At 39.5% G+C, this 72,089-nt stretch overlaps 2 protein-coding genes across 5 annotated transcripts; both read left to right on the top strand.

Moving 5' to 3' along the window:
• Positions 1-35,994: 35,994 nt before the first annotated feature.
• On the top strand, positions 35,995-50,386 carry LOC131217265 (KH domain-containing protein HEN4). Of its 4 annotated transcripts, XM_058212148.1 has the most exons (8): positions 36,004-36,735; positions 40,627-41,061; positions 44,831-45,082; positions 47,988-48,371; positions 48,851-48,927; positions 49,005-49,116; positions 49,636-49,788; positions 49,947-50,386. In XM_058212148.1, exons 1-7 carry the CDS (start codon positions 36,094-36,096, stop codon positions 49,777-49,779), a joined length of 2,046 nt encoding a protein of 681 aa, XP_058068131.1. In that variant the 5' UTR covers positions 36,004-36,093; the 3' UTR covers positions 49,780-49,788; positions 49,947-50,386. The 4 variants fall into 4 exon arrangements, 3 of the variants coding, with proteins under 3 accessions (XP_058068132.1, XP_058068131.1, XP_058068129.1); XR_009157242.1 differs by lacking the exon at positions 49,947-50,386 and having other exon boundaries at positions 35,995-36,735; positions 48,792-48,927; positions 49,636-49,768; XM_058212146.1 differs by having other exon boundaries at positions 36,008-36,735; positions 49,636-50,386.
• A 2,679-nt stretch (positions 50,387-53,065) lies between these two features.
• On the top strand, positions 53,066-65,449 carry LOC131217264 (probable inactive purple acid phosphatase 28). Its single transcript, XM_058212145.1, has 4 exons — positions 53,066-53,313; positions 58,930-59,077; positions 60,799-61,220; positions 64,844-65,449. Exons 1-4 carry the CDS (start codon positions 53,128-53,130, stop codon positions 65,294-65,296), a joined length of 1,209 nt encoding a protein of 402 aa, XP_058068128.1. The 5' UTR covers positions 53,066-53,127; the 3' UTR covers positions 65,297-65,449.
• Positions 65,450-72,089: the final 6,640 nt, after the last annotated feature.

The following is a 72,089-nucleotide window of genomic DNA, read 5'->3' as shown; positions in this document are numbered from 1 at the left end:
ACACCCATCTTTTCGGTCGCCTGCCCCTCGATTTAAGCCACCTCAAGGACCTATGACACAACAGCCGAACCGTTGCAACAGGCTCATGTGCACTCACTTGCAGCTAAGGCATCTAAGACAGCAGTTACAGCACCAATGGCTTTTGAAGTCACGGCTCACATTCAAGGTATACCAGTCTTCTTATTAGTGGACACCAGGTCCACTATCTCTATAGTATCATACGCAGCAGTTAAGCGACTAGAGTTGTAAGCTAGTCCTATGGTTGGGTTGAGACTCCTTACCGCCACTGAGACTTTCTCGGACTCTACTAAGATGTGTAAGGGTTGTTCGATAGACCTAGGGAGCAGAATAATGCTTGTTGACCTAATGGTCGCTCCATTGTGTCACTATGACGTCATTCTCTGTATGGATTGGCTCAGGGAGATGAGGGCAGAAATCGATTATAATACTAGGGTGGTGACAGCCCATGGACCTGAAGGCACGACCTTTACATTCCCAGTGCAGGTCAGTTAGTACTACCGCACTACGCTACCTTATTAGAGCATGTTGATGGTCCGACGTTGGGGAACACGCTAATGGTCCAGGATTTCTCGAACGTGTTCAGGACGATACCTGGATTACCTCCCCGACGCGAGATCGATTTTACTATCGACTTTGTGCCTGATTCGGTACCCATTTCATTACCCATATATCGCATGCCACCGTGTGAGATGGAGGAACTGAGAAAACATATCAATGATCTATTGGATGCAAGCTTCATACAACCTAGCGTGTCTCTGTGGGGAGCACTTGTGTTGTTTGTGAAGAAGAAAGATGGATCTCTGTGATTGTGTATTGATTATTGCAGGTTGAACCAAGTGATGGTGAAGAACAAGTATCCTTTGCCCAGGATAGATGACCTGTTTAATCAGTTTAAGGGGGCGCAGTATTTCACCAAGATCGATTTACAGTCAGGGTATCACCAGTTACGCGTCAAGGATGAGGACATGCAGAAGACGGCTTTCAGGATAAGTTTTGGGCACTACGAGTTCTTTGTGATGTCGTTTGGACTCACAAATGCGTCGGCCGTGTTCATGGACTTGATAAACCGGGTGTTTCGGCCGTATCTATTCCGATTCGTCATCATGTTTATAGATGACATCCTGATATACTCCAAGAGTCGGGAAGATCACGAGGGGCACCAGCGAGCAGTCTTTGATACTCTTAGGAGAAATCAGTTGTTTGCACAGTATAAGAAGTGTAACATTTGGAAAGAAGAAGTCAAGTTCCTGGGACATATGGTGTCCAAGGAAGGGATAGCGGTGGACCTTGCTAAGGTAGCCACAGTTCAGGATTGGGAGCAGCCCAGTTCGGTTACCGAAGTGAGGAGTTTTCTTGGCCTGGTAGGCTACTACCGTCGATTCATTAGGGATTTTTTCAAGATAGCCAAACCGATGTCTCAGTTGACTCAGAAGGATCTCAAGTTTGCCTAGAATGAGAAGGCAGAAGCAACTTTTCAGGAGTTGAAAGACAAGATGACGTCCGCCCCTGTGCTAGTATTGCCAAAGCAAGGGGTCAAGTATACAATATACACCGACGCGTCTCGTGTTGATTTGAGTTGTGTTCTAATGCAGAAGGACATGGTTATTGCCTATACATCCCGACAGTTGAGGAAACATGAGAAAAATTGCCCTACACACGACCTAGAGTTAGTGGCCATCATCTTTACACTAAAGCTCTGGAGACATTACTTCTACGGAGAGGAGTTTGAGTTCTTTTGTGACCACAAGAGCCTCAGGTACATATTCACGCAGAGGGACCTGAATATGAGACAGCGACGATTGATGGAAACTTTGAAGGACTTCAAGTTCAAGGTCTCCTACCATCCTGGTAAGGCCAATCTTGTGGCAGACGCGTTGAGCCGTAAGAAGACAATAGCATTTGCGGCTCCGCTGATAATAGCGGAGTGGAATATGGTAGAGTTTGTGCGAGAATTTGAGCAGAAACTTATGGTAGAGGAGCCATTCAAGAGCATCGCACATATTCTTGTACAACCACTTATCGATGACCAAATCATAGTGGCTCAGGGCGAGGATGAATGATTAGTAGAGTTGAGGAAGCGAGCTATGCAGACTCGGAATGGAGAATTGGTACGGATGGGGTTTATGTTATCATGGCCGCCTATGCGTCCCAAACCTTCCTGACTTAAGGAAGGAAGTTCTCGAAGCTGCTCACAATTCGAGGATGGCAATGCATCTCGGAAGTACGAAGATGTACCGAGACATGAAGCGCTAGTACTGGTGGGACAACATGAAGGCCCACATAGCAGATTATGTGTCCGGTTGTCTCACGAGCCAGTAGGTCAAGGCAGAGCATCGCTGACCTCCTGGACTACTTCAGCCCATGCCCATAGCTAAATGGAAATGGGAGTTCATTTCCAAAGATTTTATCTCAAGGCTACCGAAGACGAGAAAAGAACATGACTCAATTTAGGTGATTGTGGATCGATTGACGAAATCGGCTTACTTCCTCCCGATCAGATTCTCAAACTCCGCAGATGAGTTGGCCAGGTTGTACATCAAGGAGATTGTGCATCTGCATGGAGTTCCTATGAAAATCGTATCAGACTTAGACACGCGATTCATTGTATCCAGAAAGCTATGGGTGTGAAATTGAAGTTCAGTACACCACGTTCCACCCACAGACTGACGGGCAGACGGAACGGGTAAATCAGGTGTTGAAAGATATGCTGCAAGCTTGTGTGTTGGATTTCAAGGATAGTTGGGATGACTATGCAGAGTTCACTTATAACAACAGTTTTCAGGCAAGTACTGGCATGGCTCCCTATGAGGCCTTGTATGTGTGTCCCTGTCGAGCACCGCATTGCTGGGCAGAGGTTGGCGAGAAGAGTCTGATTGGCTTAGAGTTAGTTCAAGCGACCTCAGAGAAGATCGACATTATTAGGCGTCGACTTCTTGCAGCACAGAGCAGACAGAAGAGTTATGCCGATAGGAGGTAGCAGCAGCTAGAGTTTGAGGTCAGGGACGACGTGTTCCTTAAGGTTTCCCCCATGAAGAGAGTCCTTCAGTTTGGTAAGAAGGGGAAACTCACGCCAAGATTTATTAGCTCATTCTAGATACTGGATTGAGTGGATGTGGTAGTGTACCACCTGACTTTGCCCACACCACTCGTAGGCGTGCACAACGTATTTCATGTGTCAATGTTAAAGAAATATGTTCTGAACCCTTCCCACATTATCAGATGGGAGCAGGTACAGTTGAGTGAGGATGCTACTTATGTACTGCGACCGACGCATATTCTAGATAGGAAGGAGCAAGTGCTGTGCAGTAAAGTAATTCCACTTGTGAAGGTTTTGTGGACACACCACATTGAGGAAGAGGCTACTCGGGAAACAGAAGCTGAGGTCCGAAAGAACTACCCTTAGATTCTCGAGGAGTACGAAAAGGTACTAATTTCAAGGATAAATTTTTTTTCATAAGGGGGGTAAATTGTAATGTCTCGAAAAAATCCGTACAAAGACTCGTGGACCACCTCAGGCAGAAATCACTAAGGCCCAAATTCTTTAGAAATTAGACGAGAATTAACTAAGTGTTAAACTAGATTATCTATGAAATTAGCTCTAACCACTTTAAATATGAACTACAAGACCCAAAACTAGCAGAATCACTAACGCTACATTACCTAAAAACGTAGAATCAATCTCAAAACCCAGTTGCTCTCGGGAGCATCACGAAACTCCGTATCGGACCTGGATTACGCGTCGAAAGTCCGATTAACGTGAAACTATACGCTTATGACTGCCTTACTGGGCTTGACAACCATCTCAGAAATCAAGTCCTAATAGTATCCACAAACATACAACTTGAGCCCGGAGCGAAGTGTGTGAGAAACACGAATATCTTTAGGAAGTGAACTGAAACTTAAGTGAATTAAGCCGTTCATTTGCAGGCCAAATCTAAGGATTCAAACCGTCAGATTCTGACCCAATTACACCCTCGAATCAGGAAAAATTTTCAATGCATGTCAGTGTACTTGTGGCCCTGATCAAGCAACGGCGACCGTTGAACTGAAACTGATCCTCCGCGGTCGATCTGTAAATTCGATCAGACCAAAAACTTAACTTGACCTAGATCCAATGTCAGGAAATTTACTCCGGATCGTACGTAGAAAAGGGGCCTCCATATGTGCTCCATTGGACCGAAACAGCCAACTTTTGGCTATAACCTAAGTATACCATGGCCTTAGGGCCATTCTCATCAGTTTAAGGCCTATATAAGGGCCTTAAACCCCCCCTCTCTCTCTCATTTCATATGGATTTCTAAACCCTAGGAGAGAGAAGAGAGAAAAGAGAAGAAGAAAGTAAGGAGAAGAGAGAGAGAGTTAGGGATTGTCACTGGGATTTGATCCCACCACTCCACGTGCTTAATCACTTCATCCGTGTCGCTATACCGGCGATTCCGATTCCATTTTTAGGTAAGAAATCCTAACTCTAACCTATTTTAAGGATTCAAATAGAGCAGATGGTGAAATAGCTAACCTATTTCATGTTATAAGTTGTCGTTGTGTCGTAGACAAAGACTTAATGTTTAAACTGAGTTCGTTACGAGTCTACCGGTGAAAGGTGCAGACTATAAATATTTAGGTTATAGTTTTCAAGGCTTTCAAAGTCAGTTAATGATTTATGACTGACTCGATTGCTATCGCATATGCTTAGATACGATATTTCTGCGTATTACACATATATATGAACTATGTTGAAAATAATGCATTTCAAATGTTTGAATGAATATGGAATTATGATTTGTGCTTGTTATGATGGATGTTTGGGAATACCTGATTGGTGTACGTGTGACAACTCCTTGGTGAAAGGATTTGCTATAATACATGTTTTAACTAAGCTATTACATGTATTAATATGTGTAGTCTAAGTGTTTGATAAAATGCCTGAATGAGAAAATGCTTGATGTAATGTACTTAATGAGGGTGTTGAGATAGGATTCTCAATCCCCTTATACATAGTTACAGTTTCCTTTATGTAACCTATCTTACTACTATGTGATTTACAGATGAAATGCCTATGTATGATGACATGTGTAGTGTGTGTTTTGTTGAAATGCTCAAATAAGATTTATGTTTAGATTTGGTTGTCACATGCTGTCTTTGGCTGTTACATGCAAATGTTATTGGTTAGAGTGTGATTGGGGCTACAATGTAGTCTAGGCAATCGGTAATGGTTTACGATCGGTGACCATACTGGTTAGCCACAGCGGATACGTTTGAGGAATCCGAGTCGTACGCTAATTGTCGAAATGGTTAGGCCACGCGGAGTACTTATGTGTTCCATGTCAATTAATTCAAAATACGCTCGTACCAGTCGAGCTTGTCAAGTAACCCGATTGGCCCAATGTTTATTGACCATGTATGGACGCTACTGCTTGAATCTAAAGTACCAAACTTACCAGTGAAAAGCCTGTTTAACCTTAGTACCTTGATCCGCTAAGACTCATGGGCCGGGCATGGTGGTATGGGACACCGTGGTCGAGCTGTCGGCCTACGCTAGGGCGACGAGCCTCCCCATAGTGACCAGTGAGTAACCCAAACTCATGACCCGAATACGGTGATATGGGACACTGTATTCGACCTGTCGGCCTACGCTAAGGTGACGAGCTTTTTCCGTAGTGACCTCAAGTATACCTTAGGACTATGTGAAAGTGACGAGCCTTTCCGTAGTGACCTTAAATATCAACTAGGCTTGTGCTGAGGTGACGAGCCTCTTTTTAGCAACCTAAAACTTTTTTATCGTATGTGATTAACTAGGATTGACGACCCTAGATGGATCATCGTTTGGGTAAACAATAAAAAGGGAGGTACCTTAGCTTCCCGATCTGCTGTATGAATAAGCCTAAATAAATTTCTTGGCTAACACGACCATGCACCGCATTGCATGTGCTTTGGCGAGGAAGTGCATGTTTAGGGAGTTTGTCATGCGTGATAGGGAGTTTGTCATGCGTGATTGTGAGATGATATCGCTGAGGGAGTGCAGGCGAGGGCATGCTTCATTATAACATACCATTCTTGCATTAACAATAGTACTTAGGATATGAGTGTTGTACTACTTATCATTACTGCTTGACTGAGTTGATAACATGTTAACCTTTCTCTTATAGCTTCACTGAGTTGATCACTCACTCCCACTCTGGGACGGTGTTTTAAAACACCAATCAGACTCTGATTTAGTTACAGATGATGATGATGCTTATGAGGCGGAGCCTGATTTTTATGATGACGAGGAGTTCTCCTACATGCAGTTATCAGGCGGGTCTATGTAGGTCATGTTCTGATCGACGGGGATTACTGGGATACTGACTAGATGACATTACACATTTTATATATTTTAGAATTTTACATGTAATTAATTGACCCAGTAACATGATCATACTTAAGAGACTTACAATCACTTATATGTTCTATATACTTATCACAGTCTTCTACTTGCGTAATCTAATTGTCCCTGGAGTATGATATGCTGATTTGGTATAATCTTATTCATGTTTAATGCACTAATACGGTCAACATTTGATCAGCATTATCTATGTTATATAAGTGATGTGTTAAAACTCGGGAGTTGGGCATCTGCATGACCCCGATTTTCAGGGCGTTACATGATTACTCTAAACCGTTGGTTTTAGGCTAAATGAGTAACGGGGTTGATTTGGTCTATTAGTCAAAATCCAGGCCTTATATGACTCTGCTTCGGTTAGATCTTTAATTTAGTTATGATTGTCTTGCTTAGTTAGCTATGGGTCGGTTAGATTTGGGCCCTACGTGAGTAAATCATGGGGCTAAACTTGATGTTCAAGTAATCAGGCGGATTCGTTAGCTTCCTACGGTTGATTAATTGGACTTGTATGGTTCTTTACTGGTATCATTCGTGTATAAACTAGCATTGAGTGCCAATGGTTAGTAAATGATAATATAAGTTAATTACATAAAAAAAAATTAAGAATTTTTTAGAAATCCAAAATAGTGAAAATCCAGGATGTTACATGAGAAATTAGGGTTTAGCTATTTAAGAAGATAAGAGAACACAAAAAGAAAATTGAAGCGAAGAAGGCTTCTATTACTTTAAAAGATCTCCAAAGTTGTGAAGAAGCTTCTAATACTTTAAAGGATCTGCAAAGTTTATAATTTTTTTTACACGAGTTATAAATGAAACGTTTCTTTTTTATATAAATCTAAGAACCTTTTGATCTCCTTAAATCACCATCTATAATGAATTTTAATAACATTCATCCAATTTTAATAATCTGACTTTATTAGAGAACTCTAAAAACTTTCAAACTACTTATATGTTTATATATCATTCTCTAGAATTCTTTGGACAACTCAACATACCATGTGTAAGTTTTCTCATAAACAGAGACAAAAAAAAAAAAAAAACCATAAATGATTGAATCCTTGAAATAGATTCTTGGAAATGCCTATTCATAACAAAAGCATTCTTATTTAGACATGTCCTTTTTGAAATGCCCATTGAGATTCTGATGCAGGGATGAACGTGATGAGGTCGATCACCGTCTTCCTCAAGGATAGCTCCTCCAAATCCACGAAGCTTCTCTGGACTCCTCACAGAGACTTCTCGAATTCACAAGGAAAAAAAAATAAAAATAATTTTAAGATATATGAAAGAAACTTCTTGAATGATTGATTGATAGATAATAAAAATGAATTTACACCCCTTTAAATAAGGATACCAGGACTTGGAAGAAGTTTAGGAATTAAACTATAACTAAAACTCCTTAAAATTCGCAACTTACTATAAATAGTACAAATAGTAAATTTACTATTTATAGTAAGTGTCTTATATGGTTTAACCACTTTATTCTCCTAATTTTTCTAAACACTTTTCATGTTGGGCACAACTCCTAAAGCCCAATGGATGAAGAGTTATAATCAAACTAAAACTTACTATTTATAGTAAAAACGGAATTAAAAATAAAATTTGGTCGTCAATATGATGGAATCTTGCAAATTCGACGTGAGTAACCTGGCATAGCCGGGTTGGTTGGCTAAAGTAGCTCGTCCTACCCGAAAATTATATATGGTACGTCGAGTAACTCATTCCGGTTTACGAGATATGCCTGTTTTAAGGTTCCAACGGTCTTAATGACTTTTATCTCTGATTAGGCCTTCTCTGATCCATCTTGGACATGAAATATCCGCGACCCACTCCATATCAGTTTGTCACCCCAAGAAAGATGGACAGTTGGGTATATAAAGCACAGATAACCTTTTTTAAAAAATAAATTAAATATATTTATACTATATATGAGGTGAGTTGCACTTGGCTAGTTTTGAACCTGCATATAGTCATAGTGAGGATGTAAAATCTTGATTTCAAAGAAAAATGGGTTGCGTGTCATACTTCATTTAAGGGTATTTTTGTCTTTTTATTTATTTATTAACGAATTGCCCACTTCCACACCTACATCTACTACTAAAGTATTAGGAAGATGATGAAACAAAAGGAAAAAACAACGAAGCTAAAGAATAGAAGAAATTTTATCCTAATTTATTATTAACATAATTAGACCTAGCTACACTTTGCCTTATAGCCGTAGGTAATGCCAAGTCATATTAAGATAAGGTGGTGAAAGGGAATGATTTCCCATCTTAGCAAGTCATCATCAGCTTAAGATAGGTAATGGTAACCAAAAATAAGAATAAAATAAAATAAACAAAGTAAGAGAGAGAGAGAGAGAGAGAGAGAGAGACGTGGAAGAATGGATGCCACTTAATTTTTTCAATTGAAAATGTCAACTTTTTTATTGTTGCCTTTAACTAGCAATTTAAATGATGTCGATCAAATGAGTGCACACATCTAGCTAACAGAATAATTATATAGTTGCCTGTCTATCGCAAGGCCCATTGTATGGATTGTGATATTTTAAAAGGAATTTTTAAATAATTTTATTTCAAATTTCAAAATTTTTACTCCATGTTTATTTTTTGAATGAGTTTTTATTTTTAGTATAGCTCACTTGTCCCACATTAGAAAAAACCAAAGAAATCTCATATATATAAGAAATGTTGTTTGTATAAGGCTTGAGCCACTAAAGAGGAATAGTCATTTAGGTTGTGCGAATTTTCAAACTAAGGCACGTTTGTTCGGGTAGTCACACCAGTTGGGTTCAAACTCAACGGACCTAATCCATTTGAAACAGTGTTTTAAGCACATAATTATGGTTCAACAATTTCTTTCTCAGTTTCTTCAAACTTCGTCTTTAGTTCAATGTTATTTTGCCAATTGAGTTCACTGTCAAGTCAACTCACTTCGATTAAGTTATATACGTTGTTTCGAGCCTGTGTATAGTGAGAGTATCGTTGGGATTGAGCAATCGTTATTGTGTTCTGGAGGCCAACTATTCAAGATTTATGTTGCATTTGGGATGCGATCCAATAAGACCAAATTTGGTTTCAAGCCAAGTGACTTAGTTACACCTCAACTTAAACAAATAAGTCATCTTTTCTTTTTTATTTTTTATTTTTTAATATCATTTATTATTTTCAGCACATTATTTTCAACACGAATGACCTAACTTATCGATATAAGGAGTATGTTGGTCTATTAAGCATTGACCAAAGAACAAACCCAGCCTCTATGAGATTATTTCATAGTCCAAATGCTTTTTCCATGTGTAGATCATGTGTTAACCATATACAACCCTTTTTTGGTTGAGAAAATCTACCAACCAATTGTATCTAGGCTACTTAAAAAGATAAGAGAACACTCAAAATATTGAGAAGATTTCCAAGGCTTACAACTTCCTTGTGCGAATTATAAATGAGGGTCCCTCTCTCTTATACAGGCCTAAGAACCTGTTAATCCCTCATACGGAAGGCTAGGATGAATCTATATTCATCTAAAAGTTGAGAACACTCTACAAATCTTAGAAATAACTAATATTATTTCTCTATAAGGATTTCATTAGAGAACTTAAAAATAAAATAAAAAATAATCTTCGAAAACATCTTAGCTAGTATATATATAAGTTTCCTTTTATTCAAAAAATTCTGATCCACTAAAATAAATAAATAAATAACATTTATGTTTGGTGGACAAACATGGCAGATCTTCAGCATTCAATGGTGAATAAAGTGATTGTCTGGTATTGCACGGATTGTAAGTTTTCACATGTCCATTTTGAAATGCTTGTTGAGATCCCCACCACAGAATGATGAATGGCTGAGTGCAATCTCTCTTAATAAACTAAATAAATATATAATAAAATTATTTATTTTATCCATCCCGTCCATCTATTTTGTCAGATCATTTCAGTGCATGAACAAAAAAAAAAAGGTAGATCCAAATATCAAGTGGACCACATCACAAGAAAACAGTGGTGACTAATCGCACATTAAAAACTTTCTCCTGCCCACCGTAATGTTTATTTTCCATCGAACCTGGATGAAGGAAAACAAGACTATCAGCTTCATTCAAAACTTTTGTGGCCCCATGAAGTTTTGACTGGCAGGTGTTCAACCACCACTCTTTCCCGTAGGGTGGTCCACATGAGAATTGGATCTATCGCATTTTTCGTATCATGTCCTAAAATTGTCTGTAAAAATGGATGGAATGAGCGGATAAAACACATATATCATGGTGGGTCCCACACATCACAGAAGATACTGACAGCGTCAGTAGGCAATCCGCTTTTTATACCGGCCGTTTTTCATACAGTTTATCCGACTAACTGCTTTTATTTTACACCGTCACTTCAACGACCACAAATCCAATGGATAGGATTGCATAAGAGGAGAGATCTTTTAAACACAAACCATCCAGGGCCCTGCATGTGGCCGGGCTTCATTTCTCTACCCCGCCACGTGTCCTGCGAAGAGATTATTCTACCGTATTAGGATTCCTCCTACTCCACCTTACTATCTCCCTCAGCCAAGATATGCGTAATCAGGACCGTTTGATGAACGGCTTGGATTGCGTGAACTTCAATGTTACATTAGCAAGTGCACTCGCGCGTCGCGCGGTTCTCTTAATATTTCTTTTGCATTTTCGTCATTAGGGTTTTGTTTCCTAGTCAGTCGAAACACCGTAAAATGTCGCGCCGTTTCATGGGCATTTTCGTCATTAGGGTTTTGGAAAGGAGCTCGCTTTACTTGGAGATTTATAGGTCTAAACGCGAGCGTGAAATGGATTAGAATTATCTCAGAAAAATAATAAATTTATCATCTTAAAAGAGATCCAGACCATTCATCAGATATAATTCATCGTAATAGATCTTTTAGTAATATTAGATTACTTGTCTCATTTTCATAACCATCCAAGTAGTCCTTTTTTATACACCGTTCATTTTTCGCATGCATTCATTGTGCGCTAACCAATGAACAGGAATGAACTCCTGCACGTATGACATGAATTCACACGTGCTTCGATGCCATCGGTCCATCTCGTGTGAGAAGGTCGACCTCTCTGGAAAGACTGGGAAAGCAACAAACCTGCTAACGTGCGTGGGGCAGTGTGCGCTATCGGCGACAACGCGGTGCACGATAGCCTCTCCGGCACTCGCTTTTTGCGCACAAGGTTTCCCGCTCACGTGTTTACAAAAATGATATACATCTGGCGCGTTTCGTTCGCGCGCTGGACCGGAGTCCCCGGACAGCAGCGAGTCGCTACTGGTCGAGAACGGATTGGCTACCCCCGGTGCCCTGTGGTCCCCACCATGATGTGTGTGTTTCATCCATTCTTTTCATCCATTTTTTACAAACCATTTGAGGGCTTTATCCCAAAAATTAGAGGGATATAAATCTCAAGTAAACCATAGGAAAACAATAGTGATGGGATATTCACTGTTAAAATCCTCCTAAGGCCCACTGTATCTGTCGATTAGGTCATACAGACCCATATGAAGGGAAAAAAACAAAAATCAGCTTGATCCAAAACTTTTATGGCTCTCAAAAGTTTTTAATAATTGACATACATTCAACACAGTTTACTGTAATGTTATCCACTTGAGATCAGTATATATCTCATTTTTGGTATATAATAAAATGATCTGTAAAGATATACAGACAGCATGGATGAAACATATACATCTAAATGAGCCGTCAGAGCATTGACCATCAGCCATTGGTTGGTTGCTGGGGAGTAGCCAAATCCGTTTCCCTACTGGTCGGTGCTATGTGGGCCCACCACAATGTAAGTGTTTTATCCACACCGTTGATCTCAGAAAATGAGGCGGATCAAAATCTCAAGTGGACCACAGCACACGAAATGGTGGTGATTGAACGCCCTACATTAAAAACCTAATAACGGCCACAAAAGCTATTGTTTTTAATGGTGAGTGTTTAATAGCTATTGTTTTTCAGTTGCGCAGTATACCTGAGATTTAGATCTACCTCATTTTTGGAATGATGCGTGAGATGGTATGGAAAAATTGACGATCGGCTTGGGTAAAATACATACATAATGGTAGATGGGTAGTGATAAACGAGAACGGAGTAGCACCGACACGCATATCCACATCCGCGCGTTCCATGCGCCCCTATATACACCTATATACACTGGAGAACTCATCACATGCACCCAAAAGTATCACAACTGATCGTCTGTTCCTGCAAAATACAGAATTTATAACAAATCCGTACCGTTAAAATAGTCAGGACATACCATGAAGATTACCCACCAAAAAATTGACGTTACTCTTAAAAGAAGATCACATTTATAGGGTAAGTCATATCATAAGTTGTCCATCTAGTCAAATCTGAAGAAATAAACGGCTTGATTTTTCCTTGAGGTGATCTTCATCTTATTTTTCAACATTTTAATGGTACAGATTTTGTAAAACTATTTTCAAATGATGGAAACGTTGGTGACGGCCCACAATTAACAGTACCTCCGGATGTATATGATGAGTTCTTATACTAACATTTAATTTCTACAAGCTGGGGGACGACTGACATTTTAACTACCAAAAATGGGAGGGATTAGGTGCTGACCTGACCTAACTGAAGAAGGTTTGGCCTTTACCCTGTGGTCCACCTTACTACATGTATTCTATATCCATGCCGTCCATCCATTTTTCCAGATCATTTTATGGTATGGTCCGAAACATGAAATGTATCCAAGTCTTTGGTGCACCATACCATAGGAAATAGTGGTGATTTACCGTTAAAAATTTATTCTGGGGTACAAAAGTCTCGGATCAAGCTGATATTTGTTTTCTTTCATTTATCCAGATTTTTGTGACCTTATCAATAGGTTATATGGATATTAAACATTATAAAACATTACTTTTGATCCTGCTAAGTTTTTAATGGTGGGACATTCAGTCACCACTGTTTCTATAGTACGGTCCATCTGAAATTTTTATCTGCTTATTTTCTCGATTCATGTAATAAAATTATCTTTCAAAACGGATGGACGGTATGGATATAAAATATACACTCAAGGTGGGCCCCACGGTAAGGGCCGCACCGTCTCGGGTGTGGCCAGTCGCACCTAATCTGCTCCCGCCGAAAACCCCATTTCTGCGTTTGGTGCGGGGAACGCGGGGGATGAAGACACCGACCATTTTTTCCTGCGATCGTACCAACATGATGAAAGGGGACTGCATACCGACCCTCTGCTACACTGGACGGTGCTCTGTGGGCCCCACCATGATGCGTGTGTTTTATCCACGCCGTCCATCCATTTTTCAGCTCTTCATTGTGTATGAACACAACGAGGCATATCCAAATCGGAGGTGGATGACACCAATTAAAACTTGATGGGGACTACAAAAGTTTTGGACGGCAAATAAACACTGCAGTAGTCCTTAGAAGTTTTTAATGGTGGGCATTTAATCACCACTGTTTTCATGCGGTGTGGTCCACCTGAGATTTGAATCTGCCTCATTTTTGGGCCAATGGGCTAAAATGAGCTGGAAAAATGGATGAATGGCTCGGATAAAATGCATACACCATGGTGGGGCTAGAGAGCCTTTCCAGCACGGATATAGGTAGGGGGTTAGTGCATTTGTGGAAATGTCACCGGAATCTAAGAAGAAGATCCATGAAGTCAGGGCAGTGGATTTTAGATATACGGATGTATTGGCCATTGCAAGTTGCTATTACCACATCTTGCGTGAACATGCAAGCATTGTTAATTGAGAACGGATCACTTGTAAGCACTTATACTCGTAGTTGCTTTCTGACAGATTTGGTTATGATCTGGGGAGCTAAGAACCTTCCCGAAATGTGGTCCAATGAAAGAAAGTTATGTGTGTTCATCAATTTGCGGGCCCGCAATGAAAAACAGAGACTTTCTTGAGTGTGTTCATCATGTGGCTGTTATTCCTCGTGAGAATCAATCAAAATAAGTTACGTGTGATTTGAATGGATTCGCATTGTGTTTTTTAAGATCTGCAAAAATGTATGTAAATGATTTCTTGGTAACATGGCTGGAACACATTGAGTTATGCCACGTCATCATTTGAACAGTCGATGGAAGAAGGATCGTAAAGAAGCAGTTACAGGATGTATGGTAGAAGAAGAAAAAGAGAAAGTCAAATAGTGTTGAACAATTATAGCAATCGTCAAAACGTGGGGATCATCTAAATGGTCGGATTAAGATTATAAATAACAAAGGGATTTAGCATGAAGATTTCGTCTCATATCAATCAATTCAAAACCAAACATTTTCTTTCAATTATTAGTTGATTACATTTCGTAGTATAATTACTCTACTTTTCTTGTCAAGTAAATTATATTTCTTAGTGTAATCTTTTACTTTCAGTGTATTGTTTATATATCGTAGTATAATGTACAGCGGTTATCGAGTAGCTCGTAATCTTGAATGTAATTTGAATCAATGCTCACACACTGGATTCAATTCTGTATCAGAAGAAGGTGTTTTGTCATTGTTCTTCACAACCGACTGTAACAATCCTGTGCTCATTTCTCTTTATATATGTATCGAAAAATCATTTTGTATGGAAAGGCAAACATGTAACTTATTATCAAAGGACGAACCCTTGCTTCTGAATATCGCCTGATCTTCCTTACACATTGAGCGAGTGGCTCAAGAGGACCACGCGTTGTTTAAACTTAACAGCTTTGAGAGTAATTTTACATTATTCTCATTGGTGTAGCCCATATAAGTTTTTAATCAAGCTTGTCTTTTAAATGTACGGTCTAATTAATGATCCCTACCTAAATGTAGAGAGTAAATTGTAAGTTTTACATATGCAACATGGTGGACCTCACGTAGCTTGGGTGAGACAAGTAGTTAGTGTTGTAGTCAGTTCCGGTCCCTATCTCTTTTTGCATCGTGTGGCTCAAAATGCCTGGCACAGTGAATACCAGTGCAGGTGCCTGTAGGTTATCAGTTACTCCTGTACGCCTGACGCATGGCACAAGGTGGATGTGTTTCTCCCAACCACAGAGAAAAGAAGCTGATTGCGTACAGAGCAAACCATGTGAGGCCCTCCATGATTTATTTATTTTATCCACTCTGTCCATCTATTTTATCAGATGATTTTAAGGCTTGATGAGAAAAAATTGAAGCATACCTAAATCCCAAGTGGACCACACCACAAGAAACAGTGTGAATTGAAAGTCTATTTGGTGGATCAAGCTGATAATTTTCTTTTCCCTTCATTCATGTTTGTGTAATCATATGAACAGGTTGGATGACAAATAAACATGCATCACTGTCGGCCGGTGGTGTGGTGTGGTCCACTTAAGCATTGGATATGTTTCAACGGTGGAAATCATTATTCCCATCATTTCATGTGGTGTGGTCCACTTGAGCATTGGATATGCTTCAATTTTATGCTCAACATATAAAATGAGCTGGAAGAACAGATGAATGTCGTGGATAAATCACATACTTTCATGATGGCCTCAACAGAGTTTAGTCAGTGAGATAAAAACATACTACGTAACTATATGTTTTCTTGGACAAAAAGAGGAGAGAATTTAATGTAGCCCGACATTAGCCTGGCATAAGGGGTTTCCTTTTCTCATTTTGTGTCCTGGCCTTTTCTCCTTGCAGACTTGTCGTGTAGCAGAGGTATAGGATAGGCGCGGGTAATTTTCCTCTCTCTTTTTTTCAACCCTCCCGGAAAATTTCTCAAATAAAGCGATGATCCCATGTTAATAAAATTTATATTTAAAAAAAAAAAAACAAACCGCGTGGCATGAAAAGAGAATGTATTACATGCAACTAGTTGCATATGTGGGACATGCTCTAGTGCGTGTAGAAGATCTAAACCATTCAGTATGGTTGCTTCACTGTGAAATGGAACGCTCATGTGGGGGCCATGTGAATTTGAAAGTTTTGGGTAATTGTCCACTATTTTCTAGTGTAGTGGGGCCTATGAAATGGTGATGTAGAGCGGGTTGCGGACTATTTCATGGCCAAGATGAACTAGAAAAGACCTGTTCGGGGGCAGAAATGATCTGGACCGTTAAAAGCTTAAAATGGGTGTATCTCGCAAACTGGCATGAGTTATCCGACGTGCCATGTATTTTAACTCTTCATCCGTTGGGCTTTAAGAGTTGCGTCCAACCAAAAAAGTTCTTAGAAAAGTTAAGAAAATAACATGGTTAGGTCAAATAAGACACTTAATATTTTTGACTTAAAACCATGTGCACTAGTAGGAATCACGGCCATCTATAAATAGAAAGTTTACTATTTTAATAAATCACGATTTTTATGAGTATTTGTTGTAAAACTTCTTTCAAGACTTAGTATCCCTCTTTGAAGGGTGGTAATCTCGTTTATTTGGATCATCAATCAATTTATGAATTTTTTTAGAATTTATTTCTATTTTCCTTGTTTTTTCCTTGTAGATTCAAGAAGTCTTTGTGAAGAGTCCAAAAAAGCTCCGTGGATTCAGTAGTTATCCTTGAGGAAGATAGTACCGCTCGACCTCATCACGTCCATCTGTGTGTCGAATGGTCAGCTGCATATGAGTGACCCTATTTTACCGGGGGATGTGTGTTTTTTTAATAACCCATATTACATAGAGCCTCCTATATAACCCAAAGTTCTATGGGCCTGCTGAGAAGTCCACGTGGCACCCACTCCATCCATCCGATTCACCATAGTGAGCTTAAAAATAAGGTAAATCCAAAACTCGAGTGAGGCACATCACAGGTAATATATAGAATTGAACAACTTATCATTGAAACTTATTGGATAAAGATAATATTATTTGTGGGAATCACCATATGAACGGATTGGATGGCACATAAAATTCATGGTCTTCTTTCAATTAATGGTGGGTGTTCAATCCTCACTGTTTATGTGATGAGTTTTGGATCAGCCTCATTCTTTAGCTTGCATCCTATTGGATGGACCCGATGTCACGTGATCATCTCAATGAGCCCCACAAAGCTTTGTGTTGACTGGCTGGCTTGCGGCAGTTGGATGCCATGCATACTAGAGTCTTTTACATGCAAGTAGTTGCATGCATTTATAACAAATATTTTGAAAATCTTATGATAATTTTGCAAGAAATAAAGTGGACATAATATCGTGAGATTCTAAAATGCTGAAAGTTATAAATATTTTGCATAATTAACAAAAAATGATTTAAAACTTCAACTAAGTCATTATATAATGTTTTTAAGAAGATTTAATTACTTATTAGTATACAATAATTATTTATTAGATTTTAGCTTTAGTAAGATTTTCTCAATAATATAATGATAAAAATCTCAAAAATGAAAAATCTCTCAATAAAATCCCAAGCTGAGAAATTCCCAAAAATGACGTTTGTGACTAAGGTAGCATGGAGTTGTCATCTACAGACTGTTAGTTGTGAGAGCATGCTTGGTGGTGACCTCAAACCAAATGTCAACCTTATAATACCTGACAATGCATCTAGAAATGACAGGCATGCGACCAAATTAAGAAGGGGTGTTATTCTAGATCCTGACAAGGCAACGGCTTTCCTGTAACCCTCTCCCAGGAGGCGTCCATTTCTAGGAAAGCTCTCCGGGGCTTGGAATGATGTCCTTTTGACATCTACTGTTTCATCAATTTCTCCTGCTCATTTAATATACAAGTAGAAAAATAAGGTAAATACGGAGGTCAAGTGGATCCTACCATTGTGACACATGTGTGATATCCATTGTATCTTTGACTCTAGTGGCTCTTAGTCTTGGGATGGCATGGAAGTAAACTTGAATTCAATCAAACGAGGTGAAATCAAATGTAAATAAAATAGAGATTACATGAATTTTTATGTGGAAAAAATTCTTGTGGGAAAAAATCAAGGTACAAAGCGATAACAAATTTTTGATGAAACGATATTACAAGAGATGGATGATAGACTTATTAATTCGAACAACCCCAAAATCATTTCTCAAAACCCTAACTTTTCTCTAGAACATTTTAAGAACGTCTTAACATTCACTTAGAATACAATAATATCGATTACACCAGATATATATACTATCATAATCGAAATTAGAAATAAATCAAGTATTTACGCAGGTCTGCACGCGTCGTTGATGGAACCTTTGATGGCATCAATGGTTATCGAAGATTAGTCGATGACATCGAATAGTAGCTTTAAAACTGTCTACCAAGCAACTTTATTAAAAAAAAAAAAAAAAATCCCCGATGGCATCGAGTGGTCTGTTAATGATATCAGCAGACCCTTAATGTCTGTCAAATTGAAGACATTTGACAACACTTAAAACATAAGTCAAAAAACAAGGCGGATCAAAATCTAAATTCTACTCATGAGCCACCCATCATTTGTATGCAGAATCATTCGCCAACGGCCCCAAAATAATGTAAAAATTATGAAGTAAGTCAGCACTTGGATTTGAAAGCATTTAAATGTTTGTCAATTATTTTCTATAGTATGGCCCATGCCATAGTCCTTTACACCCTATCATCATGGTAGGATTTAATGTGTATACAGGATATTATACACAGTAACCTTTACACATTGGTGAATAAGTTTTGAACATGTTAACCATCATCCATAACTAAATAAAAAAAGGAGAAAACTCTTTTTAATTAGTTCATGAAAGATTTAAACTGAAACCTTAATAAGATTTCGTTGACAATATTAAAAGAAAAATCTTAAAAATTAAAAATCTCTCAATCAAATCCAGAGCTAATAAATTCCTGAAATCGACATTTAACTACAATAGCACGGAGTTTTTCGCGTGCGATTGTTGGTTGTGAGATCATGCTTGGTAGTGACCTCAGGCTACATATCTATTTGAGATCATGACATGGCCACCCGACTTTCCTATAAACCCTGCCTATGTATCTATTTATAGAAATGCTCTGTGAGGCCTGGCATGACGTCCCTTTGACATACGCTACGTGGGATCCACTATGATGCCCATGCAACATCCATTGTATCATCAGTTTCTCCAGCTCTTAGGACATCCCACACATGCGCACACCCCCGCACTCACACCATAGTGGGATTTCACCACTTATGGGTACTCGAACCTAGGATCTCATGTGTAAACTCCTAAGAGTCTACAACCGACTCAAACCCACTTGAATTTGAAAGCATTTTAGTATGGATTACATCATGATTCTTGGCATCCCATCATCATAGTGTATCATTTACATGATGCATGCGTAGGTAGGATGGTATGCACAGTTGAATAAGTTTTAAACATGTTACTAACTATTATACACGGTTGAATAAAAGTTCTAGAAAAATCTTTTTTACTTCGTGATACTAAACAGAAACCTCGATTTGAATTAGTTTAATTTAAATTATTTATATGCCATGAATGTAATTTCTAAGAGCTATATTAGTTTTCCAACTACACTCGTAATTGGCTATAAATGGATAATGATTATTTACTCTTATTTAACAAATGGGTAATGATTATTGACTCTTATAATTGTATGGTGATATTAATTATATTTATTGCAATGATGATTTTGCTAAATAATTTATTTCATCCAGAAATGTATATTTGACTTTCAATTTGCGAATAATAATTACTATTGAAACAAATACCTAAAAATGATAATGATAACTCATTTGTATTGCATTATTTCATAAGAAATTAATTAGAAAATCAAACAAGCCTAAAGGGAAAATGTTGTCGTCCCCACCTTCTCGTTGCACACCCAATCATCAATCAGGAGTGTTCATTCAGTGGTACCATATGGAGCAAGCCATGGTGCAAGACTAGTTGTAACGATGGGACGATCGTAGCCCTTTAAACATGGCCATTTTGTCACAATCATCAAATTTTATAAGCCATAGATCACAAGGTTACAACCATCAAACTAAAGTGCTCCTTTGGAATCATAAACAATAAAAAGCATGATTTATCAAATAAATATTTCAAGATGAGTTAAAAAAAAAAAAAAAAGATGTTTCAAGATAATCATTGGACTTATTTTGTTTCTAGGCTCGATCTTGATTGTTCATTTTATGTACAATATCGAACAGACGTTTGGGATCATTAGATGGACGTGATTTTTGCACAACGGCTTTATCGCCATTTGTATGAATAATTAATGGACCATCTAAATTGACAAATGGATGCTCTATATGTCATTAAAAAGCTTTGGGACATTGCTATAACTTCCAGGATGCTTAAGTGCCAGCGTATCGTGCATCATGCTTTCCCAGAGTACTAAAGTCTTTCTCAATTAATGATGCCAGCATGTGCAAGTGGGCCACAGTGAAGTTGTCACCTTTGAATCGCCCTTTGGATGTGAAGATTCCACGTTCGATAGCTGACAATATTTTGGTTCATGACTACGGTGGGCCCCATTATTTGGACTGTTCAACTTGTATCAATAGTCATTAGACATGTCTGGAACGTGGGTTTCAACACTGAGAAAGGAAAGACAGCAACGCGCATCAGCCTGCAGCCATAGGTTTGCCAGAAAACATGTGAGTTTCAACACTGAGGTCATGGTCCAATGTACCCAGTGGTGTCTGTAAAAATAATAATAATAATAAGCTTGCAAGAAAACATCCAGCGGTGTTGCTATATCATATGCTAGGACAATAGCAAATGATCCAAACGGTTTATTAGATGGACCTCACCTTAGATGTGAGAGAGATGATTCAGTGGTAAGTGGTGTTTTCACACCACTTTAATATATATATATATATATATATATATATATGGGAAATGGTACTATGAGGTCGACCTCATGGGAACTTCCCATGAGGTCAAGCTGTCTGGGTCCCACTGTGATGTGTATCTAAAATCTACCCCATCAGTCATATGCACCATTTCCTAGTGGGCCACGGGATTAAAAATCAAGTCAATTCATGACTTGGTTGGGCCACACCATATATAACAGTTGAGAGGGGTTTCCCTCCCATTAAAACATTCATAATCATTTATTGAGCCCACGAATATGTGGTTCACAAATCCAGTCCATACAACAATGTGTTCCACTTGGATGAGGGGTCATGCCAAGTTTCCGCCGCATCCAAAACTCAAGTGGACCCACCAAGTGCTTTTATATGTTTTAGATATGTCTTCACATGGTTTTAGATGGTAGGGCTCACCTGAGTTCCGTATACGGCTGATTTTTGGTATATCACATAACCTAAAGGAGACCCATCAAGTGCATGGTGTTGATTTTTGACACACATCACGGTGGGGCCCACACAGCTCAACCTCATGGGAGGTTCCCATGGGGTGGACCTCATAGTAAAAGAACGCTCAACTGCACACCAGTTTTCATGAGAAATGGAGAGAACTTTTTGAAACCTCATCATTTTCTGTTATATGAGCCCAAAATCTGAACAGTTAATGTGATGCAGCATACCACAAAACTTCCAATGCCCAACTTTTACTCAGCTTCAAAATTTTAATGGGCTATGTCAAAAGAGAGAGGCAACCCAAGGGAGGGAAAATATGGGCCTTATGAGTTTCATGGTGTACTATCACATGCACGGTTCAGATATTTTATCACAAGAGATTCCATGTAATATTTATGATTTGGATTCCAACGTACACCAAACACGAGCTACCAAACAAGCCCTAATATGAACGGTCTCCTTTTGGAATAACTGAATTGATCTATTTTTTCTGCCTAATTAGAAGCAATATCAATCTCTATCTCTCTCTCTTTCTCTATCAATTATGACAAGTGGGGTCCATGGATTTGCAATCCAGACCATTGGTATGTTGGTCCCACCGTGGATGGACCATATTTTCCACCATTGTAAGATTCTAACCGTCGGTCAGGGCACATTTTTTATTTAAGCATCTCTTCTTAACCGTCTATTTGCAGGCCACGAATTTCAACGATGAGGTTGTCCTACTGAGTAGACTTTTGGGTCATGGTCCATTCAACGTGCGACCCAACAGGGCAGTGATCTTGATTATAGGATCGTGGGCCCCACTTCCTTAAAGCTCGGCCGTGCTTCACGTACGCTCTCAAACGCTCGCTCGTGCATCATGCACCGCAAAAGGAACAGTTCGTTTGGACGCTCAAACGACTAGTCAAAGTCGCCAAAGACTCGAGACTTTGCTCAGTCGCATGATCTGTAGTTAGTTACTCGAGAGAGAGGTTTGCTTCAATCCATCCCGACGTACTGACTTTAAAAATTAAATCCGGATCATATTCAAATGATCCAAACCGTTCATATAAAGAGTCTCAATTGAATGGTCTAAAATCAAAAATTAAAGTTCTATATTGGATTATTTCAACCATTCGATAATTTGGGTCTTTTGCTTGGGATATAAACGGTCTTTATAGACTTTGTATAATTAAATGATTTTAAATATTTTTTCCGAGATATATTTCTAAAATCCCAAATCCAAGGTGAGGATCGTCAAATAAACGGATTGGATCATTTATAAAGGACTAAATCCAACGGATAGAATCTCGATGTTTTTGATGGCAATTAGTCAGGTTGTGTCGAGCAAAATTCAAGAGAGATGGGGAGTTATTTGATACTCGGATGCGCATGACGCCTGATACACAGGCACTCAGAAATCCTAAAATCCACAAAAATTAATTCACATTAAACAGATTAAAATGTGGAAATAACTTCTAATGAAAAAATATTACGAAAATGGATCTTGTTGAACAATCCTAAGCTCTGATCCACAGACACTTTCTTTTTGAAATAAGACCATTGGATAGCTTTCATTTTTAACCGTTAAATAAATGACCAAAACACTTTATCAAATAGCCACAATTTTCAGTTATTTATACATTAAATAGGGTCCCATATTTTATTTACCTGTATGCCACGTCCCTACCTAAGTAATTTATAAGTGCCTGTGTATCATCCATCACACTCTGCCAGAGTATCAATGTTTTTCTCTACTGAAGAATAAGATTCGCTAATTCCACGCGCGTGTGAATTCCCCTCCATCACACGCAAATATATGTGCCCATGTGAAGGATGCATGCAAGATCGGTGCTTTCCATCTGATTACAAAAAACCTTCAAACATTACTTAGCATGATCATACCGTTTTATTCTTCAAGTGTGCCAAACACATTGAAAACAAAGTGAAATTAAAACAATTTATGCCAGCCGTCCATTTATTTTGTATGCTATGTCCCACCTGAGGAGTTAAATCGACCGAGTTTTGGTAAAGACGATCTAATATGTGTAACCCACCTTCTGGAAAACTCAGATCTTTCACACGTGTTCCATATTAGAAAGTATTGCTGCATGTGACGGGGTAGTGCTTCCACACGCGTGTGGAATTAGGAACGCACTGGCTACTCCCCCTGCCACCAGCCAATGGCTGATGGTCGGTGCTCTGTAGGCCATGAAATAATGTATATGCTTCATCCATTCCGTCCATATAATTTTATAGATCATTTTATTCTATGATACCAAAAACTAGGTATATTCCAATCTCAGTTGGACTACATTACAGGAAACAGTGTTAAATGAACGTAGACCATTAAAAACGTTCTGGGTCCATAAAAGTTTTGGATCGAGCTAATCTTTGTTTTTCCTGTATGACCTTATCAACATATTGGATGTCAAATAACCAGTACAGTAGGCCTTGGGAGGATTTTAATGGTGGATATTCAGTCACTATTTTTTCATATGGTGTGGTCCACCTTAGATTTATATCGAGCCTAAAATGATATGCAAAAATGGATGAACAGAAGGGATGAAACACATACATCATGGTGGGGCCCACAAAGCACCGACCACCAGTCGGTAAAATCATGTTTGTTGTGACTTGATATCAGCATTCACTGTATTTAATGCATATTGACAATGTTAATGATTACATTGACTAATCATAATGCAAACAAAAGAAAAAACCAGCATGAGAGAAGAAAATCGACCACTTACAGGCAATAGCAGGAGAACCGAACATCTTTCCCGCCAACATGCCATTTGTTTAAGAAACCAGCACCCCCCAATGGTTTGGCTGACGTGATCAATAGACTGGATTGATATTTGTGCCAGCCTGCCAGGAGATATTCAAGGAAGGGCCTACTGTTTTCTGGGGTGATGCTGTCTTACACTGGTGGCATGTTATCAGGAAAGATGAACTATGGGTGGTGATCGTTCTCTAGTCAGAGATATAAAAATATAAATTATAACAGTCTTAGCAATTTTAACAAGCCTTGAATTTCTTTCACAGTTATATATATATATATATATATAGACACACAAACTTTGAGGTCGGCCCCATGATGTGTGAAATGCTTTTGACGGATCCCCTCAAGGTTACGGGATATCCCAAAAATCGACTGTACAGAGAACTTAGGTGAGTCATACCATCTGAAACTATTTGTAGACATGCCTAAAATATATAAAAGCATTTGGTGGAGCCCACCTGAATTTTGTAAGGGGCTGAAACTTGGTATGACCCCTCATCCTAGTGGGACACACACAATTGATGGGCTGGTTTGTGAACCATATCTAGGTGGGCCCAATAAATGATTATGAATATTTTAATGAGAGGATAACCCCACTCAATTGTTGTATATGGTGTGGCCCACCCAAGTCATGGATTTACTTGATTTTTAAGCACACGGGCCATCTTAGAATGTTGCATCTTGGATTGGTCAAAATACCAAATGTTTCTTCACATGAATAGCCAAGTTGTTATATATATATATATATATATAGAGAGAGAGAGAGAGAGAGAGAGAGAGAGAGAGAGAGAGAGAGAGAGAGATGATTCTATGAGGTCGACCTCATGGGAACTTCCCGTGAAGTCGAGTTGTGTAAGCCCCACTGTGATGCATGTCAACCATGAACACAGTGCATTTGATGGGTCCCCTTTAAATTATGGGATATCCCAAAATTCAGCCATATACAGAACTCAAGTGGGCCATACCATCTAATATCATGTGAAGACATGCCTAAAACATATAAAAGCACTTGGTGGGGCCCACATAAATTTTGGACGCATCTGAAACTTGATATAACCCGTCATTCAAGTGGGGCATACATAATGGATGGGCTGTATTTGTGAACCACATCTCAGTTAGCCTAACAAATGATTATGAATGTTTTAATGGGAGAGTAACCCCTATCAACTTTTGTATGTGGTGTAGCTTACACAAGCCATGGATTGACTTAATTTTTAAGCCAGGGGGCCTAGATGGAATGGTGCATCTAACTGATGGGGTAGATGTTCGACACGCATCACGATGGGGCTTACATAACTCGACCGCATGGGAAGTTCCCATGAGGTCGACCGCATAGAACCATTTCCCATACACACACACAATTGAAATAGGAAATAAATCATGGACTTATGTAATTCTATGCATATTTTCAATAAGACCTTCGATGGCATCGAACTTACTTCGATGGCATTAACTAGAAATACTAAAACGTTCTAGCAACATGAATTTTTTAGAATTTTTTAATGGCATGTAGCACGTGTCGATATCATTGATATCTATTCGATGGTATCGAGTGGTCTATTGATGGCATTAACAAACACTGTTATTAACATATTTAAGACATGAACAACGTAACATGCATGCATACATGGATCACTCTATTGCTATCTATTTTTCATTTATGTTAACGTTTGAAAGGTTTTCTTGGACTAAATGAGAAGCCATATCTTGTGCACAAGAATCATACACCGCCATTGAGAAAGCGATAAGATCATTAGTTAACTTCTACTCAAAGGGGGTTCCTTTCACACCATTGCTAAAAGATGTTATGTCCAACATTTTCAATGATTTGAACACTGCATAGGCAATTCTGTAGCAAGTCATCATCTGTTTTGCTTTTACATATAACAAATCTTGCAACCTGCTTTATATATATATATATATATATATATATATATATATATATATATATATATATATATATATATATATATATATATATATATTCCAGGACGGAGGTATTATATTGAATACTTGGCCTATTGTTTGAATGAGAAATGTTCATGTATTTTCTTTCTCAACCATTTTTTTGTTGCTGTTGAAAGGTTGAGGTTTCGTTTATTTGGGAGATTTTTGGTGCATGACCATTCACCATGGAGGCATGCACATAATGCCAACTACAATCACCTTCTCATACTCTTGAGGGGCATTGACTGAGACTCGATTACTAAAGCAGGTGCAATTTTTTTATGTTTGTTGACGTAGAAATCTAGTTAGCTCTTCTTAGGCTCACGAACCTGCACAAAGAACAAACAAGGAAGACACTCATGCACAATGCCTAAGTCAAGAATCTAAGTCAAGTTGAGTATTGATGGTTAAGGGCTAGAGATTGTGCGCACCTTTCATCATTGGGAGTCTTTTTATTTATAAGTGGGCAGACGTGGCGTCATAGAAGCCATTGCGAGTTGTGAAGTCATTTAAGTAGAGTTTGAATTCTTTTTTAAAATATATATATTATCATTCTTTTTGCAGAGCTATTTCAATCTTTTTTGAAGGGAATGTTTGCTTTGGATGTAATTTTTATTCTTGTAAAACCATGAATCTGATTTATTTTTTTTTACTTTTTTTTTTAAAATAGTTAGTGGCCAGGAATTTAGTCCATAGCCATTGCTACTAGTCCCCAGAACGGATGGACGGTGTGGATATAAAACACATGCATCACCGTGAGCCCCACAGTGGGTCATGGTGAGAGTTCATGGTTCATCTGGACGTGAATATGAATAGACCAGATTGTGGGCCCCCACCATAGATGGATGGGCGATGACCATAAAAATAAGATTGGGCAATCCTTACATCTGATCAACCGACAGGTGGTTGTTGATTGGGATTTTTTCCTTCATTTTAACTGTAATAGGATGGCTGTAATTGGACGGTTGAGATGAACATTTGGTTTGTTGTTTCTTTTTAAAAGATCTGCTATGCCCTTTGATTTGGATGGCTTAGATCTAAGGGCGACACTGGGCTGCGCTAGCTTGTGTATTCGAGCGTGGCCCACCACAATGGGCTTGGGCTCAGATTCCAGCCACATTTGAGCTTTGTTACTTTAGCCCAGGCCCATTAGACGAATGTGGGCCGCACGTGCCACACTGACAACAATGTGGGCCATATGAACTGGTCATGAAGTGATCCCCACCGTTCAATTGGACAGCTATCAACATGGTAGCTAACGTTATTCCTGTTCAATGGAAAATCCAATGGGCGTGTCTTGAGCTGGGGTGGCCCACTAGTTCCATGCAGGATCTGGGTTTGGCAACGGTCACCATTGACGATCGGCTCTAGCCCGTGGGCCTCATTTCTAGAACCGCTTAATAAATAGGCTGGGTTTCAGATCAGTCGGATATGGCCATAAATGGCCCATTTCCAGTATCCAGGTCAGCTGCATGTGTATGCTTCACGTGTTGTGATGTATAGTGGGTTGCGTACAATTTCATAGCCAAGATAGACCAGAAAAGGCAAAATTGAAGGCCGAAGTGATCTGGACAAGCGGAACCTTAAAACGTGCATATCTCGCATACCGAAATGAGTTATCCGACGTGCCATGTATGATTCTAAGGTAGGACGAACTACTTTAGTCAGCTAATCCGGCATGCCAAATTTGGGAGATTCCATCATATGGACATAGAATTTTTTGTTTTATTTTCATTTTTACTATTTATAATAAGTTTTAGTTATATCATAATTCTTCATCCGTTGGGCTTTAGGAGTTGCCTTCAACATAAAAAATATTTAGAATAATCAGGAGAATAGCATGGTTGAGTCAAATAGTACACTTACTATTTTTGGCCAAAAACCATGAGGTCTGGTAGAAATCTGACCGTTTATAAATGGTATGTTTACTATTTATAGTAAGTCAAGATTTATAAGTGTTTTAGTTATAGTATGATTTGGAACTTCTTAAGGTTTATGTTACTATTTAAGAGTCTGTAAGCTCGTTTTTCATAATCAATCAATTTATTACAAATTTTTAGAAATTATTTTATATTTTCTTTGAGGAGTTCAGAGAAGTTCCGGATTCGGAGTAGTTATTCCCGAAGACGGTGCTCGACCTCACCATGTCCTTCCCCGCATCATGTCGCCACAGTCATTATAGTGACCACCAGATGGACAGTCTGATCATCCTTGTAGGCATCCTTGTGGGTCCCATTATTGTTGTGTTGATGACAGTAGACCTGGGCCGGGCCCATTTCAAAAACAGAGGTTTTGACATTTCTGGGGTAGGATTGGACCAGACATTTCAGGCCTACTCAGTAAATGGGCCGGAGACAATGGCCCACTTGATGAATGGATCGGCTTCTTTTTTTTTCTTCTGTTTTTTGCGGTCAATGATAATCAAGGTGGGCCAGGCTAAATTGCTGAGGGTTGGATACTATACACTTTGAGACGTTAGCCATGCAACTCTTTGGACGGTAACTCTACCGTCCATTGAGATGGATGTGGACATTTCTCCAATATCAAACGGTGGATAGAACGTGGGGCCCAGGTGCTACTGCCCCTGCAGTTGCACGTCCGAAGAGATCACATGATTTCCTCCTGCGAAAATCTAGTGCATTCAACGGTCGTGAGTATTTCTAAGCACGTGCAACCAAAGATCTCGGTGGGGTCCATTGCAATGTGCGCGTGACATCCGCTCCGTTCATCATTTTCTCCGGATCAAGTTAGGCTGTGGATCCTAAAATCAGGCCCATCCAAAGTTCAAGCGGACCACACCACATTAAAGAGTGTAGGGATGGGAGCGATTGAGTTCTGGATAGACCCCATTTATAGAGGTGTACACGAGTCGAACCGAGTCAAGCTGGGAATGGCTCGACTCGGCTCAGCCACTTGCTGACCCAGCTCGAACTTGGCTCGACTTAGCCCTTAAGCCTAACTGGCCAACTCTACTCGGTTCAATCAGCAGCTCGAGTCAGTTCGAGCTGAGTTTGAGCCAAGATCGAGCCGAGTTCGCCTGTGCATCATTTTCACAGACACATGGACTGCACCTTCAAAATTTTACTGTATGTAAAATAACAGCAGTGGTTTTACAAGTATTTCATCAAATACCTTCTAAGTAACATAAAAATCAAGAAAAAAAAATGATATTTGTTTCATATACATACCTTCCTTACCACCGGCCACACTTCGTTGGGTCATTTCATCAAACACTTGGTGAGTAACATCAATATCAAAGTAACCGAGTCATTGAACTGGTTCAATCCGAGTTCGATTCGAGTTGGGTTCAATCCAAGTCGAGTCAAACTCGGGCAAGCTTGAACTCGATTCAAAATTTTTTCAAGCTCAAAAAATCAGCTCGACTCGGCTCGAACTCAGTTTCAAACTGAGTCGAGTCGAGCTCGAACTCGGTTCAAAACTTTTTCAAGTTCAAAAAATCAGCTCAACTCAACTCAAACTCAGTTTCGAACCGAGTTGAGTCAAGCAAGCTAACCGAGCTAACTCGGTTCATGTTCAGCCCTTGTCCCCATCCTCATGTTTCCGTGTCATGGCCCACTTGAATCTGAGATAGTTCTTAATTTTTGGTTCACATCCAAACTGATGGACATAGTAGATGTCACACACATTATTTTGGGGCCTAGAGTTTTTTGTTGCACGAGCTCCGTATACTAGCGATTGGAGTCGTCTAGTTTTCAACCGAGTTATCCATAAAGATGGCCCCACGGACATATTAGAACTATGTTTTTAGAAAACTCTAGAAATATAATTTTATATGATGTAAATAAAAGCATTAAATCCTAAACTCAAACTCAGCTCAACTCAATACTTGATCTTGATTAGCCAACTCAGCTCGGCTTGGTCAACAACTCAAGTCAATTAGAGCCAAGCGTGAGCTCTATCTTTCAAGTTGAGTTCGAGTTTTGGTTTTAAGGTTATTGTTATTATTATTATTATTATTATTATTATTATTATTATTATTATATATGATCCAAGTCGAGTCGATTCGAACCGAATCAAGTTCAAGTCAGGTTCCAAGTCGAGTCAAGTTGAGCTAGGGTTAGCTCGAATTCGGTTTGAAATTTTTTTGAGCTTGACCGAGCTCGAATTCAATTTCAAGCTAAGTCGAGTCGAACAAGTTAACTAAGCTAACTCAATTCGTGCATAGCTCTATTCATACCGGATGATCCTTATGGTGGGCCAACATATTAGGATTAGATGTCACATGCAGTGAATAGGCTGGAAGTTATTCACCGAGTGGATCATGCCCAGTGGTCCCACTGGTTGAACTTGAGACCTCTCTCCCAAAGTATACGTAATTAGTATTAATTCAATTATTAAATATCAAATTTAGTCAATTAAGAGCTCTCATTGAGTTGGGCCTCATTCGAGATTATAAATATCGAAAAAAAAAAGATCTCTCATGATGGCATGTTTTATTTATAATTTTTTTTATTGTTCTATTAATACTACTAAAATAAAATCGTTTGAACAATTTAGGACCTGTTTGGATGCCCACCTGGAAATGAGTTCATTTTTATTTTTATTTTTTACCATTAATGAGAAATTGGAGATTTTAAAAAAATATTAATGACTGTTTATCTAAATTATTTTTTAATCCTTACCAAAAAAAATTTTTAAAAAATCTCTAATACATAATTACTCTTAAATAAAATGAGATGAGCTAATTTTCAAGTGGCATCCAAACAGGCCATTAAACTCTTATTCTCATATGACTAACATGAGCATGGGTTGGGTCTAGTGCACCCAGGACCAGGTTAGTAGGACAACAATGCTAAAGCTCGATTGATGGGCCTAGGCCCATATACATTTTATTAAGCCGAGTATAGTCAGGTTAAGATGCTTTACGCCGTGGTTTTATAACTCGGCAACTCAAACTGACTCGTCTAGTCCCGAGTTGAGTTGGGACTAGGACGAATTTAAGCTGACTCGTTTGGGTGGGCTGTGCCATGAATATCAAGGGAGCCAGGTGTGGTACCAAACCAGTTCATACTCAACTAAGTCAAAGTGATGTAGAGCAGATTACGGATAGTTTTGTGGCCAAGATGGATTAAAAAAGGCTCAATCAACGACAGAAGTGATTTGGACTATCGGACATTAAAACGAACGTATCTCGCAATTCGAAATGAGTTATCAGACATAAAATATATAATGTTGGAGTAAAACAAGTTACTTTAGCCACCCAACCTGCGACGCCGAATTGAGCAAGCCAAATTTACAAAATACCATCAGATCTACCGTCGTTTTCCTTTTTTAATTCCATTCTTACTATAAATAGTAAGTTTTAGTTTGATTATAACTCTTCATCCACTAGGATATAGGAGTTACACCCACATGAAAAGTGCTTAGAATAATTAGGAGAACAACTTGGTGAACCCAAATAGGACACTTATTATTTTTGGCCACGGCTTATAGTAGACATCACAACCACCTATAAATGGTAAGTTTACTATTTATAGTAAGCTGCAAATTCTAGGAGTTTTAGTTGTAGTTTGATTATGATTTCTCTCTCGTTGCTTAGTATCCATAGTTGAAGGGTTATAAACTCGTTTATTTTATCCATCGATCAAATTATAAATTTTATAAAATTTATTTTTATTTTGCTTACTTTCTTTTTCATGGATTTGAGAAGTATCCGTGAGGAGTCAAGAGAAGTTCCGTAGATTCAAAACAACTACCCCCTTAAGGAAGATGGTGCTTGACCTCACGTCCTTCCTTGCATCACAAAGTGGATTCGGACGAGTCACCTTATAATCGGGCTGGATATGGGCCCATGATTTTGGCCCATTATAGTTTTGGACTGGAATCGGGTCTGGGCTGGACATGGATAAGTCTACACCCGGTCCGTTTAAGTCGCGAGTGTAATTGACCGGCAGCGACTAGGCACGAAAGTGCTCTCGTCCCAGTTCATGTACCACTTAGCCGGCTCCGCCGATAAAGGGCAAAAAAAATTGATACTCCGATAGAGTGTGATAGATGATACTCAGACACTAAGAATTTGAACATATGAGATATGTCTATCTCAAATCAAATCGTCCATGTTGCAGTAACCACTGTATAAGGTTCTTACAATAATTTTTTTCAGTGACTGCATCCGTTGACTATTTGATTAGACAATATCTAATGGACGGTCAACATGAAAAATAATTAACAGTCTGAATTCATCAAAATAAATTTCGTAAAACAGAGAGATTATTTTAATTACTGTCATTTTAGATGAATAACCTATCGAAATTTGAGTTACAGACATGCCTCGGGCTGCAAATCTAAGTACTTGTGTACCATCTATCACACCTGACAGAGTATCAAATAACTCAGATTTAAATTATTTTATTAAAAAAAAAAAACTTTCCAAAAACAACTAATTAATATTGTTTTTTCATTCAAGTTGACTTTTTTAAAAAATACCTCACTAATCAATATAATTACCAATGTAACTTCATAGTAGGGTAATGGCATAAAACTAACCCCATTGTCAAGGTAAATTGTGATTGGGAGCAACATACAGTTCAGGTAACATTCACCCTCCAAACCATTTTTCTTGATAAGGTCCACTTAAATCACAAATGAGCCTACTTTTTGGACCATAGGCTTAAATATCTGTGTGACATACAATAATTAGAGCGAATTTCATATCATCATTATCATGAGCCTTATAAAAATCAAGGGTGGATGTATCTCTCACAACTACTTTCATTGGTGTGGCCCACTTGGAACCCTTTTTTATTTTTTATTTTTCTTCAAGCCCAAATTGAAATTATGCATCTAATAGTCAAATTGGATTTTGCATACACATGAGGGTGGCCTGGCAGAAAATTAAGTCCCCGCGTTCATTTTTTTTTGCAAGAGACTATTAAGAGAAAGAAGAAGAGAGAATTGTATAAAATGTTGCTCTTGATTTTAACAAGCCCACCATATGATATTTTATTGGGTTCAAAGACTAAAAATCAAGCCAACCTATGATTCTAGTGGCCCACACTAAGAAAAATAGTTGGGAGAGATGTCAACCCTTGATTTTTATAGGCTGATTGTGATAATTATATGAAATCCACTCCCACCAATAGATTTTACAAAAATATAGCACTTTATTGAAAAATCACATCCATTTGCAATTCACTTGGCCCGTACTAATGAAAATAGTGTGGGGAGTAAGCATTGCCCCGTACACTTTTTTCCAATCATGTGGTCTACCTCAATCATAAATGGATATGATTTTTGGTCCCCAGCCTTGTCATAAGGTAACATACCCGATGATTGGAGTGGATTTTAAATAAACATCAAGGTGGGGCTCATCCGAGCTTGGGAATTGTTTACTCTCATAAGGAAGGTAGTGGGAAGATAATTATATAGATTATTAAGGTAGTTATTAAAAGACCTTTTAAAAAAGTTATCAAATTGTAAATTCCAAATTAATTTGGTCGTTTTAGCTAAATTTCCTAAAAACTACCTACTTTATATTTAATTTATATTACAATGCCATTTTTAAAAACATCTTCAATAAGCAACCCCATTAAATATTAATTTAAGTATTATCAATATCTTCGGTTGCTTCATAAAAAAAAAAAGGAAAAGAAGAATCCTTTTTGTGAGATGATAATTATATAGGCAGGGCCGGAACCTTTTTGTTTGTTTGGGCCTACCCGAATGTCTGTAAATCTTGTTTGCTTCGTAAAAAAAAAAAAAGAAAAGAAAAAGAAGAATCCTTTCGGCAAAAAAATAATAATCATAATCTCCAGTTGCATTTCTTAATGGAATTTGTGGTTGATTATGCTGGCAAAGGGCCGATGGCTCAAGTGGGACCCACTATTGTGTATATATGAAATCCACCTTGACAATTAGGTGCGTTATCTCATATTAGGCCCATGGCCTAAAATTAAGTCCCATCCATGATTTATTGGACCACATGATTAATAATAGTGCACAAGTAATCCTCACCTTCCAAATAATTTCCCTTTGCGTGGTCCACCTGAATCATAGATAGGCTCTATGGTTACGCCCATTGCCTAAATTTTGGTACGGTGTCTAATGATTGGAGTGGATTTCATATAATCTGTGCAATGGGCTCTATACAAATTAAGGGTGGACAGCTCTCTCTTAATCATTTCATTTGGTCTAGTATACCTGAATTGCATGACAACTTGATTATTTTACTTTGGAACTAAAGTGTGATCAGGTATCTAATAGTCCAAGCAGATGTTACATGCGGCAACAAACCATTTAAAAAGCAAAGGGCGATGATTTCATCAAATTTCTTAATTTTAACAAGGAAGAATCCTTATTTTTTTTTCACAGTCCACTGTGATGTATATGTGAAATCCACTCCAACCATTAGATGTGTAAGTCTACTTTAGGCCCATGACCAAAAAAAGGGAGTTGACCCCTGATTTAGGTGGGCCACACCAAAGGAAACAGTTGAGAGAGATATGTACCCTTATTTTTATGGGCCCCTACTGTGATATTTATATAAAATTTGCTCTAACCATTAGATGCCACACCAAAATTTACGCTTAGTGATGAAATAGCTGGCCTGTCCATGATTTAGGTGGGCCATACCTCAGATAAATAGTTTAAAGAGTGAGGGTTGCCATATATAGTATTTACAATCATGTGGTCTACATGAATCTCGGATAATGGTGAATTTTGGGCATTGTGCTTAACATGGAGTGAGACACCTGATGGTCGAGGTGGATTTTATATAAACATCATGGTGCAGCCCATTTGAGCCACCCACCCCTTAATAGGGTAGCTTGTCCAAAGCCATTTTGGAAAGGCACCGAAATGTAAATTCTAAATTAAGCAGGTGTTTATGTTTTAGCATAGAAACGTTACCCTCGCTTACTGAAAACCTTTTTGAAAAAGCGGCCAGAATGTATATTCTAAATTACTTAGTATCTTTTTGTAAAATTTGCATGAATAGGGCGGCAATTCTCACGTTAGTTTGCTACCAGTTCGAAAGTACCGGTGACTATCCTCAGTTCCCCACAAGTCGCACCGCCAGACAGCTCTCAAAATCGTGAGAGCGATTGTACATTGATCAAGCAATCGTGACCATCCAATAATGGAACCCAAATGGATGGTTAAAATTAAAACAGTGAGTGGTTCAATTTCCGATTAAAAGTGATATATTAGAAATTAATACCATCCCATCGATTTCAACGGTCTGGATGTCCGTACAACTATACCGTATCTATGCTATGCCTGACAAGTAGTCCTTGTGGATGAAAAGTATTCATTGTTTCTTAAATGGTGTTTAACTAACATAGTAGCATAAATAAAAGTGTGGTCATTTAATACTCCGGCGGTGTATGAAGTTTGATACGCAGGAACTCAGAAGTTGTACGCATGGTACGGTTAATGCAAAACAGGCCTATTAAATTGTCGAACACGCTTTCTCCAAGTCATACTCCTAAGATCTGATTGATTGAGCAATCCTAACCTCTGAATTTGTGGACAGTTCTTTGTTGAAATAAGATGGCTGAATATTTTCTATTTTTAACCGTCCAATAAAAAGTCCACTAATCCGACAGTAACATCATCGAATAGGAATTATGTGTGGTTCATGAAATATATAATGTAAGATCCATAATTTCGACAGTTTAATTGGAATAATTTATTCAAATATTATAATTTTTAAGTGCCTGTGTATCATCCATCACACTCTGCCAGAGTATTAAAGTTATTTCTCAAAAGAAAAAGAAAAAAAGCGGGAAAAAGCATAGAAATCTATCTCTTCTGCAGCAGAACTGTGGAAGATTACTGTAAAAACCCAGGAAAATGGAGGGTACTTCCGTCATTCCTCCGGCGAAGCGCCTCTTCGACCCATCCACCACCGTCCGATCTGAATCCAACGACCAGAACAGCGGCCGATCATCCAAGCGCCGGTCCACCTCCTCCTTCAAATCCCCTCCTCTGCCCCTCACTCCGTCTTCTGGCGAAACCCTCTTCCGGATCCTCTGCCCGTCCTCCAAGACTGGCGCCCTCATCGGAAAATCTGGCTCGATCATCCGCCGCTTCCGGTCCGCCACCCGCGCCAAGATCCGTATCGATGACCCGGTCCCTGCTTCCGACGAGCGTGTCATCCTCATCGTCGCGCCTTCTGCGTCGACTCCGTCGGCCCAAGACGATGAAGCCGGGGACAAGGCAGAAGTGGTGGCGTCGCCGGCTCAGCGGGCGCTGGTGATGCTGTTCGATCGGATGGTGGAGGTGGATGAGGAGGAGAAGGATAGAGTGGCGGAAGCTGTAAATAAGGGGATCGTTGTGTGTAGATTGTTGGCGCCGAGCAATCAGGTCGGGTGCGTCTTGGGGAAGGGCGGGAAGATTGTGGAGAAGATAAGAGAGGAGAGTGGGGCTCAGGTTAGGGTTCTTGCAAAGGATCAGATCCCAGGATGTGCGGCTGTGGGGGATGAGCTAATTCAGGTACTTCTTTTAATACTTTCTTTGAGTTGGGTTTTGTAGGAATTCACAGATTGTTTATATAAAGCAATTAGATTGTTCAAAAAAGATTATTATTATTATTGTTGTTGTTATTATTATTATTATTATTATTATTTAAATTGTTTCTGTTTTTGGTTGTGACTTGTGAGGAATGTGGTTAAGGTAGTGTTTGGATGTACTAAGCATGCAGTTTGCATTTGGGGCAGTATGGAAAACAGAATCCGCATTTAATGGGATTTTTGTTTCTTTCCGCCTTTTCCACCGCAAATTACGGAGATGTGTATGAGAATGTTTTGAATGCATCTGAGTATCTCACACTCGAGGAAGACTAATTAGGGGTCATTTGGTTGATGATAAACAGTTGTAATTGGCGGTAGATGTATGCACATGGGCAAAAAAGGGTTGTTTGTTTCATGGTAAACAGTTGTAATTGGAATCAATGTGAAATGGAATGCAGCAAAATCATGCGAATTGGAATCCTCTCAAAAGGCTAAGAATAGGATGCAAATGGTAGAAATGGTTGGATTTTCAAAAGTGTGCCCACTTTTATGGCCCACCCGAGCTGATAATTTCCTTATTTGGCCAAAGTATATATTTTAATGGGCTCATTACAATTATTGTATCAAATGTCGCATATACTAATTTGGGGTATTAAAGTTGATTTACTTAATGCATTCCAATTATAGGCATCCAAATGCAAATTTTGGATTCCAGTGCATTCTAATTATCGGCGTCCAAATACAACTAAGGGTACCAATTCACATCGACTCCATTTACCATGTGATTTGGATTCCAATGTATTCCAAGTACAAGCATCCAAACAAACCCTTATTACTGTCTTTAAAGATTGTGCATTGTTCGCTCTTGTCATCGACATGATGCATTTTCTTTCATCCATATTAGAATACACATTCCTCTAGACTGTTTGTTAATTTGAGCACAGTTCGATCCTAATTTTCAACGTCTTTCACGAATTTCAATCTTCTGCATGTATAACCCCAAAATTTCATCCATCATTCTAAACCCAAAAAGGCATCAAGCAAAGTTCCCTTTGAGACAGAGCGAGTTTGGTTCAGGGTCAGAACCTGCATCCCATTTAGGCTGTTGCATGTGGCATAACCCAAGCTGTGTCAGTTTGGTCCCAATCCCAGGCACCAGCCATTAGAAAGCAGCTTTAAAGAAACCAAAAAAACTGTTTGTCCTGGCCAGGGTGGTAGGCTGCCAAAGCTCATTGGGAAAGCATCAAAGTATCAAACCAAGGGCTTATCATCGCAAGGAAAGAGGTCCTGAACCATGGGGAGTGAAGGTGTGTCAATGATAAATGCTTGCACATTGGGACCTCAAAACAACAATGAAGGCATTAACGTCAGTGTATGGAAATGTCATTTGGGGGCCAAGATCTGATTATGCAGCCCGAAGAGAACCCTGACATTGTAGGGGTCCATTTCATGATGCCGATGGGATCCTTGATATTGTTGTGGTCAAAGAGCATAGATTCTAGAATAATTTAGAGGTCACTGAACTCCTTACTGATTTTTAGACCAATATGATAGTTACTTTGTCATCGGCAGTTTTAACATTGAAGCTTAGTGGCGATGTTACAAGAAATAGGCTCTGTCAATGGCAACACTGTTATTGTTGAGGGATTCATTTCATCATGTCGACTGAAAATCCTTCACTGCAAGGATGTAGAACACTCAAAAAACAAACATAACCACCCTCCCCCAATGTATCTGGATGGTTTTTGTGTTTCTTTAAGACCCACATTGATTGCAGATCCCGAGGCAACCTAGGAAAGTACTATAAATAGGTGGCTCCTCTACCCATTCCAGTGCACCTACTGTTCTCCTAGGATTCTGGAAAGCCAATAGAGGGAAAGTGCTCAATGTTGGAAAGCTTGTGGTGCATTGTAATTTCTGGTAAGGAGTCTTGGAGCTTAAAATTTTTTAGACCCCGAGGAGCATAGTGGTCAAAGTTAAAGACATTATGAGGATGGGTGGACCAAGGTGAGGTTATGGTGTAGGTTCTTTAATTTCTTAAAACACTCATGCATGATAGCATAAATGTTTTTTAATTGCCTCTATCACGCAAGCACATTCCTACAATAAGGGAACTGGTAGGCCACTGAGAAAATAGGTATCAAGACCACTCTTCTATTCTTCTTTTTCTTTCTTTGCACTTGCACTATAGCTTTCATAGTAATGCAACATACTTCTCAAAATAACCTTAACCATTTTATATCAAGGGAGCTGGAAGGGGTCTCTGGTGAAATGAACCTAATCCCTTTAAAAGCTTAATTGATCAAATTTTCTCCATCCCTTATTTGGGCCATTTTAATTAGTAGGACCCTCTTTTCTTTTTGAATTATACTCATCAAACCAAACTGCTACATGCAACTGACTGTTTTGTAGTACTGTGATCCCACAGACATACCTGTACAAGGATGGCGAGTTAATCATATTTGGTTCCGTCTGCCCATATCAAACAATGGTGACCACAAATCTAGGACTCAAAGCCAATTGGATAGATTTCCTAAATTTCTGTTTTTCTTAGTGGCTCCAAGTGCTTTTTGTGACTGACCGGAAAATTCACATCCTACAGTTCCTTGTACCCAAAAAGGTCAGTTAGGGTAGGTTGCCACCTTAAAAAATCATTTTGCTCACTCTTCCTATTTTCCATCTTTTTTGTACAAGTGGCACGCATTTCAAGGCTGAGTGGGATTGGTGGTCTGGTGGGCCTCTGGGTAGCTGAACCTTGGCTGTAAATATAATAGCAATCAGACCAATTGGGCCACTGCATTAGTGGTCTACAAATGGTTGGTTAAAAAGTGTTGGTGCAAAAAAAGCACTGTCTAAATTTTAATGGGCTAATCAGACCACACAAATATCTAAATACAGCAATGTTTGAGCTCTTGTCCATACATGTGGTGGCTGACCAAATCAATTATCCCAATCACTTCAGGAAAAAAAAATGCTCACTTATGGTGGCGACCCTCGCCAGTGTTTCCTATTCATGTTAAATACTATGTATTAAATTTTTGTATTGAAAATGAAATAATTCTATCATCATCATCATCATCATCATCATCATAGCCTTATCCCGATTAATTGGGGTTGGCTACATCAATCTTGTTCTACCACACCACTCTATCAAGGGCTAGACCTTTAGTTAGACCATAAGTCATCAAGTCTTTTCTTAATACACCCATGCACATCCTTTTGTGCCTTTCCCTTGCCCTTTTAGAGCCTAAACTGAAAGATTTCTATGGCAAAAGTTTTTTTTTTTTTTTTTTAAAGGGCTACAGTACAATGTTTGTTTGCATTGTACATGAGGCATCCATGCACACCAATCTGGACCATCCAAATTCACAGGCCCCATTGTGATTGAACAAACTGTCCAATGGGTGGGTGGTCAGAAAAGGAAGTGATCAGAGTTGCTGAATTTGCCAGGTGGAATCAGACACATAAGACTGTCTGGTCAGTGTGTCATTTTCCATCAACAATGTCATGAGTAGGATGTTTTGGATTGGCATGCATGAACGTCTCATGTAAAGTGGATGAGTTGCCTTGTATCTTATGTTAATGCATGTTCATGTTGGTGTTGAAACATATTTAGCCACCAGCATTGGACCATGGGATGGTAGAATTTAGTAACAGAATCCTGACACGACAAACAATGTTGTTTGCATGTGTCATCTCTTCTTAAATGAATATGCTATTGCTACCATCATATCAAGCTATCTGGAACGGTCCACCTGGGTAAATTGATTATCTTGTTTAGATTTATATTTTCATTTTAATAAAATTTTAAGAAGTTATTAGAATTACTCGTGCATCTAAGATCATACTAATTAGTGATTCACTGGACTTGCAGATAACTGGTAGTGTTTCATCTGTAAGGAAAGCTCTCTTGTCTGTTTCAAGTTGTCTCCAGGATAACCCTAGGTCGGATGCAACCAACTTTGTGGGTGCCAAATCGTTAGGGGTGATGCTTCGGGGAGCTGGTCCGGCCGCTCAAGTGGACCCATTTCCTCAAAGGGGTTATGTGCCCAGTCCCCGTGCCTTAGATTATCATTCAAGGGGTTATTCGTCAGTCCCAGGGCCAGACAGTGCTGCACTAGGCCACAGGCAGGTTCTGGAAGAAGAGGTTGTATTTAGATTGTTATGCTCAAATGATAAAGTTGGTAGTCTGATAGGAAAAGGTGGCACTATTGTTCGGGGTTTACAAAATGAAACTGGTGCCTCGATCAAGGTTTTAGAATCAGTGTCTGATTCGGAGGAGCGAGTCGTCGTGATATCTACATTGGAGGCATGTACATCTGTTACTTAAAATGGAATGTTGCTTGTTTTATAAATAAAATCTTTATCGGCAGGGAAAAGAACAGTTTACAGAAATTTTACAGACTGTAAGAGCAATTGATTGTAGTATACTTAACATCCTTCCCATATTGTCTTTGGTATGGGAAACACCTTTTGCTGCCAGTTCTTGGATTTCATTGATTATGAATGGAATCTCCAAGGACCATGGATCAAAATGTACAACTCCCAAGGACTCGTTTCCTTTGATAATTCCTATTAGCTTGTAATTTGCAAGAATCCTTGCCCAAAGAAGAGATTCTCAGCCTTTGTTGAAGGTGTGGGTGTCGACTTCATAGATCATTGGGCTTGAGAATGCCAATGTGATCTTCCTTTCTCATTCCGACTTCATACCATTTTTGTTGTAGACGATATGGAATTTCTTATTAAGCTTCATCCACCACAAGACAACTTTACTAACAATGCTTGTGGTTTTTCTTTCTTTTCTCCTCTCTGGCTACTAGGCACACTACTTTCCAATTATTCAACACATCACTAGGTTACATTCCTCAAATTTCTTCCATGCTAGAGCCCATTGCATAGTGAAATTTCTAGCCACATTATAGCAAAATAACCATCTTCACATTATATGAACCCTTATTTGAGAAGGCCTTGGTTGTAGAACTTTTGCTGATCTACTACTTACAAGCCAGCCCCAAATTGTTGGGAGCTGGGCACCCATGATAGACACGAGAAATAAAACAACAATACTGCACCCTCCTTGCATCTTTACAATAGATGAAGATGTGGTCCCCCAGTTCCTCCAAGCTATATGCAATTATGTTTATACTGAGAAATCTTTGCTTTCCGTGTTCAAGATGCTCAGGTATTAGGATCTTGTTTGCTATTAGCATCCAATGAAAAGCTTTGATCCTTTGCAGGTTGAGAACCTTCCTCACTCCTGCACGTGGTGAGATTACATCTACCTCAGATATATTAACATTGAAAAAGGTGATTCGACTCTCCAAATCCTTCTATTCAACCTATTCCTATAGATATTCTTGCGCTAGCCTAGCCATCAACTCTTCAAATTGCTTAATTTCCATACCTCTAAGGTTTCTTTTGAAAATAGGATTCTAAACCACTTCACCTCTTTTAACTACAAAACATTGCTGAACTGACACCTGTTTTCTAGGGACTGAGCCATACAGCCCACGTTACAATGACCAAGATGCCTCCTCCCAGTTGAGGATATTCACGAAACCGAATTCCATTCCCCACCTCAACCTTATATCAAGTAGTTTTCCAAATGCCATACCCTAAAGTCATAATTCCTAGCTGTCATGGTTCACCACAAACTATTCAGTTCCTCCATAAATCTCTGTAATCACTTCTCTAGTACACCCTAATTCCTTCCTATTTTTCTCCACAAACTAACTCCTTCCACCTTTCTCTAATTTTGGAATTTATTAAGTGGGGCCATATAACCAGCACCACTATCTTCCCAATAAGATCTCTCTGATCTCTTTCAAAAATTTCCCCGATCGTGCTAAATATCGTAAATATGGACAGAGAGTAGTCGTGCAATTTCAAGATAGAGTAATTAACCCACTTGTAGGTTTTGTTTATTCTATGTGAGCTAATTTTCGTTCGAATCTCAACTACTCAGTCCCATGATGAAATGATGATTTAGGTTGTTTACTCCCCCAAATTAAATCCAAGGGAGGAGGTAGGGAACACCAAGGTAGGAGATGGGAAGTTTCTCCATTTTCCCAAGATTTATTTCAAGTGGGCAACATGCTTAATGGAAACTTAACTTTTTCTACCAGCGCTCCTTGGCATACCAAAGAATCCTTTGGAAACTGGAGACGTGCTGTTGGGACGTCTGGATCAATGTTTTAAATATCAACGATATCAGCCGAAATATCCCACAATATATCCTGTATCCCACCTGTGCGATACAAAATGCACATGTAGTGCCAATATATCCCACGTGTTCGATCTAGTGAGCATTTTCAATTTCCGATCTCTTCTTCTTCTTCTTTTTTTTTGAAATTATTATTATTATTATTATTATTATTATTTGAAATTATGTTAAGTCAGTGTCAAATGATTATAAATCCATTGGTTCTTCATGTTTTGCATGAAAAATCATGGAGTTGGAACTTTGATTTCGATATCCATTGATTCTTCATGTTCTCCATGGTTTTTTCGAAATTTTCCTTCAACCAGCTATCAGTTGAGACTAATTTCAAAATATTTAGGAGTATTTGATGAAACGATCATCACTTACACTCTAATTTCGAAATGTGAATGCAGGTGGTCTAACTTGGGGAAGATTGGGGAAATTTCAAAATTTCCCCAATTTTTCCCAAATTGCTTGCAATGTTGCACTCCAAACATGAAATCATGCATGCATGAGAGCTGGTCCACTGATTTGTCAAGTCCTTGTCAATTTTCAGAAAATAAAAATCATTTTTTAATTAAATATTATTATTATTATTATTATTTTGAAATTTCCCTTTAACCAATTGTCATCAATTGAGACTAATTTCAAAGTATTTGGAAGTGTTTGATGAAATGATCACATACACTCTAAATGTTATGCATTCAATTTGAATATAGTTGCATTAGTTCAGTTAGACATCGCATAATTTAGGACCCTATAGAAAGAAATCCTATTATATGCACTTTTTTTTTGAGGTGTCATGATTTAAAAGTGTGTATTAAGGTCTTATTTAACAACCCATAAAGTTCCATTGAAAAATTCAACCATTTCCCCAATGTTTCCCCATGTTTCCCAAAAAGTGCAATAAATTACCCGAAACAAACGATATATCCCGTGCGATAACTGATACGTATCTGTATCCTAAGGACGCGATACGTAACGCAATACCGATATTTTGAACACTAGTGTGGATTACCCACCCTGACTTTATTTTTTAATCCATGCTCCCCCACAATAGGATTCCATTAGGTGCCTTTCCTGAAGATGGTGAAAAGAAAAGGGGATAATGGATTTCCTGACTTCGAGCCTCACAACCGTGGGAGAACTTTGTATTTTTATGCTCCTTGAACTATTTCATCTTTGATTTTTTGTTCCAACTTATCGCATCTTCTCCACTATTTGAATTTCTTTATGATTCTTCTCCTCTTACGTAGTTGTGTCATTTGTACTATATATATATATATATATATATATATTCTCATTTACATATATCTTTCTTTCTTCTGTTCATTTCACTTTTCTACTTCATCCACCTACCATTAGGCTGTGTTTGGATTGGGTGAAAATCTTGTTCAACTACGGACATGAAATCGATTTCCTTTGATGTGACAGTTTTCTTTGTCTGAGAAATGCAAAAGGGGGAGGAAATCAATTTCTTTCTCCAAAATTATTCCTCAAAAGGTGGGTAGAATCTTTTCCTCTCTAAAACCTTATAGTGTGACATTTTAAATGGGAAAAGTTGTTGTTATTACACTTTTCCTTTGTCTCAGTAAAGTTTCCATGCAAATTATGGTGCAAAACAAACAAGTGAAAGATATTTTCTTTCCATTGAGTTGATGTCATGTTTTCCATGGTTAGGTTAGCATGGCAGTGTTCCTTTTCCTTTCCAAAGTTGACTAAGGTTTTCACCTAATCCAAACATGCCGTTATAGTAAATGCTCGACGACTCTCTATTGCTTGCTAAAAAATTGCATAATACTTGGTCAAATATACTCTCAACTATTAATTAATTTTCCCCACTTATTGATTTTGCTATTCGTTTTTACCTTTACAGAATTCAGAACTAAAACGTTCTCCTGCACAGGACGCTGTGATTCGCGTCCATTCTAGAATTGCAGAGACGGGAGCTGAGAAAGGTGTTGCATTTGCTGCACGGCTTCTTGTACCTTCACAGCAGATAGGTTGTTTGTTGGGTAAAGGAGGCAGCATTATTGCTGAAATGAGAAGAGCATCTGGAGCTAGTATCAAGATTCTTGTGAATGAGCAAGTCCCTATATGTGCTATGCCTAATGATGAAGTTGTCCAGGTACTTTTCTTATACCTGAATTAAGCATTCACAAGTCGGTATTCATTCTGTTATTCCTTGGTTAGTTACCTGAGGCATCACTTGCTTGCAATTGGTTAATTTTTTCCTCCATAAGCTCCTTTGCAGGTTTTTGTTGTGATTGCTTATCTTTGCTCTGTTTGGTGCAATGGTTTTTGCTGAGTAGCTCATTTTATGAGATCTGCCCTATATTATGTGAGTTTGCATGCATCTATCTTGCAGTAGAGTGCCTGTGAAATGCATCATATAATGGTTTACTACCTGAGTTGCTTTTGGTTATAGAGCCTGCTAGATTGGGGTGTCCAAGAATGAGATTAATTGATGCATCTGGGTCATGCAATCATCCAATTGAACCCCAAATATTTCTAAATTTGTGATCAGGCAGGTCCATTTAATGGTCTAGATTTCAGATCAGGCCCATTGATGGGTCCAAATTATAGATCAGGCCAGATCGAAGAACTGGATCATCATACCATCCAAGTTGAACACCTTAGACCACATCAAGGATCGAGGTTGAACTGTTCAGCCATGTGGATTAGATCATGGGCCAGATGACTGATGTAGACCAAATCGATGACTCTTCCAATGGACTGTCTGACCTGTGGGTCCCAAAATTTTAAACTAATGTCTTTGAAAAGCTCTCTCTACGACCAGCATAATATTCTGGAGCCTTTGTATAAATCATATGGTCTCTACAAACTGTATGGCTGTTTAAGGAGTCCCTTATGGTTGGCATATAGAAGTTTAGTGAGGTCTAAAATCTTTGTTTTAGGTTCCTTTCCAAGGGACCATCTGACCTGTGTGTCCCAAAAGTTTAATCGGATGTCTTTGAGAAGCTCTCTCCACAACCAGCATGTTATTTTGGAGCCTTTGATCGCACGGTCACTACAAACTGTATGGCTGTTGAAGTCCCTTATGGTTGGTATACGGAAGTTTATTGAGGTCTAAAATCTTTGTTTTAGGTTCCTTAAGTTTTCTCCTTTATTCCAAGTTGAGCAGGATTAGGCAATTATAAGTGGTCCAATGAGATGCAAGTTCTAGAGACTTCTTTCTATAATAATCTAGGGAAGTTTTTTTTTTTTTTTTTTTGAAAGGTAATCTAGGGAAGATTTTAACTTATATAAAAAGCAACAGGGATGACTGAGGGGTGATCAAGTTGCTTTTTTTCCAGCCCTTGTGGGTTCTGGAAGCTCCAACAAGGCAAAATCAGTAGCCATCTAGATAGGGCTTGAGATCTTAATACAGTTGGGGTCTTGGTGGTGGGGGAGAACGATTCATGTAATGCAACTGTGTGGACTGTGGAGAGCAATATATGTAACGTGATTGCTTGGTGTGCATCCATATATTTATCTTGTTCTTCTTTATTTTTTTTTGGTTCCTTTTGGTGATTCTATTTTTCTATTTCAAGTGAAGAGATCATTAATTTTGTGACATAATCTTGGAGGCTTTGATCTTCTAATTGAGCTAGTGATCTATCATCCTATTCAATTCTTTCAAGTTGTGCTACATCGCTAATGTTGGCCCATTTTCAGGGATAATAAATAATGCTCCTGAATTCCATTCGCCAAGAAAACAAGCTTTAATTGCTTTAAACTAGTAGCATATTCTTGCTGAATTTTTAAAAACAAGCTTTAATTGCTTTAAACCAGTAGCATATTCTTGCTGAAGTTTGAAACGCATTATATTTATTCTTGGATGTATAAAAGGTGGTCATAAATGCATTATATTTATTGTTGGATGTATCAAAGGTGGTCCGCATAAAAATTTCTCTTACTCTGTTCTTGTTATTTTATATCATTATCTCATTTTTGTTTGTTTATTTTCCAATTTTTCGTTATCTTTTATCCGCATAAAATTTACAAAACTCTCATTAACCATCAGTTAAATTAACCGAATCAAAACACTTTCCCAAGTTTTTCTTGTCTTAATGTTCTATAGCATATGCTCCTAGGTGTGAGGGAATTGATGTTTCATTTCAAATGTAGGGGACCTTCTTTGGAGTTACTATAACATCTTTTCATCTTCTTTTATTGGATTTGGACATGCTTCTGCAGAGGGGTCTGTTGGAAGAGTTGTAGTTATGAGTGTTTACTCGCTTGCCTTGCACTTGCTTCAAATCTGGTAGAATCTGTTGTCAATAGTTCATCATCATCATCATCTAAGCCTTAACCTAACTAATTGGGGTCAAAGATTGGTCCTTAAAGGTTATTTATTTAGTTTTAAATTCAAGCCTCAACATTCTGAAATTAAGGTGATCTTTTGTACAATTAAGTCGAGTGTTTAGCAGATTTCTTTGTTGAGGTTTGCTAAGCCCACATGCATCTACCTGCCGCTCAATGTACTAATGAGGCTGGTGTTTGAAATACAAGCCACTCATCAGGTGTGTCCTACTGTATACATTACCCTTCCCCAAAATCAGACCAATCCACCATCATATAGACCATGATGTTAGAAACAGAAGGATCGCTTACAATACCCTACAAAACCCATCTATTTTTTTTCCTGACTATCCATTTGTTTCATAAACTGTAGCTCAAATAACCACAGGACAAGCCCGATTTTGTTGTCTAGGTCATCTGCATGGTGGGATGCATCTGATGGACGTCTTGGATATTGCAGGTGAGTCCTACTTTGGCACCTGAGTCACATGTGCATGTTCTCTCATGGGGGCTTAGCAAAGCTCTTCTTTGTAATTGCGTGTATCCTCACTAGGACAAGAAGTGGCTTGCATCACCGTGATATTAGAAATATTAGGAATAAATGTGATAATCATAATTGCTTTGAAATGAAGTAAGATGCAGTAATGTGTAACAACTACCAAGCGGCATCTGTTGCACCTAATTAAAAATGGTGGCAATAAATTGAGAGTTTAGTTTTTTGTTGGCAGGTTAATGGTAGTTTGCAGTCTGTTCAGGATGCTCTATTTCATATCACAAGCAGGCTTCGAGAGATGGTCTTTCCGATGAAAACTCATCCAAGTGTTGGCTTGGGGGAGTACTTATCGGCAGCATCCGAGCTACCACCCATTATATTTAGACAAAGGCATGAGCTGATCTCTCCTGGGCGATACCCTTCTCTCAGGCCTCACGGGCTAGATCGCTCAACCAGTCTCCCCCATACCATGGATCGCCAGCCTGCTCCCTCGCATGGTATAGATCACCTTGGAGGACACGCCAATGTTGACCGAGTTCCCTATCATTATGGTGGCGAAAGATCGGGATATGGTCCTGCCTTTGATCACCCCTCACCTCCAAGGTCATGGGCTCCCCAGGTAGGCAGCTCGAAACTTTTATGAGTGTTGCGGTGGCCACTCACAAGACTAGGATTTTGAATCCTATTCTTTGCACATGCCAATGCGGCACATGCATGCAAGAACCAGGCCATTCATCGTGTGGACCCCACCATGTCTATTCCATGGCCCAAAAGTCATGTGGGTTTGGTATTGGGCGGGCCACACGTGTACGGTAAAAACTGTACTGTTGGAAAGGATGGACTAGCAGCTGCATTCGACGTACAAGTGCAGCCCACCTGATCATATGCTGACCTGATTTATGTGGCATGGAACGTTCAAGGTGGGGCCAACCTGATGAACGGCCTGGATCTTGCCACTGTGGGGGAGAGTAGGCATTTGGAGTCCTATTCTCACGAGTGGAGCCATGGCAGGGCTCTTTTAACAGTTGTTGGCTTGCAGGCTTTTGGACTTAAATTAAGTGGTGGACGTGTTGTGGTAAAACCCATTCTTTTCTGTAGTCAACAAACGGTGAGAACCCAAGAGGCATTGCCGATATCGAAACTGGCTTGGCTACTAGAAGTGGGCCCATTGGAAGGTACCGTCTACTTGGGGATTCCTAAGCTTTGTTGGTCATGCATGCTGATTCTTAATCAAGTGAATTGGTTTATGCAGCGGAAGTCAGGCAACTGCAGTGACAAGCACCACAGTTGAAGTTGTAGTTCCTAGGACATTGTTGAGGTTTATTTACGGAGAGAATGGTAGCAGTCTGAATCATATCAGAAAGGTGAGTCGTGAGCGGGATGCTGCTGCTATTAATTTCAAATGATCAAAGTGGGGAAGTTTCCATCAACTTGCATACATCTAAAGATATTTTGATGGAGTGCTAGACCGCCATGTGCATTTTACACCATTTTCAAGATGATTGATCACTCATCCACCATAGAGATGGCCGTCCAGTCCACCTAAATCATGGCCTCCACTGTGGATGGAGCATTTAGCCCAAAAAACAATGAAATCATCTGATATAGGCCGTCGATATTTGGTTCTTTTAAGGTTTGCATTTGATTCTTCTCCAATTTTATGGTTATGATCATCTGATCAATGCGAATTATGCTCCATCCACAATGGGGCTAATGATTTGGATGGTATGGATTGATGAAGATTATACACTTGTATGGTGGGCGGGCCACCATTAGGAAATGGTGAAAAATGGCAGGCAGTAATCTAGTCGGAGGATGATTTGCAATTTGACTAGTTATCATGATTTCCTGTGGTTGCTTGATGTTTATATATATATTGTTAGATCTCGGGTGCTACGGTGACAATTCACGACCCAAGGCCTGCGGCCACAGAGGGAACGGTTGTGATATCTGGAACACCAGACCAGGCCCATGTTGCTCAAACCCTTCTCCAAGCTTTCATCCTCTGTGGACAGACTACACCCTGATCATCCCAAGTCAGTATGATTCTCTCTGCTTAATGTGGTTTTTGCTGATACCATCATGTGGATTTTGCATAAATGGTGGGGTCGGCTTCTGCAACAGAAGGGGTTGTTTGGAGGGGCATGTGCTTTGCGTGTATAGCAGGTGAAATGGGGTTTTTCGCTATTGGCAGATTTAGCAAGCCATGGATATTTATATCTGGCCATTCACTGCAAGAAACTATGAGAAGCCATCTGAAGTTCTATGTAAATTGGATAGGGAAAATACTCATCAGAGCTGTTTGTGATCTCTTATTTCTGCTGAGCTGGAAATTTCTGACGTCCACAAAATGCGGGCTCTCTGGACTTCATCATCATCTCCCATGCTAGAAACGGATTGCTAGTGGGGAGAACTTCTGTAGAAGAGAATGATCACATCGATCTTGCTACTGGGTTTGAGTTTTGGAGATTCAAATGATTGCATCAATGTTGTTGCTGGATTGAGTTTTTGAGATTCGAATGATCACGTCGATCCTGTTGCTGGATTGAGGTTTCAGTATTCTTGGTCTGTAAATTTCCCACCTCATGGAAAGAAAAGGAGCATTTTCTCTTTGGAGGATGCAAAAAGGGTGTAGTGGTTGTGAGTCATTGCTCTTCTGAATTTTCATTTTATTTAATGTTTGGTTTTAATCCAGAAGGGAAGGGATGTGTTGCATCATTTGGATGGTCTACAAAATCCAGAGTGCAGCTGTTCTAGGACTAGGTTGTATATATTATTTCACAAAAAAAAAGAAGGAAAAAAGAGCTCGTCTCCACTTTCCTAATTGCAACCATACTCCATATGTAACTGACCACCAATGGGGCCCGTCAACGGGCTGGCCTGGGGTTGGCTTCAGCCCAATTTCGAACCGTTCAGGCTAGCCTGCCTGGCTGGGCCTATTGAAAATTTTGATTTGCTTAGACATCTTTGTTATGGATTTAAATCCAGGAATATCTTTTCTTAACTGAGTTCGTCGATGCATCCAAACAACCCCTTTGCATGCATGCCTCTTATAACAAAACTCTTTTGTATGTTTGCCCAGTGCTGTTTTGTAGCCTAACCATGATGCATACAGAGGCTTTTGGATTGAGCTTGGCTTTAAGACTATTTGCTAGGACCGGGTCTAAAAAAATTGTTTTGGGCCTGGCCCAATAAGAAATGGGGCTTGGGCTACGAATAAGCAAAGTTGCCTGTTGGTGAATCCCTGCCACGGATTGATCAAGATTTGCCGTTGATCAGTTGACGGCATTTCCTGTCCTTGATCAAGAAATCTTGGCCCTTCCTATCCCCGGTCTTCCTAGCCACCAAATGCAATAATCGGATGGTCTTAAATCTTTATCATCCAAGAGAGGGTGACTCAGGGCTGTCAACGGGCTGGGCCTGGGGAGGTTTGGGACCGAATTTTGAACTGATTCAGGCCGGGCCGTCTGGCCGAATGTGCTCAAAATTCTGAATTTTTAGGCTCGAGCCCGGCCCATTGGCACCCTTGTGCAGTTGTTTTGGGGAAAAAAGCATTCCCTGAGGGTGGCCTCACTACAATATGTGCTTTGGCATTGAACTAGTTTGATACCTGAATCTCAGTCTAGGCTACCCAAACACCGTGGTGGCCCACTATGTAGATCGCAGCTCGAAAATCAGATTTATTGGTCATGTCAATCATAACCGTTTGATTTTGTGGTCCAATTGCGACCTCTGACCATTTTGTGTGGAGAGGCCATCAGGCCCAAGGACTTTCCTTCCCACCTCAGAGCTTTCCTGGGTACACCTATCCAACCAGGCAGGTGTAACATTTTAATCAAAAGATATTTATGGCAAAATTCCTCAAGTTTTCTGATTTCAGGGGATAATGCCTTTGTCAATTGAACTACCAGAGGTGTTTTTTGAATGAGAGAATTAGCAGAACACCTCCATTAGTGATCTTTCTTTTTAACAAGAAATTCCAGAATTGCAGGGCCCACGTGATATGCATATAACATCCTATCTAAGATGTGCACCCAAACATGATTACCCAAATAAAAAATTGGGCCTATCAATTCATTGCATGGGTTACAAGTGAATTTGGATGTTTTTCGGTAGTAGAAATTATTTTTATGGTGTGACCCACCTATGATCGGATCCACCATATTTTCTGTTCATCTGGTTATCATGGTGTGGTCCATCTGTTGGTCACCTTCCATGTCTTACATTTAAATGCTAATTGGGCTCCACAATTCTCGAATTCAATACCTTTCTGAGAAAAAAATAAGGCATTTTGATAATTTCACGCCTCAAAAAGCTCCATTTGATAATATTCAAAGGCATTATTCAGGGAGATAAGAATTAACAAATATTTTGCTCTAAAAATCTCTTTATTCAAATCAATAAAAAAAATTATATTTATTTTTTACTCTCCATTAGATTGAAAATATGACCTTGTCCACAAATTATCAACTAATTAAAGGTTATTTGGATGCCTATAAAGTACTTGAGTTGTAAAGGAATTATTGGTGAGCTATTTGGATGCATGTATTTACTTATCAAGGTTTCATGGGGTGAAGAGTATACAACTTTTTGCTGTAATTTGTAACCGGCAAGACATCATGTTTCACGTTACAAGTGAAAAGCATCATAGATATAGATATTATAACACAAGGGTTGATATACACTCATGATTTTTTAGCCGGCCATAATGTGAATGGTACATCCAAGCCATCCATCATCAGCTTCCCTCCATGTGTTTTGGTGGCGCAAAAAAAAAAAAACAACTTATTAATTTATCAAATGGACCATGTGAGAGAAGGATGAAGTGTCCACGGTTAAAAACTTTCAAATTGCATTTGAGGTCATTGAGATGGGTGGAAGACATCCAATCTGTTTAGTGTATATATTCTTTAACGCTCTCTTCCGACTTTTTCAAAAAAAATCTAGTCATTATGTGATTTGTTAAGGTTCATGCCCAAGCTCTGTTATATTAATAGACATTTAATTCATTATAAAAACTTTATAAGCTAGTGAAGCACACCAACTATTTACCTAAAAATAAATTACTACTTAAAAGCTAAATGGAAGCACATGAAACTCCTTTCATGCATAATGTATTGGCAACTTAAAACTTTACACCATCCAAACAAGCCCTTAAGTTTTGGGTGCCTGTCCTAGAGACAGTGGGTCCCAAAACCCAATAAGTTTAATTTGAGTTCATATATGCCACGTGTGCAATTTCTGGGTGTCTGCATATCAAGCATCATACACAGCCAGAGTATCAAATAACTTCCCATCGTAAATCAGCTCCGTCCCCTGACCACTATAAATAGCCAGGTCTCTGCTCCGGCACTGTTCTTCTCCTTACTCGTCAGATGTACGGACAATGGAATCTTCTCCATCACCTCCTCTTTATTATCTTCCTCTCCATCTCTCTATACTCCCTCCATTCCCTCTTCGGGAATCTGATGGTAAGGCACGACGATTCCGGCATCAAGATCAAGAGATCCGCCGATCTGCCGCTCCGTTTTGGCTACGACGGCACCTTCAAGATCCTCCAGGTTTCAATCCATCCCTTGATCCTCCGATAACTGGAGTTGTGCCATTTTTCATGTGATTTAGGGCTTTGCTAGTTCAGTCGTTCAGTTCGATTTCTGTCGTTCTATTGATACCTGTGAAATTGGTGGAACCTTGCCTTTTTCTGTAAAATAGCTGATATTTTGCTATTTTTCATGTGTTGTAAGGATCGTTTGGATGCCTGTAAAATCTGTAAGTCGTAAAGGGATTACAGTTGTAAAGTATCTATAGCCTAGCTTGTTTGTCTTGTTTGGCTTTCAGCTAAAATCTGTTTACAGTAAACAGTTGTCTGTGTTTGGATAACCTGTAAAGTGTTTATAAGCTGTAATTGGGTATTCACGCTCGACAGAGCTTGGAGAGATAAATCCCTATAAAATCTTCAAATGACATGTAAGGGCTTCAATTAAGATGGATCATTGGGTTGACCACATCTCAATAAAGTCCGGGGCTGATCCTTACTCTAACCCAAGCATTAGGTGGGCCACAAAAGTGAGCCCCCAATGCAAATGCCCTTTTATGAGGAGAAAGTATTGAATATAAACAGTTAACTATAAACTACTGTAAAGTCAATTAAGTTCATCCTTAAATAAAAGCGATGATGATGACAATCTTAAATAAAAATCATTCAGCTGGGAATTGAATCAACAGCAACAATGTGTAAAATTCTATGGTTCATGACTCGGTAAAATTTTCAAATGCCATCAAAATAAATAAATAAATAAAGGCACACCACCTCAGTTCTGTAGTTCACGGACCATTGACTTGATTTTCTGACTATCGGATAGGTGGACATTTATTGGACTGTTAAGATTGAAAAATATCCACAGTACTATTTCAACAAATAAGTGTGCACAAATCTGATGTTCTTGTTGTTTAATCAAAATCTGATGTTGGGACCATGACTTAGCTACAGCAGATTGGTTGGTTTGATTTGTGTTAATGTATGCCACATTGACAGTTTGCTTATCAATCGTGGTACTTTGCCAGAGGATAAAATAACTCAGGATATATATATATATATATATATTAAAAAAAAAAAAAAAAGAAGAAGAAGGAAAAAAAGAGGGTCACAAAGATTGAATTTTCCTAGCCATCTGACCAATAGCCATTTAGTGAACAGCTGAAATTAAAAAGGTCAATGGTCCAGATTTGACAGGGAAGAATCAAACCTTAGGATCATCAATCAATGTGATTCCTGGCCATCAATCGTCCAAAATGGAACCAAGGATTTGGACAGCATGGATTGAGGTAGATACATGCCAGTCCAGGGTGGATAGGTCAGTTATGATCCCCTATGTGATTTCCACTGAACAACCTATTTTTAGGCAAAGGAAACTTTGATACTCTGGCATAGCGTGATGGTTGATATGCAGGCACTGAAATATTATGCCATGTGGCATGCATTTAACTCAAAATAAACCACTAAAATTGTGAGCCATTATCAAGAGGGACAAAAAAAACTAGTTGGGCTTATCTAAATAAATGATTGCTGGACATATTATATGGATGGTTCAATGAAAAATATCTGGTGGATTAAATTTAGTAAATATGTGTTCACCGATCAAGTGTCAGCACTCAGGATAGTTCAGCAAATATGATTTTTGGATGATAACCCATTTGGGCAGTCAAAATTGAGTTGTATGTGCCACTCCACAGTTTCTTAACTCATGCGTATCAAGTGTTGCACTCTGCTAGAGCACCAATTAACTCCCCTTCTTGAAATTGCTTCTCCTCCTCCCACCACAGCTAAAATGAAATTACAGTGTTAGAGAAGCAGCAGAAAGGCTCATAGGTTCATCAGCGGATCCGATGATGATCATGGTCTCTCGAAAATTCATGAGAGGTGAGCTTAAAGGGGGCGAGTCATGGCACACATTGTAGTGTGAGTGAGTGATCTCCTGCTCGTTAGATGAGCTGGTGGAGACATTGTAGCATGAGCGATCGATCCAGGGTTCAATCCTTGGTAGTGTTACCTTTCAAAAAATTTGGACTGTTCATCAAGTGTGACCAGTGTTTTAAGTATTGGTATCACTACAAATTTCATGGGCTTGGGACACAAAAACAATATCGATATCGTCGATAATATCGATAATAAGAAACGTGGAGAAACATAGGAAAACAGTGGAATTTTTCAGTTAAACTTTAGGAGATGCTAAAACACACATATTTACATATTTGGGAATAAAAATTTTGCAAAAAGAATGCATACATGATAAATTCCCTTGCCTTTTGTCTGTAAATTAGTTGGATTTTGCAATTTTTCGTGTGATTTAGGGCTTTGCTTGGCGGTCAATCGGTTTGCTTTCCGTCATTCTATCAATCCATGAGAAATCGCTAGAACATTGCCTCTCTTTTTTGTCTGTAATTTAGCTGGAATTTTGCCAATTTTCATGTGATTTAGGGCTTTGCTTGGCGATCAATCGGTTTGCTTTCTGTTGTTCTATCAATCCCTGAGAAATTGCTGGAACATTGCCTTTTGCCTGTAAATTAGCTGGAATTTGAAATTTTCATATGATTCAGTGACCCAGCCAAATTGAATAAAGAGAACATCAATTTGGATACATACCTTTTTCTTGAAGATCAAACCATTAATTTTTTTTCACTGATAAATGAAAAGAAATAAAGGTTGTGGATTAATATCCAACAACCTACTAGCCGTTATGCTAGTAATCACAATAAACCCCACTCTTCTTCTACTCTAGGCAACACATGCCAAAGGAAACCACCACATACTATAGGTGAAGAAAAATCTTTTTATTTATTCATTTATTTAAATTCCATCATAACTCTTTAGAAAGGAGTCTTTAGTCTTCACACACACACACACACACACAACAACCTACTAGCCGTTATGCTATTAATCACAATAAACCCCACTCTTCTTCTACTCTAGGCAACACATGCCAAAGGAAAGCACCACATACTATAGGTGAAGAAAAATCTTTTTATTTATTTATTTATTTAAATTCCATCATAACTCTTTAGAAAGGAGTCTTTAGTCTTCACACACACACACACACACACACACACACACACACACACACACACACACACCCGCACGCGCGCACACACACACATTCTTTCTAAAAGCAAGAGAAAACCCTAATATAATCCTAACCATCTATCACTTCAAATCCTCGCCATTTATTTTCACTATTATTATTATTTTTTTAATGACTAAAATTCCTTTGAATCCCGTCACAACCCTACAAGCTCCGTGTAAATTAGCTTTAACTCACCCAAATGGTATTAGAAACCCAAGATCTTGGGATTGTTTGAAATCTGACTCGATAGGCTTTCAATGATGACCAATTTTATGCCATTGAGACATCATTGACACCTGTTAAATGGACCATAAAATGTGACAAAAATAATAAAGGAAAACTAGTTCAACGAAATGCTTAACTTTAAAAACTAAGTAAATAACTGCCAATGTGGTCCATAGCACACACTAGGACCATTGGTCTTCTATCAAATCAATCTAGAGTTTAGACCATCAAAGTTGTTCAAATCATCAATCTAAACGGTTGGATGGTCTAGATACTCCTTGATCGCAGCCCTTGGATTGTCTGATATTTGATTGGCCAACTTTTGTGGCCCAGATGCATCATTCAGGTCCTTTTGTGGCGATTAGTCAGCTCACTTTCTGTCATTCCATTGATATCTGAGAAATCGCTGGAACCTTGCCTTTTGTCTATAAATTAGTTGGAATCTTACGATTTTTCATTGATTTTTTTTAATTTTATTTTTTAAAGCAACAAGAATATATTAAAAAACGAAGGAGAGAAACAAGGGGGACTGCTGAAGTAGCAGAAACAGAACCAGAAAAGAAGAAACTACAAGCCCAAAAAGAGAAAATTAAAATCTTTAAGACTAGGCACAACAGAAGCCCATTCGATAAGCAGCTTTTTGGCTCTCGATCCCCCAACTTGAACCAAAGCCTGCGCATTATTGAAGCACCTGTCGTTTCGCTCCTTCCAAACCGCCCACCATATGGCCATGATTGCCATTTTCCAAACCTTAGATCTGATTTTACCCAACTTGAACCCGTGCCAGTAAGCAAGAAAAGAGGAGGCTGAAGCTGGCACACAGCCACTAACACTGAATCTTGAAAAAGAAATCCAACCGAATCTGAGAGACGAGCGGACAGTGCACGAGAAGGTGATTGACTGATTCATCACAGGCCATGTAACAAAGACAGATGTTGGTGAGTTGCATACCTCTCTTCATGAGGTTATCAATTGTTAAAATCCGATTCCTGGAGGCCAACCAAGCAAAACAGATATATTTTGGGGGGACAGGGTATTTCCAGATAAACAGAGTAACCAATGATGCAGGGGGAGAGGAATGGAGGAGAGACGAGTAAAGGGACTTCACCGAAAACTGGGAGGATTTATCTTTGGTCTAGATGATTTTGTCCGGCTCGGACAGAGAAGGGGAAAACCTGGATATGCAATCAAGAAGATCAGCAAAATGAGTAACCTCCCAGTCGTACAAATTTCTGGGATGATTTTTCATTGATTTAGGCTTTGCTTGGTAATTGTTTGGTTTACTTTCCTTCGTTTTATCGTTCCTTGAAAATTTGTTGGAACCTTGCCTTTTGTCTTTAAATTAGCTGGAACTTTGCAATTTTTCGTGTGATTTAGGGTTTGCATGGTGATCGATCAGTTCACTGTTTGTCATTCTGTCAATCCCTAAGAACTCGCCGGAACCTTGCCTTTTATCTGTAAATTAGTTGGAATTTTGCGATTTTCCACGTGACTTAGGGCTTTGGTTGGCGATTGATCGGTTTGCCATTCGTCGTTCTATCAATCCTTGAGAAATTGCTGGAACCTTGTCTTTTGACTGTGAATTAGTTGGAATTTTGCTATTTTCGAGAGATTTTGGGCTTTCCTTGCTGATTGATCTGTTCGCTTTTTGTAGTTCTTTTTGTTGCTTTATCGATCCTTGAGAAATTGCTGGAACCTTGGCTTTTATCTGTAAGTTAGTTGGAATTGTCTGGTTTTTCATGTGATTTTGCACCAGTTGGCGGTTGATCAGTTCGCTTTTGGTTGTTCTATGGATCCCTGAGAAATTGTTGGAACCTTGCCTTTTGTCTATAAATTAGTTGGACTTTGCAACTTTTCATGTGATTTAGGGCTTTGATTGCCAATTGATCAGTTTGCTTTCTGTCATTCGATTGATCCCCAAGAACCGTTGTAATTTTTCTATAAATTAGCTGGAATTTTGCAATTTTCATGTAATTTAGGGCTTTTCTTGGCAATTAATCAGTTTGCATTCCATCGTTCTATCTCTGAGAAATTGCACTGTAAATTAGCCAGAAGTTTGCGATTTTTCATGTGATTTAGGCTTTGCTTAGCAATTGATTGGTTTGCTTTATGTTGGGCTAGCGATACTTGAGAAATTGCTGGTACCTTGACTTCTGTCTGTAAATTAGCTGAAATTTTCAATTTTTTATGTGATTTGGGGCTTTGCTTGGCAATAGATTGGCTTTCTTTCCTTCATCCTATCAATTCCTGAGAAATCACTGGAAATTTTCCTTTTGTTTGTAAAGTAGGGTTTTGATTTGTGATGTTTTGGTTGATTTTCCATTTCCTAAGGTTGCTGATATGCATTATGGGAACGGCATTATGACCAGATGCCGGGATGTGCTGGCATCGGAGTTCCAGTTCTGTTCTGATCTCAACACAACACGGTTTGTCAGGAGGATGATAGATGTTGAGAAGCCGGATTTCATTGCTTTCACAAGTAATAGGATGGTTAGGCCTTGATCGGTTTGTAGAGATTAAATTTGTCAAAATAATAGAAAATGGATTGGTTTGATTGCTCAGATCGACTAAAATGCCCCAATTACTTCGATTTCTCTATGTTTGATTTGTTCATGGAAAATGGGTATTTTTGAATCTGATTGTTCGCTATTTATCTCATAAAATGTTCGGCAGAGTTTCACAATTCCATTGATGGCAATGCTAATTTCTTCCTATATGATTTTACTTGTGCATCTGGTGGGCCTGTCACGTAATAACCTGGCTTGAGAATCAAGCCAGTGAACTCAGCAGGTGGGCCACACATGCAAAAACATTCAGAATTCTAAAATATTTGTCAACAGCTCACTTTCAACATGTCTGATTAGATGGGTTTGTGGATCAGGTTATGTGTGGCAGGACCCACCTGCTGCATGGCCTGGTTGTCCAATTCATGATTGGCACATGCCAGTGTGAGCAGGCTTCGCAACACTAAGACATGTATGTTGGATGCGGGATTTTTTTTTTTCATGCAACCTTCTCAATCACTATTGGTGTACACTATACACCAACATGCGCTTGAGAATTATTATAGCCGGATTCTAAAGCTTGTCAGCTTTTGAATTCTCTTCTCCATAATAAGATATGTGATCCAGAGCGGAAGGAAAGTGAATTTGTGAACAAACCATCATCACTGAAGGGATCTAACTTCGACCGTAGGAAAATCCAATGTAGGTTTTAAACGAAGAGTACATTAAAATTTCAGTTGTCATTCAACTATTCACTAAAGATTCATTTCATGTAAAATATACTTCTCCGAAAGCAAAGGAAACCACAATCTAAATCTTAACCATTCATTAATCATATTTAATAAAATATTATAAGGAATTCAAACATCCCTAATTCCTGTCACGACCAGATCTCCATGAATCAGCCATAACTCAGTCAATTCATGCAACGGTCACATGATCATGGCTTTTTTGAAAGCTAACTGTATGGGTTTTCAATCAAGACAAAATCGTTATCGTTCTAACATTGTTTGACCTTTGGAATGATCCCAACATGGTAAGTGAAGAAAATACTGAAGAAAACTCATTAACTTCAACTAATCGTTTGACCCTTGGAAACTTGCCCACAAAGTAAGAGATGAAATTACTGAAGAAAACTCATTAAATTCAATAGCTTTGACAACTAATTTGAATAATAAACTTACTGAAATAAGGACTCAAAGATGAAAGCCTGTGGTCTTTTGAACCCACAATTTGACTGCATCTAGCATGGTGTCCACTACTAATCAACTACCTCGTATGGGGCCCCTGGATTGATCAGATCACTATCAAGGGCCTAAAAATGCCTGGGGAGACTTTGGGGCTTACATACACACACACACACACACACACACACACACACACACACACACACACACACACACACTGTTCGGAGTCTCTGGACAGATTGTGGTTCCCAGTCATGGGATTTGGTGGGACCCAATCCTAGTAGGGGTGGCAATTGTTGGGCCTGGACTGGTCCCAGGTCCCATTTCTTAACTGAAGGTGCTGATTTGTCATTTGCTCAACCTGCCCGTCTTTGGCCAGCCCTAACTCTTAGGTGACATAATTTCCTCTCAGTTCACCCTCTAGTTTGGATCTCTGGATGTGCGTTCAAATATGAATTAAAAAGAAGATAGCGTCTCTAAAGAAGACCTGGTTTGTTTTTGTCATCCAGGAGACAACATATTTGGATCAAGCACTTCCGATGCTGCCGAGTCTTTGATTCATGCATTTGTTCCTGCGGTAGAATCCAAACTCCCTTGGGCAGCAGTTTTGGGTAACCATGACCAGGAATCCACCATGACCCGTGAAGAACTGATGTCTTTCATCTCCCTTATGGATTATTCAGTCTCTCAGGTTAACCCATTTACCAGCAACCCCTTTGACAAGAAGGGAGTCGTCCCAGAAATAGATGGGTTCGGGAATTATAATATCAGAGTACATGGTGCATCAGGTTCTGATTTTGCCAATACCAGCATCCTCAATCTCTACTTCCTCGACAGCGGAGATAGGGCAACTCTTGGAGGGATTCGGACTTACGGATGGATCAAGGAATCTCAACTGCGTTGGCTCCGTAGCATTTCTGAAGGATTTCAGGTACGATGGAGGTTTCTTTTGGGAATATCTGCGACACAACTAGTTGTAGATGAGATTTTCATGCAAGTGTCTGTGCATGGGGCCCACCATGGTGGGACCATGGCATCCAACCTATCCAGAAGGTTACCTGTTTTTGGGACACTCCAATAAATAGGCTGATCTAATCATCAGGCAGGTCACACCATAGGAAGCGATGCACATCCACCCAAAGACCTCTAAATTCATGTAGTGGCCCACCTAATGTTTTGAACTATCCATTTTATGGAGCAACCCTTCTTGCTGGATTGGATTTCATAAAAATACCATGGTGGGCCACGCATGCAGCTAGTTGCACAATTTCCTCATCGACAACTAGTTGCATATGAAACATTCCCTTTTTTATTATGAATCTATGATATACAATGACCTTGCATGTTCAAATTTTACCTTGCACAATTGTTAAATTCTGGTTGCATCTCTCTCAATTAGGTTGTATACTGTATTTTATCCATAGGTTAAAGGTTGTTTTTGGATGTGCCAAATTAAAATGTGATGTTCAATCAAGACAATATAACAGAAACTTAGTGATGTTTCCCAGTGTGCTGGTATTCTTTATGAGGAAGTAGCCTTCAAATTCCAGTTACCTCCCTTTCAACTTCAAAGTAATGTAATCGTAATTTGGATCCCAATCCTTCAATATGAACGCTTGTTGTCATCACAGCTTTGTGCTATGCAACTCGTCTCAAGTTGACTCCTGGTGTCAAACAGGATCGTGTCTGACTGAGTCCATACCAACTCGGACTCAGTCAGACCTGATCCTGTGGACTTGCCCAAGCTGACATGAACTTGGTCAGGCCTGATCCTGTCCAATGCCACGAGTCACCCGGACAAGTCACCCCCAAGTTGGCCTAGTCTCGACTCAACTCGAGAGTGGATGAGTTGGTCTGAATCACTAGTCTTTAAGGTGTTCTGTAACGGTAACGGTGGTCGTAACGGCCACCACCGTTATCTTTACAATACGGGTCGTAATGGCTGTTATGGCCCCCATAACGGCCGTTACGGTCTCTTTTTTTATTGAAAAAAATATATATCCTGAAAAACCTGTATTCGGCCTTTAATGTTGATTAAAAAGTATGGAAAACCTGTATCTGCCCCATAACAGACAATTATGGGGCTGTTATGGCCTTTATAGGGGACGTAACATGCAGTTAACGGCAATTATGGGTCATTTTTTTTTTCCATAATGGCTGTTACGACCGTTACAACCCCGTAACGTGTAACGGTTGCCACCATTACCTTTACGTAACGGCCTTTACAGCCCCGTAACAGCCTTTACGGCACAGACTTTTAAGCATGGCTATGATAGGTGACTACAATTTTATTATTTCCACCTTATTAGACCAATCATTGCAATTCAGGTTGACAGCACACTGACACAAGGTTAATAACATAACACAATTATAATCGAGCTAGTGTGAAACTTCTTAGGCTAGAATGGAGATAATGTTCGAAAACTTGCATGTGTATTAGGTGCATTGCATGCAGGTTTTGAGAACCTCTTGGGGCTTGGCATGGTGCAATTTACAGGTACAACATTGGTTAAGTAGGCGGTGCTTATTATTTTCCTCTATAGTTCAATAGCAGGCACTTCACCCCTCATAAGACTCACAACAAACACAACAAAAAAAACAACAACAAATTTCTGTCAAATGCATTTTGAAATGCCAGAGGCTATATTTGTCAAATACAATCTACCAGTGCCAGTGACATAAGAATTGCATGAACTTTAGGGGAAATGATACAATAGATTGTGAACTACCTTAATAGGGTAGTAAACCAATCAAAGAAGGACAAGAGGAGTCTAAAATCACTTGTCCAAAAATTTTGTCCAGATTTTTTTTCTTTCTTTCATAGTCCTTTAAAGACTACATCTGCCTCTCTTTGATTGGTCTAGTACTCTATTAGGGTTATTCATAACAATGTTGTCAAAATCGTTATCGCATCGTAAATCGTGAGATTTTTTTTATGATTTTCTTTAAAATATGAAAAATATAATTAATTAATTAAAAACTTAACAATCATGTTTCTGCGATCAATATGCACATAGTAATAATACCATGTCATGATAGTGTTAAAGGATTCTTATCTTTCCTTTTTTTTTTTTTTTTGTCTTTCAAATTCCTTAAAAACATACAATGATCCTTTGATAATTATGTTCTTGTTACCTTTCTTGAATGTAGAGTCATATTAGAAAAGCGGCATTTGATTTTGTAGACTGACAAAAAAAGATACTTTGATTTCTAACCATCATTCCACATAGTAATAATACCATGTCATGACAGTGTTAAAGGATTCTTTTCTTTCCTTTTTTTTTTTTGGTCTTTCAAGAAAAATTCCTTAAAAACATACAATGATCCTTTGATAATTATGTTCTTGTTACCTTTCTTGAATGTAGAATCATATTAGAAAAGCAGCATTTGATTTTGTAGACTGACAAAAAAAGATACTTTGATTTCTAACCATCATTCCACAATACATAAGTTAACATGATTGTAACCATCCATGAAAACATTCTAGATAAGTCATGCATCAATTTGGTGTTTTGACTAGTTAAGTAAGAAATCATTAAAAAAAAAAAGCCTCCACGATTTAACATTGAAGAGAATATATATCATTCAATCTCTTATAAAGAACAAAGGAAAATAATTTACCTTTTTTGTTTTAAAAAATTACCTGTTCTAAATGATTCTTTTTTTTTGAAAGATTTTTTCTCAATAATTCTTAAAGCGCACACCAATTTAAAAATATAAAATGAAAGCCAAGTGAAGCTTAAAATAGAAGAAAACAAGAATAATTGGAATCGTAAATCATGGGGTTCATATAAAAAGGGGTTCAGAGGTGGGATTCAAATCATTTTCTTGAAGATTCGACTCAAATGTTTTCCTTAAGATTCGACTCAAATTGTATTTCGCAAATTGTAAACTGTAGGATTTTGACAACAGTGGTTCATAATCTGCAGTAAAAATTTCCCAAACTGGGTACTTCATGAAGTGTGCTATATTTCTCTTGATATTAGTATGCAACTTACATGCGCCCCTGCAATGTGATTATGAGTGTGTATTTCGGCCACATTTTCTGGCACATCTACATGCATGGGCCCATGTATGCTGTCTCCATCCTGCGGCCAGCTAAGTGTACACAGGCATTTGGTCTCGCCCCACACTTGAAAAGCACACATCTGAGATCCTGGCTGTTCATGAACAAGGCCCATGTCCCAGTGCCTAAAAAGGGTCGACTAATCTATGCATATCTATGCTGAATGGGGGGACCATTGTTCAGTTATTAATATTGTCCTATTTCTCATGCACTCATGAGCAAACTGGCCTGATTTTTTTAGTGCAAGGCACATATTCTGTGGGGCCTGCATGGTGAATGGCCCAGATCTCTCACGCATCTGCCTGGTTCTTGTGTGTTTGGGATGAGTCCACTTTGCAGTTCTCGTCCTCGGGACTCCTCATGCACTGATCTCAGTTAGCATTTAGAGTAGCAAAGGATTATTTCCTGTGTTTGGCTCTTATTAACGTGTCGCAGGTTCAACGGTAGACAAGATCTGAGAGGAATCCGGTGGGTTTTGTTACTGGCAGGGAAGAAATCTTGGCGATGAACCACCATCCGATGGTATCCCACCTGCCCTGGCATTCTACCATATCCCGGTTCCAGAGGTCCGGCAGCTCTGGTCAAAACAGGTGGTGGGTCAGTTCCAGGAGGCGGTAGCATGCTCTTCAGTCAATTCAGGAGTTGTGAGAACCCTTGTTTCCATGGGAGACGTGAAGGCAGTATTCATGGGACACGATCACAACAATGACTTCTGTGGTGAGATTGATGGCATATGGTTCTGTTATGGGGGCGGCTGTGGATACCATGGCTACGGGAAAGCAGGCTGGCCAAGGAGAGCAAGGGTGATATTGGCAGAGCTCGGAAAAGGAGAGAAGGCGTGGGCAGGGGTCAAGAGGATTAAGACATGGAAGCGTTTGGATGATGAGCGCTTGAGCAAGATTGATGAGCAAATCCTGTGGTGGAAACGGCCATTGAGCTGATATCTGTTCTGCGTGGCTTGAATCCAAAGTGCAGTGATTGATTTGTGCCATAGATGTGTCCTGTAAGAAAACTAATTGTCATGTGATATCTAGGCCGTTCAGCGGGTGGGGCATGTGTGCCGTGGCCCAAAATTAAGGCTGATGTTCTCACCATATTTTGGGGCGGGGATTCAATCAAATTGCGCGCGGGGATTCAATCAAATTTCAAAATCTCAATTTACAAGTGGTCCGTCTGCTGAAAATGGCAGCATGAATTTTGAACTAAAGCGCACAGATTACAGTGCCCACCCGATGAACGAACAGGATCATACCGTTGTAATTCAATCAATGCTGGTAGGCCTTAGCATGGCTCATCTTATTCTGTGGTGCTTCCTGATCATGTACATTGAAGAACCATGAGATAATTGCGGAATATTTTTTGAACTTCTGAAGGCAAATGATACAGTGCCTGGCACTTACACCCGTCACTATGTGTTCTCATCACAGCCATCCGATTGGGATCAGGGACCATCAAGAAGCGCTGGCTAGAAATGGATGAACGTGACAGATTAGCGCCGCCAGATGCATACACCGATGCTGGATTATTTCCAGGGAAGCGATCGGGCATGCATATACCAAAAGATACAGTCCTCCAAATATTCGGGTGTGAATTCATGGGTCTTTTGATTGCTGAAGAGGAGTACGTGATGGCTTCCCTCTTGTGGGACCCACGGACTGGAAGGTGATGTTTCCCGTATCGAATGATACAGAAGGATTATCTGCACCTATGACGTGAACACACAGTCATGCATGTGAACATGGTTCAGGTTTCTTTAGGTGGGCCTCATCATGGAAGTGTCCTGACTGGTTGGGGTATAAGCGTGGGTAGGACGAATTGTACACCGTTGGTTAATCTATAATTCTGAAGAATCCATCAGACAAGGGTTGGCAATAGGCCACGCAGCCAGGCTTTGGATTGGGCGCGGACCGGGGCCAGTTTTGGCCTGGCATGTATCCCCCACCAGTTTTCAGGTGGGCTTGGTCTCAAATCATTAACCCCGAGCTGGCCCCACCGGACCTTAGGTCATATGTATATGTGTCGGCCTACAAATGTGCCATTCTCATCTTGAATGTAAACCGTTGGTTTTATTTCTCTTAGTCTGTTTCTTTGTGTTGGTGTGGTCCACTTAATCAACATATAGATTATGAACATCCAGGTGGGGGAGTGGGGATTTTATCAATTTATCGGACGGGTGGGCCTTGTCCCAACTAAAATTTTATGGGCTCATATTGGGCCTAAGACAACAGGCCCGTTGATGGGGTAGGGCCGCATATGGGCCTTAAGCAGGCCGGGCCATATCAGGACCGGCCCATTATTACCTTATTTTTGGATGAGTGGAGCTTATTGTTTCCTAATCCACGGTCCCATGCATCAGTTCGGTCACATGATGGGTGACTCAAATTTCGCGTATTTATGTTGTTACACGTTCGCAGATGTGCGGCCAAGATTTATCTATATCCTCTTGATGTTGAAGACGTGGACACTCATGCAAAGTTCAATGGCTGAATACCTCTGCATTTTCTCTGCCTCTTGCATGTGAGAACTGATTCTCTGCGACCAGTTGTAAGGTACACTTGCCTCTTGTGTTTTATTTTTTCCTTCTTTCAAAACTAACCTCGAAATTGAAGATTTTTACCGAAAATATCCTCGGAAATTTTGAGGCCCATGCCCTTAAATGAGCTGGGAAAACGGATGGACGGTGTGGATATAAGTCAAATACATCACAATGAGCCCCACAGTCAGGAATCGCATCCATTGATTGGCGCATCTGGTCCTCCTGCGAATTTTAATTTTTTTTTTCCAGTTAGCTTGTTAGTACACCCACTGTCAGTTCACACTTCACTGTTAGCCACGTATCATGGTTGACACGCGGGCACTCAGAAATCGTATACGTGTTATCCTTAAATTAAACCGCTTAAATTGTGGGGTCCACTATAATTAACTCAAATCAAAATCAGATTGGACGAACAATTCTAACTGTTGATTCTTAGACACTCGTTTGCTGACTTGGGACCGTTGGATGATATCAACCGTCCAATGAACGTCTACAATGCCATAGTATATAATTTTTTTTTAATTAATGGTGTAATATTTTAATTTTATTGAACTAATAAACATGATTTGGCCGGAAGCGGATTGGCTGGTGCACCACTGACCAGCTATATGGAAGTATTGACGGCAGCAAGTTCTGTGGGTCTAATCACGAGGTATGTGTTATATACAAACCGGCCATGTATTTGACCAGCTCCTTGAGACGAAAAATAAGACAGATCTAACTTAGATCACAATGAAAAAAACAATCGGGGATTGGACGTTTACCTTTTCAGGGATTATAAAAGTTTTAGGCCAATATGAAATTTGTTTTTCCTCTTCATCCAAGTTTTTGTGACCTTATGTACATATTTGATGGAAAATAACTGTTATGGTCGGCCCTACGAATTTTTTAACGGTGAGAATCATTATCCCACTGCTGTTTGTATTGTGGTCCAGTTGATCTTTGGATATGATTCATGTTTTGGATAATGCTCTAAAATGATCTCGAAAAATGGATGAACGGTGTGAATATAATAAATATATCATTGTAGGTCCATGTAACTTTGATCTCCTTTGAACCGTTCGTACAACTGGGAGATCGAGGAGCGCCAGTGCTCGTCTTCGCACGACACGTATCTACACCAGCTATATAGGTAGTGTGTGGTACACGAGCCAATCCGCTTCCGATTTGGCCAATTCAAATTGAATGGCTTGTATGCCACGTGTACAATTTCTCAGTGTCTGCGTATCATCCACACTCTGTCAGAGTACCAAGGGAAATATTTGCGAAAGATGCGCTCACCACACGCGTGAAAATAGGGAACACGTATGCATGATTCGAGATGCTCATCGGGCGATCCCGATAGCGCCATGTCTCAAAATCCAGACTGATCCAGATGGGCCAGAAGCCAACCATCGGTAAAAACTCTTTGTAAAAGCGTGGCCCACCTGATTGCCATCAGATTGAACTTTTTGGTTGATATGGCACCTCAACGATGGGAATCGCCTGATGAGCGGCTCTATCCTTCACGTGTTCCTCGTTTTCAATCACATAATGCCATATCTTTTTGTAACTCCATCTTAGGGCCTGTTTGATCTTCAATAATTTACCTAGTAAATGGACCGTAAAATGGTAATTATTACTTTTTACATGTGATTTGCCTAGAAGAATGGTACCATAAGGGAGCTATGTGGGCTCCACCATGATGTGTATAGAAAATCAACACCGTGCATTTGATGGGTTCTCTTTAGGTTATGGGATATCCCAAAAAATCAGCCGTATAAGGAATTCAGGTGGGCCATACCATCTAAAACTATGCGAAGACATGCCTAAAATATATAAAAGCACTTGTGGGGGCAATATGAGTTTTGGATGCCATTGAAATTGGTGTGATCCCTCATCCAAGTGGGACACACACAATGGATGGGCTGGATCTGTGAAACACATCTAGGTGGACCTGGTAAATGATTATGAAAGTTTTAATGGGAGGATAACCCACTCTCAACTGTTGTATGTGGCGTGGACCAAATAAGTCATGAATTGACTTGATTTTTAAGCCCATGGCCCACCATGGAATGGTACATCTGACTGATGGAGTAGATGTTCAACTAACATCACATTGGGGCCCACGCAGCTCAACCTCATGGGAAGTTCCCACGAGGTCGACCTCATGGGAAGTTCCCATGGTAGTGGCTGCACCGTCTTGGGTGAGGCCCGGGCCGCACCTAATCTGTTCCCACGTGTGATGCCATCCTCTCCAAGTATCGCATGCATGTATAAATTTCGTAGAAAACCTTTAATACTCTAGGAGTGCCGATAGGTCATACACAGGCGCTTGGAAATTACATATGTGGCATGTGGTATTTCAAATTAGGAGTCTCGGCTTGGTGTGTCATGACCCAAAAGTCGCGTTTTATCGGATAGTGGACATTTTATTGGACGGTTAAGAATGAAAAATAATGATCGTACAACAAACAAGTGCCAATGAATCAAAGGTTAGGATTGTTCAACTAATCTGATCTAGGGAGTGTGACTTAGGTAGGCCCCACAACTTTTAATTTGGGCTAATGTATGCCACTTGTAAGAGTGCGTGAGTATCAAAGGTTGTACTATGTCGGAGTATCAAATAACTCACCTAAATTTGAAATTTGAGGAGAAGGGTACAAGAGCGCGGTACTTTGATTGTGACCGTTCATCTTGTGGGCCCATTCTAGATGAGCGACGACACGCAAATCACACCGATTAGGTTGCATTGATGGCGCTATGTGGTCCTGAGAAGAACCTTGGGGAATTGTTTGATACTCTGGCAGCGTAGAATGCTTGATACGCAGGCACTCAGAAATCGTATACATGTCATCCTTAACTCAAATTGAACCGCTTAAATAATAGGGTCTACTGTAATTAACTCACAATCAAAATCAGATTGGACGAACAATTCTAACCTTTGTTCCTTGGACACTTGTTTGCTGAGATAGGACCGTTGGATGTTATCCATTTCAACCGTCCGTTCAATGTTAACAATGCCATGTTACACATGATTCTGCAAATTCAATTTGAATTGCTTTAATGCCACGTGTACAATTTCTTGGTGTCTGCGTATCATCCACACACTGCCAGAGTACCAAAGGAAATGTTTGCGAGGAGTGATGGCACTCACACAGAAGATAGGGAACGCGTGCGTATGATTAGAGATGTTCATCGGCGATTCTCATTGGGTAAGGTCCATGTCTCAAAATTCGGACTGATCCAGATGTGTCAGAAGCCGACCATCGGTCCAAACCCTTTCTACAAGGGTGGCCCACCTGATTGCCATCGGATTGGACTGTTTTGTCGATATGGCAGCTCGACGATGGGAATCACCTGATGAGCGGTTCTGATCCTGCACGTGCTCCTCGTTTCTTACTGTACGTGCGGCTCAGATGATTTTGATAACGTCTAGATCTCCAAACTACCGCTCAATATTCATGGGGCCCTCCTGATGAACCGTCTGGATCTCTTGCACCTATACCACGTCGGTACGCATCTGGCGCGTGAGATGCGAGGCTGCGAATAGCATTGCTCTTGAGCAGTTGGCGTACTGAAAGCAACAGACCGTAGGTTGGGGGCAGACGTACGGAATTACTTCTACAATCAGGGACCAGAGCCATCACATGAATGCTACAGCTGGCAATCCCAACGGCTAGTCGAACCCAGTCAACCCTGCTAACCCCGCACGAACCTCTACACGTGCCAACCTGCCTACTGTGTGGAACATCCCAATGATCATCGAGCGGGCCCCACCTTGGAGACCGAGCCCGAAAATCAGGACTGTTTCCAAATTGGTATGGACGGTTGGGAATCTTGGACGGAGCGTCGTTCTCGTTAGAGAAAAATACTTCTACTCTGGAAGAGGGCAACGGATAATACGCAGGCAGTTAGAAATGACTGAGAAATTGCGTACGTGGTGTTGTTGCTGTCAGATCAATCAAACAGTAGACTACACGTGTGAGGAAGTGCCTGAACTATATACATACGTGTGTGAGTAATATGACCATGCGTGCTAGAGATTAGCTTGAGTAAGGGCTGATTGAATTGTTGGTCCTGCGTTCAAACATTCAAATGGTATGTTAGAGATGATTCAAAGGTCTTTTCAACTATCAATTTTATGCTTTAATTTGTGAAAGAAAATTTAGTTATTCACTTTAAATGTGTTTTGACAATATACGTAAGTCTAAGATTTTAAGGATTTTTTCTTTGAGTGCAATCAGTTATCATAATTTAATAGTAAAAGTAATAAAAATAGGTAAGGGCCTCTTTGGCCAGGCAGACTGGATGGGATTAGATTGTATTGGAAGGGATTGGAAAGAGCAATCTTGAGATTGGCCGAGCGTGCTAAACACCCACGTTGAACTTCTGCCTGGATTGGAGCAATCCACTGACATCACCATCATTACCTTGAAATCCACCCAATCCCTCCTAAACTCATCTATTTTGCCTGGGACATGTTTGGGTGGACGGATTGGAAGGGATTGGCCAGGATTGGTCAGGCAAGCCAAACCTACTCGGTGGTAGATTCCCTGGGTATAGCAATCCCATGGGATTGCCAGCAATCCACTGATGCAGCCATCATTACTTGCCATCCATCCTAATACAATCTAATCTCATGGGATGGGCCCATCCAAACACGCCCTAAATGAAATATAAGTCAAAAGTTTTTTTTTATTAATGAGTTTTACAATAATGATACTCATGATCGGCTCAGAGACAACAATTCGTTCGTTGTCCAATCGGAATTGAACTTTGTAGTGGGACAATCATGATGTGTGGCATAAATGTTTGTTCGTTACTCAATCGGAATAGGATGTTAACGCCTGATAGAAGGAGGATTTTCAACAATTTGTTCATTGCGAAATCAAAATCAAGCTCCATGGCGAGATAGCCGATGAGGTGACAGCATATTCGTGGTCTTAGAAGCAAGCACGTGGCGAGACAGTCATGATTAAACTATCCATTCGTCATCTAGTATGGGTCAGACTTCATATCGAGATAGTCGGCGGAATCACCTACTATGTAGTGGGAAAGCCCCACAGTCTTCCATTTAAAATTGAGCCATTTTTCTTATGAGCTAATAGGATGTCGTAAAAGGTGGGTGAAGAGATAAACTAAGAACTAATAATCAAGTCCCCATACCATAGGCAACGATAGGAGGTTAAACATAAACTAAAGTAAAATAAAATGAT

Source organism: Magnolia sinica, chromosome 10, assembly GCF_029962835.1.
Source record: "Magnolia sinica isolate HGM2019 chromosome 10, MsV1, whole genome shotgun sequence".
Lineage (NCBI taxonomy): Eukaryota > Viridiplantae > Streptophyta > Magnoliopsida > Magnoliales > Magnoliaceae > Magnolia > Magnolia sinica.
The sequence above is the reverse complement of the archived record's forward strand: the minus strand, read 5'-3'. Positions and strand labels throughout refer to the sequence as shown.

Coding starts and splice junctions, on each gene's coding strand:
- LOC131217265 (XM_058212148.1), top strand. CDS start 36,094: ATGGAGGGTACTTCCGTCATTCCTCCGGCGAAGCGCCTCTTCGACCCA. Junction 41,062..44,830: donor TCGTGATATCTACATTGGAG/GCATGTACATCT, acceptor TTACCTTTACAG/AATTCAGAACTAAAACGTTC. Junction 48,928..49,004: donor AGAAGTGGGCCCATTGGAAG/GTACCGTCTACT, acceptor TGGTTTATGCAG/CGGAAGTCAGGCAACTGCAG.
- LOC131217264 (XM_058212145.1), top strand. CDS start 53,128: ATGTACGGACAATGGAATCTTCTCCATCACCTCCTCTTTATTATCTTC. Junction 53,314..58,929: donor GCACCTTCAAGATCCTCCAG/GTTTCAATCCAT, acceptor CCATTTCCTAAG/GTTGCTGATATGCATTATGG. Junction 59,078..60,798: donor GGATTTCATTGCTTTCACAA/GTAATAGGATGG, acceptor TTTGTCATCCAG/GAGACAACATATTTGGATCA.